Source organism: Rutilus rutilus (assembly GCF_951802725.1).
Source record: "Rutilus rutilus genome assembly, chromosome: 17".
In the NCBI taxonomy this organism is placed as follows: domain Eukaryota; kingdom Metazoa; phylum Chordata; class Actinopteri; order Cypriniformes; family Leuciscidae; genus Rutilus; species Rutilus rutilus.
Window position 1 is genome coordinate 6190390 of NC_140230.1, and position 72089 is coordinate 6262478.

At 38.4% G+C, this 72089-nt stretch overlaps 3 protein-coding genes across 3 annotated transcripts; 2 read left to right on the plus strand and 1 right to left on the minus strand.

Annotated features, from left to right (window-relative positions):
• Positions 1–9640: 9640 nt before the first annotated feature.
• On the minus strand, positions 9641–11849 carry tpbg (trophoblast glycoprotein). The gene is made up of 2 exons (XM_084385848.1): positions 11713–11849; positions 9641–11649 (listed from the first exon to the last, which is right to left on the minus strand). Exon 2 carries the CDS (start codon positions 11357–11359, stop codon positions 10214–10216), a length of 1146 nt encoding a protein of 381 aa, XP_084241974.1. The 5' UTR covers positions 11360–11649; positions 11713–11849; the 3' UTR covers positions 9641–10213.
• A 1819-nt stretch (positions 11850–13668) lies between these two features.
• Positions 13669–50942, plus strand: ibtk (inhibitor of Bruton agammaglobulinemia tyrosine kinase). The gene is made up of 28 exons (XM_084385841.1): positions 13669–13863; positions 17885–18690; positions 19464–19560; positions 20773–20897; positions 25307–25417; positions 25498–25668; positions 26056–26173; positions 26441–26621; positions 26888–27011; positions 29019–29196; positions 29275–29425; positions 32139–32759; positions 34395–34481; positions 34571–34653; positions 37086–37123; positions 37206–37302; positions 37395–37496; positions 38966–39083; positions 40103–40163; positions 40244–40368; positions 40453–40589; positions 41848–41987; positions 42838–42953; positions 43029–43124; positions 43490–43639; positions 45279–45473; positions 49209–49335; positions 50079–50942. The coding sequence occupies exons 2-28, from the start codon at positions 18367–18369 to the stop codon at positions 50202–50204; spliced, it is 3999 nt and encodes a 1332-aa protein (XP_084241967.1). The 5' UTR covers positions 13669–13863; positions 17885–18366; the 3' UTR covers positions 50205–50942.
• Positions 50943–62488: 11546 nt separating this feature from the next.
• Positions 62489–67900, plus strand: tent5aa (terminal nucleotidyltransferase 5Aa). The gene is made up of 2 exons (XM_084384667.1): positions 62489–63187; positions 64384–67900. The coding sequence occupies exons 1-2, from the start codon at positions 62699–62701 to the stop codon at positions 65161–65163; spliced, it is 1269 nt and encodes a 422-aa protein (XP_084240793.1). The 5' UTR covers positions 62489–62698; the 3' UTR covers positions 65164–67900.
• Positions 67901–72089: the final 4189 nt, after the last annotated feature.

A 72089-nucleotide genomic window follows, 5' to 3' on the forward strand; every position in this document is an offset into this window, starting at 1 on the left:
AGACAGATAAAGACTGCAGCTCGATTATAACTGTTTCCGTTATAATACTTTATAATACTTAAAGATGTCCAGTAGCGTTTGTGTATGAATGCACCTCCAAAGGAAACTGTTTCTCCCTGAAACTTTATGCACTGCACAACTACACTTTAAAGGTTAACATGTAGGCATCTTGTAATCGAGATCAATTAAAAATAGAAATCTTAAATACCATAACATGACGTCCCCCAGAAATGTGGCTGCAGCATGTCGCTATCAGCACAGTACTTGAAAGTGGGTTGAGGGCTCTTGTGCGATGAGCTGGGCTGGGTTTGTGCCAACAGTTCAGCTCTGCTTATAGGTTAACACTGACATGTATGCACTTAGCACTCATAACCACTCACAAATTAACCACAAGATCATTCTTCAGCACAATGGTAACCACAAACACTTAAAGGTACTCTAAGCGATGTCACACGTTTTTTAGGCTGAAACCTTTTTTGTCACATCCAGCAAACATCTCCTCACTATCCGCTAGCTGCCTGTCCCCTTGAACACACTGTAAAAAAATGTGGTATCTGTAGACAGCCCAGGCTCCACAAACGGCAAGAAAAACAAACTGGCCCAGCCTGGACCACGAAACATGACAAACACTGTTCCAGCCAATAATGATTTGGGGGTGGGGTTTGGGGGGTTAGTGCGCGTGCACATGAAGGGGGGTGTGGGGAGTGGAGGAGAGAGAAGCATGAAGAGGGAAGTTAGCTAGATGAGAGATGTCCGAGACAACGACAACGACTAACGTTAGAATTATATTCTCTTGAATTTTGATATGGCCGACACACGACCAAAGAGACGACGTTCCGATGAACAAATAGCAAAGAATAGGGAAAAGGAGAAGGAACGTGAGGGGGAGGGGACGGGATGAGGAGGAGGGAGGGTCGAGCTAGCCTCCGTTTTGTTTGACAATACTTCAAACGTCAACAAGAAGTGACGTCACCCAACATCGCTTAGAGCACCTTTAAAAAGAAACTTTGATAAATGTCAAACACAACAGCATTAAACACAAACAATTCTTTACTAAAAAAAAAACCCATAAAATAACCATAAGGTGCATTATGGAATATTGACAGCTATCGGTTGAAATGGGTACTGCAGTCCAAATTCAAAAATATTGGAGGGTTGTTTACCCCGTCCCCACAATTGACAAAGGAAGGCACGGAGACTTACGTAAGTTGATGAGTTGATTTAATTGTGAGTTGTTTTTTAATATCCTCCCATTCCTAGAGATTTTTAGATGGATGCAGAGACTTTTTAAAAAAGGTCAGGTAGAATCTGTGATCTCTGGCCCAGTTTGATGCTGCGTTTTAGGCCAACTGGCATCCCGGGGTGTCGAAATACTATTGGGTAAATTGGCAGTGTGCAGGATCACACAGACCCAACCTGATCTCACTGCAATTCTCACTCATACAAATTCATAAAATTTTTGCTAAATCTTACATATTTTACGAGTTGCCCAATTCGTATGAATTCGTACGAATGACCTACACCTGACCCCGCCCTTAAACCTACCTATCAGGGTTTAGACAAATCGTAGGAATTAGCCTCCTTTTACTCACTCGTACGAATTGGTCGTGAGATAGCGTTGACAAAAACAGACAACCCGGACAATTTCAAAGTAAAATATCTGGCTGTAGTATTGTTATTTGGTGAAACGTGTATGTGAACTTAACATGTTTCCTAAATATCTGCAAACATATGGTATTTTTATCCTTTAGTACAGTAAAGAAAAAAATACATACAGTACCTTTAAGTGGTAATAGGTCCTCTGAATTTATTTTCTGCAGGTATAAAAGGCTAGAAAGTGGAAATGGTAACGGCATACCACTCTCTTTGACTGAAAAAGTAAGTATGCCTTCCAATTATGACCCAAACCCATTCAAATTGGAATTTCAGTTCTCCTCTGTTCACAGTAATAGCTGACCTTTCTTGGAAACTTCAAGGTATTATTTTAAGGGTTGAGAACAGTGTTTTACCAGAATAAATGAAGGCCATTCTTTCCTTTCTGCAGGCACATGTCTCATTTTGTTCTCCTGTTATCCCTGTGGAGCCCAGGAATCTTGCCTCAGTAGAATGGCATGGCTGTCGACACGTATTTGTATTCATTTATTGTAATGGCCATTTAATTAAACTCAGCAGGGAGGGATGAACTGGCACTGTAAAATGCATCATAACTCCATATTAAGCAGGAGGAGCTTATCCCTTAATGTCATAATTAGCGACATGGGATCTAGAATTAGGGCTAGGGATGCTCTATGAGTATGTCAGTATATATGCCACTATATGCATTTGAGACAAATCAATAGGTGGTTTGCAGTCACGTGATTGTGATGACGCGCGAAATTCAGATGGAGGGCAGGAAGTGAAGAGCGGAATGGACGAGATGGCGGAAAGTCCGTACTGGACTACTTTTGACGCTATTACAAGAGAAATATACAACAAAAAAATCTAAACATATGTTGGACGTGATCCTTACGTTATGAAGAGGAGCGATTTTTCAACTGAATTGAAAGATTTTGCCTGTAACGTTACGAGTTTGTCTTCAGTTACAGGGGTAACTTACAAACTCAAAGAAAAGAAGAAACAATTACTTTGACTTTACAAAGTTCAGAAACTGGTACGTTACACAAACATAGCCACATAAGTTAATTCACCTTTGACAAAGTGATCACTGCACACACAGGCATTTTCCGACGTAGGTTTGCAAGCCATTTTTTTCCGGCGTTTTTCGGTCAATTTCTTGCCTTTTTCCCCCTTATGAACAACAACTTTTGGTACTCGATAAAAACTCCTCGTGGTTTCATCGATTTGAGCAACCATAAACGACGCAAAACATAGGCATTTTGAGTTTGTTATAGTGGTTCTAAATGTAGCAAATCACTTCCTGCCCTCCATCTGCATTTCGCGCCATGGCAACGCAGTGAGGTGACGTCATATGCAAACAAGCTATTACATTACATTTTTTAAGGCTTTTCACGATAAATTTTCAAAGCAGCTTAAAGGGACACTTCACCCATTTGCATTAAGCTTTGCATTGTTAGAAACCCAGTCATACTATTGAGTGGTCGTGCAACACTCTCTCATTTTCCCCTGAGACGGGAGAAATCCGTTATTTACCTCTTACACTTCCTCCTACAATGACGCAAAAATCGTCATTTTGCGTCATTGTAGGAGGAAGTGTAAGAGGGGGGGGGTTCTGTTGAGACTACAGACACTCGTTCCTCATCTTTCCCAGGGGGCGGGACCCGCTCACGCTACAGACCTATTACAGATCAGTGGGTGGGACTTTACTCTCTGAAACTGAAAGCAATATCCTCCATCTTGTTTGAAGCTAAGCTAACAGGCGCTGTGGAGGCAGATGTAAAGTTATGACAATAGCGGAGGAGAGTGCTCAATATGATATAGACTAGAGGATTTCGGAAGTCTGATGCTTGAATCAGGTGTTTGTGGCTACCTTTACAAGCCACATTATAGCGAAGAGCAGCCGAGGCAGAAGACCTGCCTGCCGCGGACGAGGAGCCCGGACTGGCTCGGGTTAGGGCGGACTGGTGGCGCCGGTGATCTCACTATGCAACTATGAACCGCTACGAACACAGAGATAGAGTCCGTCTGTGGCAAAGAATTTCAACGAGGACAATTTCTCCTGGACGAAATCTCTGAATCAGACGAGGACACGGACGTTTGTGTTGTGAACTAGTTTCCTAGTTTCGCACCGCATATGTTCTGACTGAACATCCAGGTACCATGCAATAATTCACCTTTTCGAAAGAAATACAAACGAGGAGTAATGCACTAATGAGTTCGCCAACTAACTAGACATTTTGTGTGAATGTGAAATTAATTTCAAGCTCTGGTGGTAGCTAGCCTTGTAGACGGAAGAGTGATTTCTCTTATAGGCAGATATGCGCTTTCTGGATTAGTGGGAGTGGCTTGCGGAGCTGTGCAATGTGGTGCATTGTGGGAGTTGTTGTCTTTCATACAAATGCGTCCTGAAGTTATTTTTTGTCTTTTCTCGGTCACAAAGGCACCAAATTCAAAATTTCTTTTACATTTCGACTACATATATGACCCACTTTAAATAAAAAACAATGTTCAAATGGGTGAAATGCCCCTTTAAATAACAATCCCTGATTACACTTTATTTCGATAGTCAATTTTAGACATTCTAATAATTATATGAAGTAGTAATCATAAGTAATAAAATAATTATAATTTTTCAACTACGTCAACTACTACCTACTACCTCTAGTAAACACAGCAAATGCAACTATGAAGAAAAGAACAAAAAAAACCTCAAAACAAAGATGTCTATGATGACAATGATTTAATTGTAAAGAAAATTATTAATTTAACGTCTTTAAAGTTAAAGACGCAGGCAGTGGTCAGTAAAGGCTAGAACTAGAGTGATATTATGAAATCTATACTAGTCGTTAGTCTACACTATAAACTGTGAGAGTGTCAGGTTCATGTTCCTTTGTTCAGTTTCCATGGTTTCCGTCATTATTAGTTCATTGGTTTCAGCTGTGTGTCATTTATTAGCTCGTTTCAGTTGGTCATTTAAGCCTCACCCTTGCCTTCACTCTTGGTCCAGTCTCTGTTATGTTTAGATGTGTTTGCACTGCCTGTTTGCTTGCTTTTTGAGTATGAATTAAACTTATTAGTGTTTTGTGAGAACCTGAGTCTTCTGTCTTCAGCTTCCCTGCATGCATCGTTACAGAGAGTGGGTAACAAACATTTCTAGGCAGGTTATTTCAGAGAAGATCCACAGAGGTTTTGCAACCGTAATGAGTGTGCCAGATTATGGCATGATAGAAGATCAAACAGTGAGAAGCTAGACTTACTAATTGCCTCATAGTATTTTATAATCTATTCATCAGTAATTAAGGGAGGTGAGGAGGAGGAGTACAGGAAACCAATTAAGGACTTTATGGTCTGGAGCAACACACAACCATCTCCACCTTAACATCTCAAAAACTAAGGAGATGGTTGTGGATTTTAGGAGGAGGAGAACAATCAATTCCGATCACCATCCAGGGCATCGAGGTGGAGGTGGTCTCCAGCCACAGTGAGCACACTTTGGTGTGCAGCTCGACAACAAGCTGGACTGGAAGAGCCACATGGAGACGGTGTACAAGAAGGGTCAAAGCCGACTTCATTTCTTTCGGAGGCTGAGGTCATTCAACATCTGTCGTCCCCTACTGTGCAACATCTACTAGGGATGGGTAAGAGTACTCGAGTACTCATTCGTGACATTGACGATCGATCATGAAAACGATGATCGCCCTAACTTTAAAAAATATATTTCTCATTTTTTCTGATTGGTTATTGCAGCATTTGTAGTGGTTCCTGAGGTCTGATTGGTTAGCATTAGACAGCACGCCTTCCAGACCGGCGAAACGCACTGCAGTGATGCCTGGAGTCACTTTATTGATGAAATGCAGTTAAGTGCAAGAAAATACCCATCCCTAACGTCTAGAAGACAGTGGTGGCCAGTGCTGTGGTGTGCTGGGGAGAGTGTGCCCGTACAGGAGATAGAAACAGAATCAACAAACTGATTAAGAAGACTGTCTCTGTTGTAGGGACTAAATTCAACACGGTCCAGCAGGTGGCGGAGCGAAGAATACTCTCTAAGCGGAGATCAATAATGAATGATTCCTCACATCCACTCCAGGCCCTCAGGTGATTACCAACAGCACCTTCAGTCACACACTGATCGCACCAAAGTGCAAGTCTGAGCGCAGCAGGAGGTCCTTTCTATTAGCAGCTATCAGATAGTTTAATGTGCTATGATAACATCATTTGGACATTCTTATCTTAGTACGTTAGAGCTCATTTCTTATTTCTTGTAAATTTTTATATATCTTTCTTTTTCATTTTTATATTGCAGATTAGTACAGAGTCAGAAATGACTTGTTTGTTATGTGTGGGGCAGTGATTTTATGTGTGTGTGAGAGAGTGTGTTGAAGCTGCCATGACAATGTAATTTCCTGTAAAGGATCAATAAAATATCAGCAAACAACATCATTCTTCAGAACAAAACAGGTAGCTAATAAAGCGACAATAAAATGTGGGTTATATGCTCAAATTATGTGTTAAGGAGTTTAACAGCTGCATTTTGTTTATGGAGCCTACAGGACATCACACCAGTAATGCATTACAGTAATCTAGGGCCAGTTGTTCAAAAAGTTTAATCTGGATCAGAATGATCTGGATTTGGAAATCCCATGTTTTGCTATCCAGGATCAGGTAATTCATCTTAGTTTTGTGCTGGTTTTTCAAAGCAAAATTGTATTGGATCACCCTGATCTGGATGTAAACTTTTTCCGATTACCAAATCTGGATCACTGGTGCTCTACGGAACCCCCAAAGGGACATGGTCATGTAAAAAATATGAGATAGGGGAAAAAAAAATATTTCAATGCTTTTTTGCGTTCTCTCAGAAAAGTTTTGTATAGCATTCACCAAAAAAAAAACGTTGTGTTCGCTTGCAAAGATCTTTTGACTGGTTCATCTCTTATGATTGTGCCAATGTAGTTTAGAAACAGTGATAAAACACTTTGAATTAAATATAATATTTTTGTTTGATTTTTACAGCTGTTTGGGGATTATTTAATGGCGCCAAAAGCTCTTTTTTACTTTACATTAGGCTACCAAAAGGCTTAATATGTAGCCTAATGTCTACTTCTAATGTATTACTTTAACAGTTAAGCTAATCAAAAGCAAAATAAAAATATGAGTGTGTGTATATTACATGATATAAATGTTGTATTTTTGACCAATTTTAAAGTTTTACTACATTTTCTTCCTGGAATCCACCTTTTTTTGGATCAAAGTTATCCAAATGCTACTGACAAGTTTTGAACAACACAAACTGAAGGTTTGATCCAGATTCAAACTAGGATTGGATTCCATGATCTAATCTGATTTCAGATTCCTTCTTTCCCTTTTGAACAACCCATTTTCAAGATTTGATCCAATCCGATAACCAAAATCCGATCAGCTTACCTTTGAACAACCTAGTCTTGAAGGTGTGAATGCATGAACTTTTCTACATCAGCAACAGCATGCGTTTCATAACTTAGCAATACTTTTAAGTGCAGCCTTACTTCCGGTCACGTGAACTCAAGTGGCCAAGCCCGAAAAAGTGGGTATTTGACAGGTCCAGACTTTACATATCAGATGACGTCCTCTTCCAGTGGGCGTGAATAAGCTGCACTATGGGCCAGACTCTGTGCCATGTCCCCGCTTTGCGAGCCTAGGCAAGCCCTAGAATGAAAAAATAAAAGGGAATGTGAATCAAGTGCTGCAGGCTTTGTATTCCTGGTTAAACATTCAAACTAAACGGACAGTAAGCGCATCGATTGGAAAACAGATGACAACACAGTGAGGACAAAAGCAGCTGGGAGTGATGGGAAGAGAAGCAGATTCTACTTCTACTTTGAGAAACAAAAAGCAGTGTCAAAAAGACAAAGTAGGGGGAAAAACGCTGATATATGCAATGCTACTTTGATCTTTTTGGAGTCCAGGTTTACTATGCACAAGGGGTTATTAAGAGGATAGCAAAGTGAAAGCAGTGAAAGGTTCTCTTGTACACCAGCTTTTATGGCTCCAACCAAATTACGCCTGCTCTACCAAGCATGTCTGAGCTACGTAACTCAAACTCGTTATTAAAAGTCTGCCGAGAGTCACCTGCCGCACAGAGAGTTCATAAGTTCGAGATTGTCACCGTGGAAACGTGAGATAGCAAGCACCTGTTCCTTCCCTGGAGAGGGGCGACCAAGCCCTTTCCTCCAGGGAAAGAGAGACGAATCCTTGGAGTGTCATCGGCTGCCAGATTAAACTGAACACAAAGAGCCACATTTGATGCAGCCATCAAGCTCTTGCTCAGATAAACGATGTCAACAATCCATCAAACAGTTGGAAAGTTGTATGGTGGTGTTATTAATGCTACACTATAGGCCACAAACATACTATGCACATATGTGGATGCTTGGCCCATTCATTGGATGCACATGATGCTGTTTGTTTTAGTTTGGTGGTAATATACTTTCAGGTGGAGTTATTTTCAAATGTGGCATTGAAACAGATGAACTTTACCTTACTCTGGAAGATGTTTGCCTGCATAGATCAAATGGCAATTGCAATGCCAAGGTCAATGGTGCAATTGCCAGTTAACACACATACTGATAGACTGCATTCCTTGAATGCTAAATGTGTAATGGACGGTTAACTTCATGGACCTGATCAGAGTTCATGTCACGACATCCAAACCAGGAATATGGTTACAATTCGAATCAATATAAAGCTACAGACAAAACAAGGTCTTTGTTAATAAATATTTCATGTTATTGACCACAAAATCTTTTTTTTTGGCAAGCTACATCACAATGAATTTTCACCCCCATCATTCAAAGATAAATGAGAGCAGAGAATTGTTTGGGTAAAATGATGAATGGGAATAAAATGTATATTTTTGCTGTTGTTTGTGTGGGTCACACAAGTAGCTCATATGGCACTCAGCTCAGGTTCTGCTACCAGTGTTATACACTGAAATCACACCATCTGTAACATTATAGGCTAGTTCTGTTTACATAGTTTCAGTTGTATTTTTGTACTTCAAACATTAATGCGTCACATACTTTAGCATATTTTCTTATTGTTGAATACCAAACCACTGCCTGCATGTTATGGACAGAAAAGCCAATGATTCCAACACATGAGAGCATAGCTTGTGTCTCAAGTCAATGTGCAATGCTGTTTTTAGTTGTGTAGTCCAACATATTAGCAAATGCAACATAATTTAAATGAGTTTTTTTTTATTTTTTATCAGAATTAATTGAATCATTACAAGTGAGTGTTGTGTAAAAGATTGAAATGAGGTGGTTTCGAGGGGGAGGGACAAGGTGACGGTAAAAAAATGAGATAGGATGCATCAAACATCGAACATATATGCATCAAATATATATATATATATATATATATATATTTTTTTTTTTTTTTTTTTTTTACAAAAACAGCCCTAAGGGGCTTCATAGTTTTCTGATGTCAGCTGAATAAAAATTGTGTGTCAGAGATGGCAAAATGATTACACTGATAAAAATGAAAAAATAATATTAATTTTTCAAAATAACATGCCCAACAAGACCAGGGTATGTGCATTAAGAAGTCCATTTTAATTTCATGCCAACTCATGTGCAGTGCTTCACAAGCATAAACATCACAAATAACAAGCTAATAAATGCTGGCTATTAGTTCTGTTTCTGGAAATGATCAGGCATGATTACCGCTGCATGAATGTCTATAATGTTTGTCATTTTAATATAATGTGAGGATCCGCAGGCCTCTCACAAACAGATGTTTTTGATTGTTAAGCAAATCTCTTCAGCTTCAGCACCTTGAGTAGATGTAAGGTCCTGTTTTACTGTGGTCTATCCTCACGGCCTGAAGGATAATAAACAGTTTTGCAAATACTTTAAAACAGTCTTCAATGTGAAACTGGGTATATGTGATCAATTTACCAGATAATGTAATCAAGTAGTGGTTATGAAGTGTCATTAGCTTTACGCACCTCTCTAAACCTAAAAATCACTGGACTGGAGAAAAAAGATCAGTGCAAGACCTTTAATTCAACAGGGCATCCCGAGAAAAAAAGTTGATCTATGTCCAGTCAACAAATGTAAATATAAAACCAAATAACTCATCATAAAAAAGTGGATATTGCCATAATTTTACATCAATGAAAAAAAATACTTAAATACATGCATGGCAGTATTTTTTTGCAGAAGAAATGAATTAAGCTATAAAAATAACATTAAACAATTACAGTTTGTTCAGACATTTTGCCGGTTACTCTGTAATCAGAATTTCGTATTTCATCAGAAAAGACAAACCCATCCACAGTCCCATCATCCATTGTATAAAAAAGGGAAATATGAATTGTAAATGTTCTTGATTCATGCATCACTGGACAACATTATAGCAACACACCAGCATATATGATTGAGCTGAAGGCGAGCATAACAGGGTTGATCCTTGCAGAATCCAGTTACTGTCCTATCCGACAGAAAAGAATGCATGTCACAGCAAACCTCTACAGTTATATAGGCCTATGTATTCATGCAAAGCTAGAGTCAGATCATTGCGTGCCAGTTGTGCAAGCCAGTTTTCCAAGAATGTCTCGTCACACATCGGAGTTGAGGCTGAGGTTGGCTAGCCGTGGGTCTGAGTTGATCTCGTATCTGTAATGGTATCCCTCCATATGATCTCTGCACGCGTCTCGGATATTGTAAATCCACTTCTTGATCCCTTTCCTGTTAAGGTAAAGGACCACGAGGAAAATGACCCCAATGAGGGCAAGAACCATCCCCAAAAACACATATGAGGGCTCCAGAGCACGATCCACATCTCCATTGTTGCTCCAGCACGGGATATGTGGTTGTTCTAGATGTAAAAGTGGTGCATTTTTCAGCTCTTTTGGGAAAGAACAGGTCAAGTTTAATTTGTCCACCACAAAGTCATGTCTCTCTAACCAAATCAGCATGTCCTCGATGTCGCAATCACAGCGCCAGGGGTTTCCTGAGAGACTGACTCGCAAATCAGGGATCAAACTGAGCTCCGCCAGGGTCACGTTTGACAGGACTTTTAACGCGTTGTCTCTTAAGTCCAACTCTTTAAGTGCAGGATTCACAAATGTATCATTCCCGAATGAAACAAGGGTGTTGTTCCTCAAATCCAAAACAGTTAAGTCTGACAAATCTGTGAATATGCCCTCCGGAAGGAACACCAGGTCATTATTGGACAAATCAAGATGGGAAACTTTAGATAGGCTGCGTTTGAAAATATCTGCAAACACACCCACGTAGGAGTGATTGTATAAGGATTTGCTGAGGTTTAAAACTTCAATCTTGTTGTCTTGAGGTAAAGCCTCAATGTTAAACTCTGAAATCCTGTTGTTGCTGAGGTCTAGTAAACGCAGACTTGGCAAGTTTTTAAACACCATAGAGTCCAATTGCTCCATTTGGCTTCCAGACACATAAAGGTGTGTTAAATGCTCCAAAGGCTTGGGGAAAGATTCATTGTTCAGAATCCTTATATTGTTTCCACTGAGGTTAAGTGTGGTGATGTTTTCTGGAAGGGGTTGTGGGATGGAGCTCAAGTTTTGGCTAACACAGTTCACCACTGTGCTTTCGCACGAGCAATGGGCAGGACATAAAGATAAAGATGAGCAGGAGCACGTCAGGACGAGTAAAACACAGAGAGTCAGGTTACACATATTCTTTTGTTTCCCCTGAAGTTGAAGCAAACGCAATAATCCAACATTGGACATTTTGAAGCGATATAAATCAAACTGCGTGAAAGCAATTCTCTCCACAGAGATGAAAGGAACGCGAACGCGCTTCTCAAACGACCGTTTAACGTAAAGTCTCACATTTTTCTTTGTTCTTTCATTCAGGATGAGCTTCCTTACCTCCTCAGTTCCAGTACAAAGCAAAGGAGAGATGAGATGGGTTTAGTTCTTCATGTGCATCAAAACCGCACGTTTCTTCAAGTTCCAAATATGTTTCTCTTCTTTTCATGAGTTCCACCAAAAGTAGTGCCCAATCCTACGAGCGATTCCTGTCCAAAACAATACCGATTTGTTATTAAAGGTCTTGAAAAGGGCACAGTAGATCCACAAACCTATAAACGTGTTTTCCCCGCGTTTGTTGAGTTATTCTCGGGGCTCGTCATCTCAGCGTCCCGCAACGCTCGCGCTGCTCGCGGTAAATGAGTCTCCCCCGTCGCTCCCTGAATCCACACTGAACGCTATTCACCGGACTGTACCATTACACGCGTACGGGGGGCGTCGAGGACCACACACGTTACCAGCAGCAGAGTTGTGAAGTTTTCCAGCCAGGTGGTACATTCTTTTCGGGGGAATGTAGGCTACAAGTAAATACAAACGTTCTTGGCATAAAACTATAAACACGCCACGAGTACATTCATTTAAATAACTAAATATAGTTATGCTATAACAAATAGACACTGTAAATACAAGTAATCATTACGGGCGAGGTGCTATATGTATTTAAAGTCCCCATGAAATAAGATTTTTAGTTTTTTGGCTTTTAGTGTGAATATGTTAGCATTACTGTTATCTATAAACTAGTGTGCTTCAATGAATTCAACATTTAGAAGATATGCATTCAAAATGCCAATATGGATCAACGATTTTGATGACATCACTCTGCATTTCAGCTTCTCATCAGATTTTCTGTCCAATCAAATGCTCTCTAGAATTTGAAGCTCCTCCCCCTACATTATAAAAAGACACTGAAGTTGCAGCTGATATCGATCACTCTTTCACTTCACACATTTACTATAATATTCAATAAGTAAATATGCTTTCCATTGAGGCGAATGAAGTCTGGTTTCACGTTAGAGTCGCGTGAACCACCGCAGCGCGCACACAGTAAGCTCCGGTCCAGAGACACGACAGCACTGAGCGGATCAAATGCGCGAGTCGGCGCAGATCAGAAAACATATTGGATTTGAATTCTGCACAGGATGCTATATTTTTAAAGCAATATGGTGGAGAAACGGTTAGAGATTAGGAGGAAACTGTGGCTTTATCGAGCTCAATGGCTCTGGCAGTGGCCGACCTATGACATAAACGAAACGCTATTGGCTATTTAAAAAAAGGGGAGGAGTTGTTCGATATGTCCCGCCCTGTCTTCTTGTTTCAGTGGAAATTACGTCACCAAATTGAATAATGCTGCAAGTTTCAAGGCACCTCAGTGGGCCTTTAATAAGTCTGTACTGAAGAGGTGCTATACGCTTGTTTTTAATAATATAAAAAAAAATAAAATAAAAAAAAATACATTAAAAAAGTATAAGAATGATGATGTTTTAGACAGGTAACTATACTAATAGAAAAATAGAAACCTTATAAACACAAGTACTTTTCTTTTTTTTACATACATTATTTTTGCTATTGAGATAACTTGGAATAAAGTGCCCCAATCAACCTAAATTCACCTAAATGAAGTTTTGATATAATCAATAAAGACTGTAGCCGAAATACAATTGGCAGGATACTTGTCTATATATATATATATATATATATATATATATAAACTATATTAAATAAGTCAGTACTGAAGAGGTACTATAAACTCTTCAGCTTTAATGATAGCCTAATAAAAACATAATAAAAGAAAAAATAATGGTAGTCTAAAAGAAAAAAAAATATATATATAAGGATGATGTTTCATTTTAATAATTTTCCATTCTAATCACCGCTATTAATACACATTTATTCGTGCAAGAAAGAATTAAAGCAGCTGAGAGATTTCCTTCTTTTAAAAAAAACATACTAATTATCTGGTTGACGTGATAGTCATGTGACTCCTGTGGAAGGTATGCCCCGTAAGCCCCGCCCACAGCGCCTACGCAAGAGAGGGGACTCCCTTGCCCACTCGCTAGTCCGTCTAACAAGCCATGGATGCATAATCATAAATTACTTGAGTGCCTCCATTAAAATTTGTGTCACAAGTGCAAGACTGGTTATATACTGCTAAGTCTTTTACATGTCGAACTGTCCTATCACAAATAACAATACAAGGCTGCAAGGTGAATTGTCCAATGAAATGCAAGGATACATGTCTAATGGGCCAATCAGAATTCGTTTTACTCTTGTGTGCCTCCGCCTCTAGATCTTACTTAATCGACTAGTATCTTCTGCTGCAACATATTTACCGCAAAACACCAATCTTTCCTTTAAAGATGTTTCTCTGGATCTGTCGCATAGGGAAAAACACTAACATGGCCTTTTCTTTCATCTAGCGTCAGGTGAGTGAGAGATATCAGCGCGTTGTCTTTTAATCTGGCAGTCTTTCAGTACATAGTTCAGCCCAATATGGTTCATAAAAATGATGATGATGTGTCAGTGACTCAGAACAGAGACTTCGTCACACATCTCCTATGTCCTGTTATTGATATTCACGAACTGTCCCGTGCTGTAACGAGTTCATTTTCACCACATATTAAAGCTTGATGAGTGTGTAGCTTGATTGTCCCTGACTGACATTACATGAGAGGTTTGCAGTCTGCAAATGTTAACAAACGCTTTCAACAGACTTATTTGTTCAAATATGTGATTTTAATAGGTTAAAGTATTGGATTTGGGGTCACAAAGTTATGAAATATCCAGAAACTGATGCAAGACTGAAGCCATATTTAGCTGATGGAGGGATTGGGAAGGTGTCAAACTACTGCTCTGCCAAGTGTGGCACTTGATAATGCTGGGCTGTTTCTTCAACTATGTGCACTTTTTATTCACATGGTCATATAGAAACTTTGCATTATTTTGTCATTTATTTTACTACTTTTCTAATGCCAATTTTGTATAGATTTTATCTTTTTTTTATATAAGACCAGACCTAATCGTAAAGTATGACCTATAAAAGCTATAATAATTTTAGTACATTTTATTACTATTATTACCGCAACAGGGTCCACTGTTGAATATTGTTTGTGGGACAAACTAGTGAGGTAAAAAAAAAATTCTACATGACCAAAGGTGTTCATAATTGAAGAAACATGTACAATTTTATATTATTAAATCAGATAAATCAATATTTTTAAACTACATTTTCAAAGGGTGTTGTCTAGTCACAAATCAAGGCACAACAGAAGTGCTTTAGTATGATGTAGGGGTTGCACAGACTTGTCGACTTTAAAGGTGCAGTAAGCAATATCTGAGAAACTTGATATTTGAAATCACCAAAACAAACACGCCCCTACCCAACAGGACCACACCCCGTTCTTGATAGCTCCGCCCCCATATTCACAAGTTCGTTATGGCTGCATCCGAACTGGCATGCTCTCTTGAGTAGGTACTTATTTTGAATAAATTACTTCACGACCATTAAAACAGTACGTTCTATTTAGAATGAGTGTGTGTAGTATGAATGTAATCTGGACGTACTAAATTCGCCATGTTGTCATTATCACGTGACCTACCAGCACCAGTTACTTCGCTTCACTGCCATTCACAAATCCTCTCCCGTGGCCTCATAAGATAGTAAAGTCCATCGTATGCACACTTCAGAATCTTCCTGGAAGAAGTCATCGGGGTGCTTTTTGCCTACTCTTTTATGAGTACTGTGAATTCAGACATACTACTTTTGTCACATACTGTCTTTCGCCTACTGTATAGTAGGGAAGTATGTGATTTCAGATGCATCTTATGCAACACATGCACTTCCCCCCTCATGAGTGGACACGCCCCTTACTGCTATTTGACTACAAGTGTGTTTTCGTACTCTGTCCGATCCACTTTCAACAGCGTTTCTCAGAATACTCTTGCTGCACCTTTAATGCTCTGCCATGACGCTTTAAGCTTGACATTGATTAGTCGCTGATCATGTGCTTTTTGACACTAACAACAAGGCCGCCTTGCAGAAGACTACTGGCAAAAGACCTTCAGACTGTTCTGACTTAGTGTGCCATATCTTTTCTAACTGATCGGACTTAAGGTTTTCATAGAAATTACAATCTAAATGCCCCCAAAAAAATCCCATAGATTTGCATTGGCTGTAATACTAATGCTGTCCAATAGAGGGGGCCACAGGAGAAGAAATCTTTTAAGTCCATGATTTTTACGCTTCATTTCCATCAGTTAAAATACAAAAAAGAATAGAAAGGAAAACACTATAATAATCTCTCATTTACCGTCATAATTCAGCGAATACGGATTTATATCATTTAAACAAATTTTTAAATATATCTAATAAAAATGTAATCTTAGAAACCTTGCAGTCACGCACGATCAACACACTTTAAAACCTTGATTTCAAACTATGGTGCACTACATCCAGTCACCCTCAATGCCATATTAATTTCTTTTTCACCGTGTGCTATATGTTAAATTAGTGTCACTTTGTCTTAGTTATTTGAAAAAAATATGATTCCCAGTGTGCTCAAACTTACCGGATTACTGGGAGCCCTTTTGGTTAGTGTTCACTTCATTTATTATTATTTTTTTTAAACAATTTCTTTATTTGTGAAAAATAGTGAGATAGGATTACGGAATCAAGAAGTTACCATCTAAAGTGCAAGTCTGTTTATTTTACAGAATTATTTTTTAAATCTTAAAATTTCTAATTATTTATTTCTAATTGATTACATATTAAATAATAATAAAAGCCATATTTATCAGCCATCTGGCACCCTGCTCTTTAAAGGGATAGTTCACTTTGAAATTAATTTTTGATATGTTTTAGCTTACCTCAAGGGCATCCAAGATGTAGGTGTCTTTGTTTCCGCAGTAGTTTCAATTTTGATATTTTTAGGTCAAACCGTTCTTGTCTGTCAGTCATATAATGCAGGTCTATGGTCACTGTCTCAAAACACAAGCACAGAGTCCAAATTAAAACAATTCCCCACGTCCAAATGAAACAATTCCCCATCATAAGTACACATTGATGGCCTAAGACACGAAACGAGCGGTTTGTGTGAGAAAACGAACAGTATTTATATCGTTGTTATCTCTTGAAAACAGCACACGTCCAAATGATCTGACGGCGCGGGCGGGTATAGATATATACATAGATGTCGCCTTGGCTACGGTTTCGTTCCAATGAACTGCAGTAGCCAAGGCGACATCTATGTATATATCTATACCCGCCCGCGCCGTCAGATCATTTGGACGTGTGCTGTTTTCAAGAGATAACAACGATATAAATACTGTTCGTTTTCTCACACAAACCGCTCGTTTCGTGTCTTAGGCCATCAATGTGTACTTATGATGGGGAATTGTTTTAATTTGGACTCTGTGCTTGGGTTTTGAGCCAGTGACCATCGACCTGCATTATATGACTGACAGACAAGAACGGTTTGACCTAAAAATATCAAAATTGAAACTACTGCGGAAACAAAGACACCTACATCTTGGATGCCCTTGAGGTAAGCTAAAACATATCAAAAATTAATTTCAAAGTGAACTATCCCTTTAAGATATCCACGTTGGCCATAAAAAAACAAAACAAAAACAATATCAGTCCAACACTAGTTAAAATGACAAATAAATGCATACTCCGCTCCACAAGTTATGTGTGTTTATACCATCTCAATATCGGGTAAATGCATGTTTTAAACAGTTTGTTCAGGTAAGCTCTAAACTAATGTGCATTGTAACGCACACTCATAGACAGTAGCTTGCACATCATGTATAGATCGTGCGAAACATTCAGTAGCGCAGAAACTTACTATCAATGTTGTCCTGTTATTTATTTAAAAAATAGCTTAAAAATCGAAAAGTTCTGTCATATATTTCTTTCTGTTTTTTAAAGTACCTAAAACCCACAGCTTTACTATTAGTAGAGAGACACTGCACAGACAGGTAGGACTAATATACGCACGCAATTGTTCTCTCACTAATGCATTCAAATAAATGTAATCTTACCAGGTGCTACTTTATATGTATGTCATTTAGGACGAGCAGAAATCTGTAAGAAATATAACGACCCATATACAAAGTAACTGATAAAAATAAGCCGTTATGTAAGCGCAATGGCACTGTGGGCATCGTTCTGTCATATGCCCAGCTCGAGGTTCATGCTTCTCAAGCCAACATCAAACTTTTGCCTCTAGTTGCAACTTGTGGCACGTTGCAAAGCATTCGCATCTCTTGTGTTTTTATTAAAAACGTCATCAGCGATTAGTCAACGTCAACTTGACTTTAATCACATGTCTATCGACTTCAAAAATTCTGAGGTCGTTCAACCCCTAGGGTGATGTGCAGCTTAATTTGAATTTTGGTGGGATTGTTGTTGTGGATATTAATCTGAAAGACATTCTCTCTTTTCAGGCACCTTTTGCAATTATGGAGGCTTAAATGGTGGAGAGTTTTGGGGGGAAGGAGTCTTTCCCCTCAAAGTGGATGGACTTTTTGGCTGGACAGTACAAAGAACTGAAGGATTTGCCTTTTGTAAAATACGATACACACATTACAGGTTAACTTATTTTTGAGTCAACTGGAATATATTTGTATGATTTTGTACAGAATTTCTTTTTTAATTTTCTTTGATGCAAATGATTGTTCCAAAGGTTTTGTCGAGTGTGTTGCTGAGATGGTGGACTGAGATGAGGTAGATCTTCTCTCTGGGGCCGCTAGGGTGCCGTGGAACCTCAACACGCGCACAATTCTAGCGCCCTGAAATTCACAGCAAGGCTAAACGTATTCCCTGTTTTTTCATTCTGTTTTCCTTAATTTATTGCTAGAAAGTGTGAGAAATCAAAGCTTAAGCTTGTGGGTGTTTTGGATTACTCTGGTGTTGTAACTCAGCTAAAATGAGTCTGGGAAGCCCAGACTGCACACCGAAGTGCCGCTCCGAAAGGCACGCTGATGAAGTGATCGCCGCTTTGACCAGCGGTTCGGAGGGGCGTCTGCGGGGCTTTCTCTCTGTCCACTGTCACAACGCAGCCACCCTGCGGGATGAGTTTGGGCGCACGGCTCTGCACCTCGCTGCCTCTCTGGGGAAACGGGACCTGCTTCAGTGGCTCCTGGACCGTAAACATGCCGACCTGCTGGCGAAGGACAAGGAGTCTGGGTGGACCGCACTGCACCGCAGCGCCTTCTATGGGCAAATTCACTGCCTCATGACGCTCATCAAGGTGAGAACTGGTTCATTAACCTTTGCCAATATTAGAGAGATGGGTTACCAATGGCCAGTATAATATCAATATACATTTTAAAGGAATTTAATGAAGTTAAAGGGATTGTTCACCCAAAAATGAGAATTCTGTCACCATTTGCTCACCCTAATGTTGTTCCAAACCTGTATGAGTTTCTTTCTTCTGTTCAACACAAAAGAAGATATTTTAAAGAATGTTGGCGTCACCCATTGACTTCCATTGTATTTTATTTTTTCCTACTATGGAAGTCAATGGGTGACGCCAACTGTTTGATTACCAACATTCATTAAAATATCTCTTAAAAATAATACTCATACAGGTTTGGAACAACATGAGGGTGTTAATGATGACAAAATATTCATTTTTGGGTGAACTATACCTTTAAATTATGCAGAAAATTGCTAAATTAAATTGCAGTTGGACACTTCAACTGTTAAAATATGAACACCAAAAATGTGCATTTTCATCCAAAGCCGGTCACTTCTGGAACTGTTACACAAGTAATATAATACTTCTGTTAATTTAGCCAAGTGGGTATTATCGTTTTATGCCAATAATCTCAAAATGAGCAAATGATGCCTGATTAATTGGTCTGAATGATATATTAGTCAATCACAGTTGAAAACTCCTGCAGATTTTGAAACCCAGTGGACTGAGAGTCACCGGAACTGCTTTATCTTTTCCTCCCAATTCTATTGGTTTATTGGTTTGCATTGTTGTCTTTCATTGGTCTATGTATCTTTGTGTTCCAGCATGGTGGAGGACTGTCCATCCAGGACAAGGAGGGTCTCTCTGTCCTAGACCTCACCATGAAGGACCGCCCCGCTCATGTTGTGTTCCGAAACACTGGTAATTAAAATGGGCTAATGACCTTCTTAATATTTATGATTGTACCAGTGTTAATGTAGTACTTATAACAATAATACCTCTAAATTAAAATTCTGTCCTCATTTAGTGATCCTCAAATTGTTCCAAACTTGCATGATTCTTAGTTATAATCAAAGTTAGAACTTTTGAGAAATATGATGCGTTTATTATTATTCAGTAAAAGCATACAGTGACCAGTGGTTGTCATGACAAAACACAACAGTAGCTGACGCATGGCATCCTGTTATGAGACCTGTCAGAACCAATGGTGTTTGGTTTCATTGATGTCAAAACTGGTGTTTTGCGTCATTCAAAAGTGTGAATGATATTTGGCAATCTCGTAGAACTCTTTTGGGACGCTTCACGGTCCCTGATCACTGACTTCTTTCATTCAGTGGAAAAAAAACGGCAAGAATATTATTAAAAATGAAATATAGGGAACATGCTGGTTTGGAATGACATGAGGAGAAAGATTTAAAATGAGAGTTTACTTTTGGCTTAAACCTTAAATCAATAAACCAAAACTTGTCACACGTCACATTTCCGGGTCCAACACTCAAAGCAAATGACAAATGGTGCTAATATACACTGTAATACTTCAGAAATAGCATGATCCTAATCTTTATCTCTATCTCTATACCGAAAACTCAGTTGGCCAGGCAGTGATTCATCTCTTTATGAATCGTTAAAATATTGGTGTCTGGGATGCCGTGAGCATAAAGATTGTAGTGTACACCATGAGTTTTAAAAGCTTCGCTTAAAGGGATAGTTCACCCAAAAATGAAAATTCTATCATTGTTTACTCACCCTCAAGTTGTTCCAAACCTGTATGAGTTTCTTTGTTCTGCTGAACACAAAAGAAGATATTTGGAAGAATGTTTGTAATCAAACAGATCTCGGTCCCCATTGACTACCATAGTATATTTTTTTCCTACTATGGAAGTCTATGGGGACCGAGATCTGTTGATTACAAACATTCTTCCAAATATCTTCTTTTGTGTTCAGCAGAACAAAGAAACTCATACAGGTTTGAAACAACTTGAAGGAGAGTAAATGATGACAGAATTTTCATTTTTGGGTGAACTATCCCTTTAATGTGTGATATGAAATGGATTGGAGGCTTGGACCTAGAAACAGTATTCAGCGCATTAAAACAAGTGGATAACTTGTGTCCTTGTTCTGATCTCATTTCAGACCCTACTGAAGTGTACACTTGGGGAAACAACACAAATTTTAGTCTCGGACATGGAAACCAGGAGAGCAGACACCATCCTGAGATCGTGGACCTGTTTTCAAGGTCTGGGATCTATGTGAAGCAGGTAAATGTCTTTTAGTTTTTCTTTTTTTTTTTTAGGTTACACTTTATTGTGATGGTCCACTAGAGTCTGTAAACATAACGATAAATAAAATCATAGATTTAACAGTTTTGTTCATAGTGTGTAGACCAAGATTCCATTCACAAACAGCCAGAGTCCCGACTGTGAACACAGGAAATCTCACAAAGTCTCTCACGATCAAAGTGATGGACGACGGGAAAGAAGAAATGGCGATAATAGTGTTTGCACTGGGTTTTACAGAAAATTCAAGAAAAAGTTTTGGATTAAGTCGTGTTATGCTTCTGTCTCCCATCATCTTTGCTTTCTGATTGGGTATTGTTTCATTCCATGTGACAATCTATAGAGTTCGTGCGGGTTTGTCCTCTGGGTTTCTTCCACACACGTCAAAAATCAACATGTTGGATTACAGTTTGATATCGGTGAGGCCCCGGCGTTCTTCCGAGCAGATTCAATCACTCTTAACACACCTCACACCACAGGAGAATCTGTTAAGATAATCTGTAGAACCATCAAGATAATCGGGACTTTAGAGAGTTAGTTGACATGTAGTTGCAAAGTTTCTTATAATTAGTAGAATGTCTAAAGTGAACCATCTAAATAAAGTGTTACCTTTTTTTTTTTTTTTACTATTTTCACATTTCTTTGCTGGTTTTCTTCTTCAAAAGTTTTCATTAAAGTCGTCATGAAGCGGAAGTTGCGATAGACTTTTTCTTCCCTACTGTGACGTATATACGAGTGAACCGCTTCTGCAACAAGACAAAATGTAGGCTTGAAACTTCTTTTTGTCCATTGGGAATTGATTGGATGGTTGTGGTTTGCTATTGGTGGATCTCTTGTGAGTGACAGGTTGCCCCACCCTCATGCCAGTCAACACATCATCAGAGAAGAGGAGAGATGTCGCTGCAAGAGGGAGAAGTTATTTTGATCAAAGATTTGAATAAAAAAAAAAAAAAGATAATGTGCACTGATATATAATTAATTATAAATAAAAAAAAAGATTTTGATCTCTTGGTGACTTTAGTGATAATATTTACGATGTGGTCACTCTCAAACTTCTCTTCATCTTATTACTTCTTTTTAGATACATTTTTGCTGATGCGGCACATAATGCAGTGAAATCCTCATCTGCAATGCTATTCCTCAGGGTTTATTTATGCAGACTGGGTCTAAAACTCCCCAGGGTTATGTGTGACAACAGAGGACGGTGAAAAACAGAGGACCTGCTAGTGTTGCCTTGATAACGGGCTTCTCAACGGGGAACTCCTTCAAAACAAAGTTCTCCAAGAGTCCTTGCAAACCATCTGAGGAGACTTGAGCCCTATTCGCACTGGCTTAGTATTATCTGGGGACCACGTGTGATTTAGAAATTACCCCCCCACATCTGAATTTAGTGTGGCGCATTCGCACGGGATAAGCGAAGCCTGTGATTTTTTTTTTACTCAAATTTACGGACTTATCTCCCGGATATGATGTCAATTTAGGCTATTGCTTGGACATGTCTTGTCGTTATAGGTCTAGCTGTATGATATATCATAAACAGAATAATGTTCCTTACCACATACTGCTATACATGTCATCCATCTCCAGCTAATCATTCTTTTTGCTCTTCTGATGGTTTTCAGCTTTCTGCAAATTGTTTAGTTGTATGGTGTATAGCAATATGACCCAGCACCCAAAATACTATCAAAACACTCCAACTCCGTTCTTCGCAAAAGATGGATAAAAAAAGTGCACAGGAAACAAAAACCTTGACAAAATGATATACGACCCCGCCAAATCACAGAGATGCCGATTCGCACGGGACTAATATTATCACGGGACCTCGGTGTTCGGCAAAATATGGTAGGTCATTTGCGGGAGAATTTTTACTTTACAAATTACAGACACGGCCGATTCGCACGGGATTAAGATCACAGACAACCTCCGCAATTATTACAAATGACTAGAGGTCACCAGGTAATACTAATCCAGTGCGAATAGGGCTTTAGACCTCTTTGCTTCTCTGTAAATTGTTCTTGAAAATGCCCTCGAGGATGAAAACTATGTTCAAGCTGATGGAGAGAAGCTCTTTGTGTTGGAACTCGGGCATTTAGCAGATGTGCATGAGCACCTAGGTGATTGTCACCGCTTTGGCATACTTGACCCCGACAGCTCAACTCATGCCAACATCATGCTTTGAACGGTGTATAAGCTTCCCTTTTTTCCGTGGTCATAGCGGGGACTCATTTGCATTTTGGATGGATAACCAACATGTGCTCATATGTGGATGGGAAATGTGATCCAGTAGTGTTGCATGATCCCATTGTCAGCCTTTCATTTGGTATTTTGGCATTTTTTTGAAAGGAGAAGAACAAGAAGGTTAAGGGTGCGATCAAAACGAATTTAGTAAGCCAAATCTGTCAACCATTTAGGATGACGGGAAACCTCCAGAGATGCTTCTGACCTATGTAAAGACACTTCAGCAACTCCTTTCATTTGTCATTGTTTAGTCGGTTGTGTGTGATTAATTTCTGAAGTGCAGGGCAGGCCTTTAATTTTACAGTGCTCATTGTAATGGCGGATCTTGTTTCCCGACCCTTTCGTCAGCTCTCCAATGCCCCCCTAAGCTCATTGTGTCCTGCCACGCTGTTCTGCAGATGCTTTCAGTTAAATATTAAAATATTCATTCAGGGATAACAGCAGCAGATTAAATAAGCGCTGTGAATGCGTGCGTATGGCAGCGAGGGAGAGCGGGTGCCAGTCAGTTCTTCAGGCGCAGAGTTTGGACACTTTACAGAACATCTCTTGCTTCTGTTTTGGCCTTGAGGAGTGTGTAAATTAATGATGATGTTGACCCTCGAAACCCCTGCCCCGCTGTAGTCGACTCCAAGCCAATCCAGAGCTGGCACGCTCTGTAGAGAAAGGGCAAAGCTGTCATGGCTAAAAGTCAAGCCCTTATGATGAGCAGAACGCAGCAGGTTCATTCATTCTGTAGGTTTCCTTAATCGACCAATAATCTCACCGTATACTCATCGTATTTACGGTGGCATCAAAAGTGTTTGGTACACTTGTCTAAAAAGAGGTCTAATTGTCATTGCATACATAGCTCAGAAATGGTTCTGAGAGAAAAAAGGCCTTTTTTTGCAGTTGCACTTGCTTTGATATTTTTGCAGTGACATTTAACCAGCTTGTCTCGATGGTTGTGTCTAAAACTGAAGCTACCAAATTAGTCAGTGACTTTTCAGAAAGTGTGTTTGTGTGAATGAATTTACCTCCCAAGTAAAAGTATTTCATATAAATGATAGCATCTTGTCTAAGGATCTTGAGCAAATGTTTAATGACAACAATACTTATTTCTTGTTAAAACAGAATTATGAGATGAAAGATGAAATCATTAAAAAGGACATTTTATGGGTTCATTTCTTTCAGTCATTCCACATTTAGAAGTTTGGGGTCAGTACTTTTTTCCCTCTAGAAATTAATACGTTTATTAGTCAGTGATGCATTAGATTGATCAAAAGGGACTGTAAAAACATTTATAATGTTACAAAAGATTTCTATTTCAAACAATGGTCTTTTGAACTTTCTATTCATCAAAGAATCCTGAAATAAAAAGTATATATAACTGTTTTCAACACTGACAATAATAAGAAATGTTTCTTGTAATTTCACTATATTACTGTTTTTACTGTATTTTTAATTAAAAACATAACTTACCAACCCCAAACTTTTGAACTTTAGTGTATTCTGGTTTCAAATTGATCAGATTAAGGCATATTAGTGTACAGGATGTTACATACATGTTACTCATTCCTTGATGCCTTCTACATTCTTACAAAAAATTAACCAAGGTAATCAAATGAAAATGCTTGAAGTGAAAGTTATTGGGCAAAATCCAAATTTCTGGACTTACTGGGCCAAAAACCCAAAATGCTAATTGTCAGTTTTTATTTTATTCAATTAAATTCTCATTTATTTGTATAGCGCTTTTCGCAATACATATTGTTTCAAAGCAGCTTTACAGAAAATGCGTGTCTACGTTACAATTTAGAGTGATCTGTTATCATAGGTGACTGTGTCCAAAGTTATGTATTTCAGAAATGTACATATACAAATCACAAAGTTAGCTAATATTGTATTAATTTAAGGCAGAAACAATGAGCTCATTGAAGTAATGAATACATGTTTGTTACCAAATAAATTTTTTTTTTTTTTTTAAGCTTCTACATTAACTTCTTTTACTAAGTTCTATTTTTTATCTTTTGCTGAAAATAACGTGCTTGTGCTACATAAGTGTGGCTTATGAGTTATATCAGAAAGAGGACCATGCCTGCCTGTGCAAACATGATCTTGAATGATGATAATGGTGATGATGATGATGATGGCAACATTGTGTTTCTGTGTCTTTTGAGGTGGTGTTGTGCAAGTTCCACTCGGTCTTCCTGTCCCAGAAGGGTCAGGTGTACACATGTGGACACGGACAGGGCGGACGACTTGGACATGGTGATGAACAGACATATCTGGTAAGATGTTTTGGTGTGGGGTAACACATATATTCTGCACATCTGCTTTCTAAGACTTGGTGTCCATGTTCACGTCAAAGGTTCCCCGAATGGTGGAGGGTCTTTTGTCCCATCACTGCTCACAGATTGCAGCGGCCCGAGATCACACTGTCGTTCTGACAGAGGAGGGCTACGTCTACACTTTTGGGCTCAACACCCACCATCAGCTGGGTCTGGCACCTCCTCCTGCTTCCAGCCAAGTTCCCAAACAGGTCGGTCAGCCTGGGGCCACATTTGCAAAACATTCTTAAAAAAAAAAAAATGTTCTCCCATTTTCTTACTTAAGAGAAAAACACAAGAATATTTTGTACTCCCAAAAACACTTGAGATTGTTCCTATCGTTGATTCCTAACACTGTTCTTAAGACAAAACTTAAGAAGAATTAACTTTCTTGAAAATGATTTGTATTATTATTCATTGTGTACTCACTCATTATATAAATTGTACTTTTTAAACAAAAAAAGTTACATAGTGTACGTTTAAGAAGATTTTTGTGAATCCGAACCCTTGTTTGTTTTATGTATGACGCACTGTTTCACAAATTTAATAAACTCTAGATAATTCCACAAATTATATTTGTTATTTTCTATTGACCACAGGTCACATCTAAGTCCCTGAAAGGGAGGTCCGTGATTGGTGTTGCAGCCGGCCGGTTCCACACTGTTCTTTGGACCCGAGACGCGGTTTATACCGTAGGATTAAATGGTGGCCAACTTGGTAAGAGGCTCAAGTACCCAGATCTGTTTATCACAGAAAACAATCAGGGCTACGTTTCTCAAAAGCATTGTGAGCTAAGTTGATCGTAGGGGCCATTGGTGGCAATCTGCTTACAATGCTTTTGGGAAAGGCATCCCAGATTGTTTAACTGATCTAAAATCTCTCAGGTGTATCGCAGTTCCTCTGCGTGCAATTTCACCAGAGCATTTGCTTCATTTGCCTCTTCCCATATGAAAAGTTGTGGTCCTACCATTGTGATACATTCAGGTTACCTACTGGAGCCCAACGGAGAGAAGTGCGTGACTGTTCCTCGACAGGTGTCCGCTCTGCACCACAAGGATTTGACCATCACTATGGCGGCTGCGAGCAATGGGGCCACTGTGTGTGTGACCGAAAAGGGGGATGTGTACCTGCTGGCAGATTATCAGTGCAAGAAACTGGCCTCCAAGTGAGTGGAGTTCAGAGACTAGAGTTTGACAATTATGTTGCCTTAGCAAAACAGATTTTGTACAGTTTTAGATCTTGAAATGTAATTTGCAACAGGCACTTAACACAATCTAGGTTTCCATCCACATTATTTTATGCAAATTTTGAGGTACTACATAAAAATGATGCAGATGGAAATGGTGCTTTGTTTGGAAATGTTTTATGCAATATTCCAATTCAAAGTTCAGTTGGATGGAAGTTCAACAGTGTTCTTGTGTTGTTCTCCAGACAGATGAACCTGAAAAAAGTGCTAGTGAGCGGTGGTAGTTTGGATCATCGTATTGATTCTCAGCTTCTGCATGATGGTGGAGGAGAGAAGCTGGTGATTCTGGCTCTAGATGAAACTGGAAGGGTGAGTGATATACGACACTGAACTGAACTTTAATATGCACATCAGAGACTCTAACAGGATAAAAATATTACCCAATAATTACTTGTATAACTAAGTTTAAGATGAGATTGGGTTAAAACTTCAGGTATTGGGTTAAAGCCTAAAAAAAATCTGTTCCGATAATCATCTGATCATACAAAAATTCCTGCCTAAAAATGCTCATGAGGGAGTTGTCACAGTGCCTGTTGTGATATTTGTTATTTTACTGAAGGAGAGAATCTATCATTCAAGAGTCAGATGAAGATGCTGTTTGTATTCTCGGGGGGAACAACAACAATGCTGATGTAAACACACCGTCAGTCTGAAAAAGTAATAAGAATTTGGCAAATGGAAATTTTTTGACATACAATCTTTGGAAAAAATGATCTGATCTGGAAGAAGAATAGAGATGTTCGTGGTCTACATAACAGTGACAGCTAATGCTCTGTTTCCTAAAATTATCACCTAAAGTGCAAGAACAACAAAGGTCCTAAGACCAAGCCTTGTGGCACACCATATTTTGCAATAGGTCAGGCAGATTTTCATTTACACAAATCGGTGGCAACAGTCGGACAGGTAAGACCTAAACCAATCTAGTGACTGTCCATATTTACCAACACGATTCCCTAGCCCGTGTAAAATAACTTTTCTATAGTATCAAAATCAGCACTTTGTTCCAAGGTACTAGCATCAGATGACATAAGTTAGTAGTTTGTCTCTGTTAAGTTCTTTGTAAAATGCTGTGAGCAATACTTGGCTACTTGAATGGTTGTTGAACCACTTAACCATTCCAGCTACTTAAGTGTCCAAATGCCCCCCCGCCCCCCCATAATTTCTGCTTAACCAAGATGTTCAGTCTTGTGGGCCAATACGTGCCTGATAAAAGACTATCAGCTGCACCAGGCCAGTTAGTGGAATGGGATCCAAGTTTTTAGTAATGTTTAATTAATTTTGCACCAGTTTTCTTATCTATATATTTTTATAAAAAAAAAAAAAAACTATAATAAAAGCTTAATCTTATGCCGCCAGTTAGTTTGCCTAGCATGTATGCGTAATTGTCTGGTTATATGCCGGAGTTTTATGCTTTTATATCTTTACAGCTTGTCACTCCGTCAGTTTATTTAATGGTGTATCCCTCTAAACATGTGGCTTGTTTCTTTGAGGAGAGATGCATTACTACTTTTCTGACTAGTCTGACATAAGATTATGTAGGGCCCTTTGATTTCCGTGATGCTGAAAACATGGACTGAATCGCATACTCCAGTCATACAAAGAATGACTAGAATGTCATGGAATTTGGTCAATTTTGGATGAATAAATAAAAAGTAGGACTGTACACTTAATCAAATTGCGATATGGAATGGTGCAGGGGTTCCCAATTCCAGTCCTTGTGCCTCCTCGTTCTGCACAGTTTGTAAGCAGAGATTGTCTTATTATTGAGAGATGAGAGGGTCTGTGGTTCTTACCATTGGAAAAAGCCTCAGCCTATCATATAATGTCAGTGATGTCAGTGACGTTCAGATTTTTATGACAGTCAGTTACAGTTTACGTTACGTAACACACAGTTTCCTGTGGATTAGCGCATTCGTCTTGTGAATAAATGTCCCGGAAAACCTTTTTGATTATTACAATTTTATTAAACCATTAAAACGGAGAAAAAAATGTAAATGTAAAATGTAATGGTTGAACTTTTATGAAATTGTTGTTAAAACTGTATGTTTTATGATTTCAGTTAATTATATACGCTTTTTGATTGCTAAAGTTTTATTTAACCTGTAAAATGTAAAATTAAGATGGGGGAATCCAGAAAAATGAAAAGAAAAAACTGATTTTGAGAAAAAGTAAAACCGATTTCATAAGGCCCTAGATATTTTCCTGGACTCATTTGACTTGAGCCAGTAAGGCGCCTTTCAACCACTTTATCAATCTCTTTAACAACCATTTAGCTGGTATTGTATTCATTCAGTTTATTCTCTGATGTTCTTGCAGGTGTTTTGCTGGCGCTCCACGGGCACGTCAGTGAGGCAGTGTCGCTGGGCTTATGGACGACAGGTCTTCATGTCAGACATCGCCCTGAGTAAGAACAGCATGATGTTTGTTACTCAGGATGGAGAGGGCTTCAGTGGACAGTGGCTGGGAGAGTACAAGAAAGCTGTAGACAAAAAAGGTACTGGGACCATCAGTTTAACTAAATGTGTTATAAATAAAATAGAATTTTTAAACTAGATATGCTGTGTTGTGTCAGATAACATGGAGGTGTCCGGCCACTCAGACGGAGGGGTTGTTTATGAACGAATCCGTCTGGAGAAGCTTCATTACGTCCACAGAGCCGTCAGCATCACCATGGATTCTAACGGACGAAACTTCGGAGTATTGCAAGCCGATCCCAAAACCAGGTGCAGTTAATTATGACTAAGGTCACAGATGTGTATGACTAAAGACATGTTTGGAATTTTTGAGTTTTTTTGATGTCAGTAAATGGTTCCAGTTCCTTCTGATCATCAAAGCTGTTTATCGTACAAAGGTAAACAAAATGTCCTTAAAACCAAATTTACAGTTTTTCAAGACAAACAACACCAGAAGTATAAAACATTACACCAGTATCAGCCATGTTACCAATAGACCGATAAATCTTTGCCTAAACACTGTATGGTTTTATTGGACACAAACTTTTACTGCCTTATATCAGCAACAAAAGATATGAGAGGCATTCTCTCCTCCATTTTAAAAGTTGATAAACCTGTTTATTATGTTATCTTAACTATATGGTAATTCTATGGTTAGTTAAAGGTAGGGTAGGGAATTTTTTTTTTTTTCATAAACACTTTTTGTTATTCTGGTTGAAACTGATTGAAACACATCCTGATAGCAATCAAATAATACAAGTGTTCTACATATTTAAAAAAAATGCCAGAGGTGGAAAGTAACTCATTACAAATACTTTCATTACTGTACTTAAGTAAGTTTTTCATTTTTTTATTTTATTTCTTGAGTATAATTAAATTGTGGTACTTTTACTTGAGTTGAATAAAAATAAAGTATTTAACTTCGCTACATTTATTTTTCACCAAAAGTACAAAGTACTTTGACAAATGTGCCTACGGAGCAACTGGGCGATTTTTTTTATTATTTGACAGGCACTTTTCAAACTACAGCGGTGGAGCCCTGAGCTTCAGCCAATAACAGACAGGTCTGATGCGCTTCAGCCAATAACAGACAGGTCTGATGCGCTTCAGCCAATAACAGACAGGTCTGACTTGGGTGCAAAAACAATCAAAACTTCCCGTTTTGAATCTGTATCGCTAACATTTCAATATTTTAGTGAATATTGATATTATCAGAGCTCTGAGCAGCTGAAGTAAATAGAAACCTGGACACATACAAGGAAGCAGTTATTGCATGGACGAAGCAAGAACCATGTAAGTGTCTAAAATGCATGCACAGTTTGCACACAGCTCAGTTTAATGGTAAAGCTTGACCGCTTTAACAATGCATTTAAACTAAATGTGCAAAGCAAACTTTGTATGGAGCTGAAATAACCTCAACATTAGCAACAACAGTGAAATTAGATTGCATGATTTATCTGTCAATTAGACGCATGTGAAAGTGTAGTTAGTTACTATAGCAACAGTGGCCTCCCGGCACATTTTCAGTAGAAAGAAAAAAGGAGCAGTTTTTTTTTTTTTTTTTGTCAGTGATGTTTGAAATAACTTCTGTGGTCCCATGTTGCTTCTTAACACAGAGCGAGACAGAAAATATATTATTTGATAAAATTCTATACTGTGATACAGGCTATGTCAATTAATGCTGTATTATAGATATACATCATTCTTATGAATATACCCGAGATGGCTTGAAGAACACAGACTAACACAGATATAACATGGAAATCAGATATTGCTATGTACCGTGAATAACATGCAGATAGAGACATTTTGACTGTTGAAACATGGAAGACAATAAACACATGATCGCTATCTAAGGGATTTCCTGGATGTCATAAGTTAAATACTTCTATGAAACTTCTGTGAATTTTCTGCACGAGGCCACCCTCCGGCTTCCAGTATGAATGAAACCGAAATTACATGAGAATGTTTAGCTCTCCATATTGCTAACATCGCCTCGTTTTGGGTAAAAATAGAAAAATAATACCAAAGTACTTTGAAACGTAATAAGTTGAGTAGTTTTTCAGCAAACCCCTTTGCAATGACTCAAATAAGAGTAAATAATTAAGTAGAGTTGCTTGTAAAGAGGTACAGTAAACGCTGTACAAAAAAACACAAGAAAAACAGGATTTATGTCTACACCACTGTAAGAATGCAAACTGGATGGAACCAAATTTGTTCTGAACCGATCCCAATCTTAATCATGTCTTGTTATACATTCACCTAGGGCTGCACGAATAGGGGGAAACGAATATGTGATTTTAATAATAATAATTATTATTATTATTATTAAATGTAAAAATTACTGAACAGAATAAGAAAGATTACTATTGTGATTTCACAGTGAAATAAGTAAGGGATAATGTAGCGCGAGGCGGTTGTTATAGCGAATACAACCCTGACAGGCTGATCAGGACCCCGACGCGAAGCGGCTACCTACCAAATAAATCAATAATTTGACACAAAATATTGATTTAAAAAGGAGTTTATTGATTTAAAAACGATTGTATTGCTTCCCCTAAAGAAAATAGTCTGTTCCGTCTCTACGGTTAGAATCCTGCGTCCATAGCAACGCTCTGTTTTTCATGGCAACGGTGTGTTATCCTTAGCAGCGGTCGGTTATCAAGAAATAACACACGCATTCTACAAATACAATAAATAAAAATACTAATATTTATCTTAATATCTCCATTTTCAAACATTAAACCATCATTTTGATGGAAACCGCAGGGAGCCCTGCAGATGGAGATGGCGGCGGATCATGATCTGCTCACGTGTAAATGAACACTGTGCCGCACTTCACTCTTAAACACACAGTGCTTATATCTATTTAATTAAATCACACCCTTTGTGATTTAATAACCGCACTAAGCCATATTGCGATATTGCTTTTGTTTAGTTTAATCACGCAGCCCTACATTCACTTTTCTTCTCCCTTCTTCAGCTTGTATGAAGTTCCCACCACCTCTGGGTCCACATTCTCCCAGCACTTCCAGCGCCTCCTGTCCGAAGCCGATGAGACCGACAGCATCCATGACGTGACCATGCAGGCTGGCGATCGCACCTTTGCAGCGCACAAATACATTCTGTCCATGCGCTCAGACTTCTTCCGGAAAATTCTCCTCCCCGATGGCTGCAAAGAGGGAGAGGGAGATGGAGAGGTGAAGAAAGGGGAAGATGCAGTGGGCTGTGATCTGCTGGTTCTGGAGAAGGTTCCTCCTGAGATGCTGGAGCAAGCGCTTCACTTCATCTACACAGACTCCTGTGAGATGCTGGTGCATGGGACCCGGCCCATCATGCCCCGCTCCAACCCGAGCTCTGATCCCGAACCACAGCAGCAGCTCATCCACAGTCTCCAGGCTTTGGGTCTGGAGAACCGTTCTGCTCTGGAGGTGTACCGCTCTCTGCCTGCGAAGACTTGTGAGGAAGCTGACAAGCCCAAGGGTAAAAGCACTAAGTCTGGGAAAAAAGCCAAGAACGGAAATATTGGTCAACCGGGACAAAACCCTGTGAAGATGCTGCAGGGAGTCGCCAAAAAACTGGGCTTGGGGAGTCTCTCCGCACGGTGAGACACTTTTTGTAGCGTATTTTTAGCGTAAAGTTCACCTACAATGTCAATCAAGGTGTCTTGCTCCAAAAATAGTCATTATTTGCTTTAACAAGGCAGATAGTCAGCCTATGTGCAATCTATATGAAAGATTCATGCAATGCTGCCTTATAAATTGGTCAAAATAAGGTATCTTAAGTGGAAGCATGTTTAAGTTGAAAAAAATTATGATTATTTGCATATACATATACATATTCATATAGTCATTTTAACATAAATTATATTAAAACTGACAGTAAAATCAAGTTGAGTTTCATATAACTTATAAAAGTTGAAATTACTCAAATTATTTTTGAGTTAAAGATTTTGCCATGAATTACTGATCATACAATTTTTTACAGTGCATGAAACAATACAACGGCTCTTCCTTTTTATATCACGTTTGTCAGTATACACATTTTATGAATTAATGTTTAGAATTTTAACTATACACATTGAGAAAATGTTTGTACTTACTTCTGCAATATGGTTAAAAACAGAGATAAACACATCAAGTTTAGGCTTTTAGTATCCACCATTTGATATTTGCTTCCATTTTTTAATTCAGCTGCACAAATCACTATTACAAGTATTACAACCTTGCGTCGTAAAGATAACGTTGTGGATAGGACCAACAGAAACTGACGAATCATAATTAACGTTTCATTTTGACAAGTGTATAATATGCACCTCTAAAGGCGGAGGGTTCGTCATTACACACACACACACACACACACACGTATGTGTTTTCACGCACATTCAGGATAATGTTTTGTTGATTTGTCATGTGTATGTTTATGTTTATATACAGTGAGGAAAATAAGTATTTGAACACCCTGCTATTTTGCAAGTTCTCCCACTTGGAAATCATGGAGGGGTCTGAAATTGTCATCGTAGGTGCATGTCCACTGTGAGAGACATAATCTAAAAAAAAAATAATCCAGAAATCACAATATATGATTTTTTTAACTATTTATTTGTATGATACAGCTGCAATTAAGTATTTGAACACCTGTCTATCAGCTAGAATTCTGACCCTCAAAGACCTGTTAGTCTGCCTTTAAAATGTCCACCTCCACTCCATTTATTATCCTAAATTAGATGCACCTGTTTGAGGTCGTTAGCTGCATAAAGACACCTGTCCACCCCATACAATCAGTAAGAATCCAACTACTAACATGGCCAAGACCAAAGAGCTGTCCAAAGACACTAGAGACAAAATTGTACACCTCCACAAGGCTGGAAAGGGCTACGGGGAAAACTACAGGAAACGTTTGACCTCTGTAATTGCAAACAAAGGCTACTGTACCAAATATTAACATTGATTTTCTCAGGTGTTCAAATACTTATTTTCAGCTGTATCATACAAATAAATAGTTTAAAAAATCATATATTGTGATTTCTGGATTTTGTTTTTTAGATTATGTCTCTCACAGTGGACATGCACCTACGATGACAATTTCAGACCCCTCCATGATTTCTAAGTGGGAGAACTTGCAAAATAGCAGGGTGTTCAAATACTTATTTTCCTCACTGTATATAAATATGAGGGGTTATTATTGGCTGTTGCTGTAATCAATAAGTCATCAATAACTGTATTTTATGTCTGATTAGGCTTGACGGAGTGAAGTTTGAAAATGGGAAGATCAGTGTGGCGCAGAAGAAGACGGGCAACAAGCTACGACTCAACCAGAAAAAATGGTGTGTGTTGTTCCTTTTAGAAACATCAGTCGATATCACACACTCTCTGATTGGCTGCGAATACAGATCTTCTCATTGTGTGTCCTCAGCTTGTATCTCTGTGATGTCACACTGCGCTCTGAAGATGGGAAAGAGTTTCCCTGTCACAAATGCGTTTTGTGCGCTCGGCTGGGTGAGATCAAATGTTTTATTTCACACTTGCGTCCACTGCCCGTAGACTTTATTCAGAATGATTCAGATACCATATTAAATCTGACTCAAATGAAAATAAAGCTGTAAGTGTTGGAAGGTGAAGAAGTCTATTACATTGTGTACCTGATTACTAACCATTTTGCTGATGAAGCATTGAAAATATGTCTTTAAATACATTTTTTTCATTGGACAGGAAAATCATAAACTTAGCTCAGTATATGTCTGACCTACACCGCCTCGGTTTCATTTTTGTCAAATCAATACACTACTGTTTAAAAGTTTGGAAATTAATACTTCAGTAAGGATGCATTAAATTGATCATTTATAATGTTACAAAAGAATTATATTTAAAATAATCCTTGCTATTCATCAAAGAATCTTGCAAAACATCACGGTTTCATCAAAAAATATGAAGCAACACAACTGTTTTCAACATTAATAATATATAATAATAATAGTAATAATAATCAGAAAAGTTTCTTGAGCATCAAATCATATTAGAATGATTTCTGAAGGATCATGTGACACTGATGCTGAGTAATGATGACAGGAGTAAATTACATTTTACAATAATCACATAGAAAACTATTATTTTAAATTGTAAAACTTTACAATTTTACTTAATTTTTTATTAAATAAATGCAGCCTTGGTGAGCAGAAGAGACTTATTTTAAAAACTTTTTTTTTTAAACTTACCAATCCTACACATTTGAATGGTAGTGTATATCTGTTTACTCTGACTAAACTCAAGTGACATTTATATATGATTTCTGACTCGCAGTGATTTTATTCTTTCGTGGACATTTCACATTAAACTTCTCTCATCATTAACCGGTTTAATGACTCCTGTGGAAGCAAAGAGATTTTAAGCTGATAGTGGAGAGCTCTAAAAATGACTATAAAACAGAAAACTACCTTGTAACTCGTTATATTTTTTTTGTGAGAAACAGACTGAAATTCAAGTTCCTTGCTGAGAGATCCTTAATTTTATGGTTGAAAGTCCCCATTCGCTTTCATTCAGCAGCTTAGACAAAGTTATACAAATGATACAAGTTTATACATGTTTTAAATGACACAAACGTTATTAAATGTCCAAACCCATTAAATGTGGAGTCCCTCAGGGATCCATTTTGGGCCCTCTTCTTTTTTTAATTTATATAAATGATTTTGAAAATTCCACAATGGCATTACACAAAGTTTTATTTGCTGACGACACAAACTTATTTATGTCACATAAGAATCCAGATGAAATAGAAGAAACAATAAATAGAGAGCTAAGAAATGTTGCTATCTGGTTTCGGTGTAATAAATTATCTCTTAATATAAATAAGACAAACTACATTGTGTTTCATTCTAAAAAAAATCAATTGGCAAATAAGCATGTATGTCTTAAAATAAATGAACAAATTATTGAAAGAGTAAACACCACAAAATTTCTTGGAGTCTTTATTGATGAATGTCTACAATTTAAATATCATATTGATCAGTTAATAAAAAAATTATCAAAATACGTTGGGTTATTTTTCAAAGTAAGAAATTTTCTTCCACAGTCATCACTTGTCATTTTATATAAAACCTTGTTTGAGTCTCATTTAAATTATTGTAATGTCATATGGTGTAATACTTTTACTAGCTATCTGAATAAAATACAGTCTTTACAGAAAAAAATTATACGGGTATTAAAGTGGTCTGAGCTAAATACCCCCTCACGTCCATTGTTTCATCGTCTTGGTTTATTAAGACTTACCGAATATAATGTTTTTCAAAATGCCTGTATGATATTCCAGGTTGTTCATAAGTTAAATTGCCGATTGTGTAAACTTGTTCCAATCAGTCGACCCCAGCATATATATCACACAAGGGAAAAACATTTAATTACTGGTAAATTAAGACGATTGAAATGTACGAGCCTGAGTGTAGTCTGTAGAGGTCCGCAGATTTGGAATGAGCTTGAGGAAAATTTAAAATTGTTGCATTCTGTCTCCGTTTTCAAGAAAAAACTTAAGGGAAAATTGCTTTTATCATACACTTTTTGATCACTTTGTAAGTGTCATACTTGTGCTGGGATTGTCTGTTTGTTTGTAGTGTTTGTGTCTTGCTGTATTTGTATATTTGTTTGTTTTGTTCGTATATTATGTTGTATGTTGTTATTGGGCCCCCTCCTAAAAGCTTTAATAGCTTCTTCGGGGTTTCCCCTTTTTCCACACAAAATATACTATTGTATTTTGTATTTGCCTTCAAAATTATGACGTGTGTGAAATAAAATTTGAAATTTGAAATTTGAAATTTTGAAATTTTGAAATTTGAAATTTGAACGTAACTAAATGCTTAATTTTCAGGTGAACGATTCCTGTTCTTATTAGGAGTGTGGATGTCTCATATTTTAATATAGATGCACTATTTAATTTTCAGAGTACTTCAACAGTATGTTGGGCAGCCCCTGGATAGAGGTACGATTGAACAACATGAAGCATCTTTAGTCTCTCTGAACTGGAGCTGTTTTTTTAACGTAATCTCTTCTGCCCTCTTCAGGCCACCAGCTGCACTGCGCTCGAAATGCCCACCACCTCTGATGTCCTGCAGGTTATTCTGGAGTACATCTACACAGACGAGTCTCCCACTGTCAGAGGTTTCAGCCCAGATGTTCTGCTTTTCTGTCATATCCTGCTGTTTCTTCCTCTCTCCTGTGTAACCCACGTCTCGTCTCTCTGTGTATCTCAGAGTCTGTGAATGTGGAGTTCGTGTGTAACGTGCTTGTGGTGGCCGATCAGCTGTTGATCACTCGGCTGAAGGAGATCTGCGAGGTCGCCATCACTGAGAACTGTAAGTCTCTCTTTCAGTGTTGGGGAAGGTTGTTCATGTTCAGATATTTTGTCGTAAATTTAAAAGTAATGCATTACTGTTGTAGCCATTTAAGTAAATTGATTTGGTTTCATATTTTCCTTACAATTTTATGATATTATTTGTTTGTTTTGTTTTAATTTGTTAATTAAGAAAGAAAATATCGAAAATGGGATGCGTCATAAAGGGCGTGGAAATGGATTGAATACAATATGTCGGGAGATATGGAGTGGCTCGGAGACGATTTTTAACCACTTCATAAGTTTGTTTGAAGTTTTTTCGTTTTGTATAATTTGTACCTTAAAGGGGTGGTTGATTATGATTTCACTTTGTTAACTTTAGTTAGTGTGTAATGTTGCTGTTTGACCATAAACAACATCTGCAAAGTTACAATGCAAAGGGAGAAATTTTCTTTTAAAGAAATTGCTTTTTAAGGACTCCAACAAGCGGCTGGTAGGGACTACACGACATTCCTCCCGGGTTAAGTGACATCACAAACCCTAAAATTTGCATAAACCCCACACCCGGGAACGCCATTTATAGATTATCAAGACAGAATATGCTAATCAATGACTAGAAGATACTACACATCAGCAACATAAATTGATCAACTAACAACGAAATGTCCTGATGCTTCTACATGTTGTCACTTTTTCTTGAGTCTCTCCATCATTGTCTGAATCCGGTTTGAACATGAAAGTTGTTGAAATTTTCAGTGTATGTCTGTGTGAATGCAAGCTGTTGAAGCTCCGCCCCCTGTGCCGGGAGCAGCAGCTCATTTGCATGTAAAGGAACCGACACAAAACGGTGGGTTTTTGCTCACCCTTAAAAAGTGACAATTTTAACATGCTATATAAAAGTCTTCTTCACATACACACTCTGGGGACATCAGAGACTTATTTTACATCTTCTGAAAATCATTATACCACCCCTTTAATTTCAATCGATGTTTTGTTAATCAATTATCTGGATTTAAATACATAAGAAAACAAACAACGCTTGGTGGAATGAAGTGCGTAGCAAAACACAAGCCCACTAACATGCTTTACTAGTTACTTGAAAAAAGTCATCAGATTACTTTTTTCAAGTAACTAGTAAAGCATGAGAGTGGGCTTATGTTATGTACAGTAAATAAAAAGTTCCATGACTAAAATACAAGACTGTAGATGGAGAGAAAACAAAGATCTGGGAAAGTTTAGAGATGAAACAATAGCTTCCAAGAACGACTGCCCCTTTAATTTTGAATTGCATGGAAATTAACTATAACTATTAAGCTTTTATCTTTCACTTGACTTGATTTTTGTTATTATTAAATCGCATATAACATGGTCTAAAATTCTTGCAGCGCAAATAGACACTGAAATGAGATGCTTTCGTCCGGTAAGCTTCTTCATTCCTGGACACGTCCTGTAAATATCGAGTGTAATCTCTGAGTGTTGTATTGTGTGCAGTGACGCTGAAGAACGCAGCAGAGTTGCTGGAGTTCGCCACCGTGTTCAACGCTGATCAGCTCAAGCTCTCCTGCCTGCAGTTCATCGTCCTCAACATGGCGGCAATGCTGGAGTCCAAGTAAGATCGAGAATCTTAAACCCCTAGAGATGATAATGATAAGATAATGACATCCTTATCGTAAGTGAACTGAACTTCAAGCGATATGGAGACGAGTTTGTTGAGGATCAGTGCTGATGGCTGTGGTGTCGATGAGGCCTTCACAGGGCTGATGAGGCTGGCACTTCAGGGATGCGTCATGGATGTGTCCAGGTGCTGGTCCTTCATCTGATCAGGATACGGCCCATGATCCGGCTGACTTCAGTAAACCTCGGAATAAACAGAAAGACTAACATTAGCGTAGATGCCATTCTTCTTATGATGTAACGAGTAGATCAGGTGTTATAGGAAGTGTTCCCGGTTCCGGCTGACCTAATCTATGCAGCCTAATAATCATTTAATTGATTTGAATAATAGAAATGTATAATGTTCTATATGAATGCCAGGTAAAAGAGATGCGTTTTAGTCTAGATTTAAACTGACGGAGTGTGTCTGCTTCCCGGACAATGTTAGGAAGACTGTTCCAAAGTTTTGGTGCTAAATAGGAGAAGGATCTACCGCCAGCAGTCGATTTTGATATTCTAGGTATTATCAACTGGCCAGAATTTTGAGATTGCAATAGACGTGAAGGACTATAATGCGTTAAGAGCTCGCTCAAGTACTGCGGAGCTAAACCATTTAATGCTTTGTAAGTAATCAGTAATTGTATACAATGTTTAATAGGGAGCCAATGCAGTGTTGACAGAACCGGGCTAATGTGGTCATACTTCCTGGTTCTGGTAAGAACTCGAGCTGCTGCGTTTTGGACCAGCTGTAGTTTGTTAATTAAGCGTGCAGGGCAACCACCCATAATAGCATTACAATAATCTAGCCTTGAGGGCATGAACGCATGAACTAACTGTTCCGCATTTTTCATTGAAAGTATATGTCGTAATTTTTAAGATGGAAGAATGCGATTTTACAGATGCTAGAAACGTGGCTTTCTAATGACAGATTGGTATCAAAGATGTTGTTCATGTGTCTGTCTCTCCGTCTATCAGATCGCTGGATATCCTGAGCGATGACGTCCTCCGGGATCTAACATCTGCGTACAGGAGGATGGTAAGTTTTAAGTCATCGTTCTTATCAGGTTCATTAAAGCTTTGCTCAGAGATCCTCCTGACAGCGAACCCCTCCATCAGATCCCAGCCATGCAGAGACGCCTCATTACGCCATACGCCGACGCTCCTGATCTCAGCGCCTATGAGGACGGAGACTGGGACTCTGCTGTGGACTGTAAGAGTGGCTCTGAAGCGGATCACTCCAGGTGTGAAATCTGCCCTGCTGAAACACTGTAATCTGGATATGAAGGACTGTCCATCTGTAAGAGTTCTCACTGTGTTTAACTTAGTGATATCCTGCTGAAGAAGGCCAAAATGAGGGCTAAGAGGAAACCTCGGCGCCGCTCTGACAGCTTTGGCGGATACAACCTGTCTGATGTCATTCAGAGCTCTCCTACTGATGTCACACACAGCCCGCACACTACAGGTCAGTCAAGTCAGCTTCATTTATACAGTGCTTTTAACAATATATATTGTTTCGAAGCAGCTTTACAGTGATAATAGGAAATTAAAGTAACAGAGATTATTTTGGCTTTACAGCAGCTCTAGAATAAAGTTGTTGTTAGTTTTGATTGATTGATTCACTTCCGTTGCAAAGATCCTTAGTTATTAACTTAGGGGCCGTTAACACGACACCACGTTGGAACAACATGAGGGCGAGTAATTACTGACAGAAGTTTAATTTTTGGGTGAACTAACCCTTTAATCAACAGTGCATTTTTTGTTAACCTTTTACCATATGTCTTGGAGTATCGCAATAATATCATATCATATCATATATCGTGAGTTCAGTATCTCAATATGTATCAAATCGTGACATGAGGGTATCGTTACACCCCTACTAATTAGTTGTGTTTGCTAAGGCAAGCATCACTTTTACTATTGCTTATACTTGGGAATAGGGAGTTATTCAGATCCCTCTGTGGGCTCTTTTGAGCTGGGTCAGTGTGCAGCCACCCCAAAATACCCTCGCAACAGATAAATACCACTCACACTTTCTTCCGAAAATGAGTGGTTCTCAACCAGGAGCCTCAGCAAGCGTCTATATGAGTTGCAGGATTAATTACAATTATTTAAATTAAAGGAATAGTTCACTAAAATTTTGAATACTGTCATAATTTACTCGCCCTCAAGTTGTTTCAAACCTGTACGAGTTTCTTTCTTCTGCTGAACACAAAAAAAGGATATTTTGAAGAATGCCGGTAACCAGACAGTTGATGGACCCCATTGACTTCCATAGTAGGAAATCAATGGGGTCCATCAGCTGTTTGTTGATTCTTCAAAATGTCTTCTTTTGTGTTCAGCAGAAGAAAGAAATTCATACAGAAGAACATTCAGTTGTTGACTTGTTTAGAGTCACAAAAATAATTGTCAATTTAGTATTTTGACACGTTTCTGTTGATAAAAATGTTTGAAAACAAGCAGCTTTATCATAATTACAGCAGAACATACAGAGGAAATGTTATAGTTTACATCAGGAGCCTCTGAATATAATGTTGAACAATCGAGGCCTTTAAGACAAAAAGGTTGAGAACCACTGATCTAAATGGCGCCCTGCACACTGAAGATCATGTGACCACAAAGCAAATGTAAATGATTCAGTCATTTCTATCACTTCAGTAGTTTTCTTGAATACAGATGCTCTTAGTTTGGACTGGATCTGGTTGACTGTTGTGTTTCCCCAGGTTTGTGTCGTTCGGTGAAGGCCAGTTCAGTGGAGTCTCTGCAGGAGCTCATCACGTCTGACTCGGAGGGCAGTTATATGGAGGTGGGCAGCCCTCGAGACCTGCCGTCCCCCATCTTCCAGGACAGGCCTGATACACAGGTAATAGCACAACACTTTACCATCAACTCACAATACTCCATAGTATAGACATTTCATTCTTTAATATAAAAAAAAAAACTAAATGTTGTTTTCAGTTTCACTAATATCAATAATATTATTTATTGGGTAATATTTAAACCAAGATGATTTCCAAAAATGATAATTATTTTTGGTGTAATATAATATTTATAAATTAAGATATTATTTTTAGTGTAATATATACTGTACTCTATACACTTATATACAGTTTAACAATACCATTAGTAACATTTAAAGATATACTACTACTTTCTGATTCTGATCATGTCAGCTACGTCCTTTTAAAGCTTTTTCTTTTGTTATTTATATTAACTATAGTTCAACATTTTGGGGTTGGAAGTCATTTATGCTGCATTTATTTGATCAAAAATACAGTAGAATTGTGAGTAATATTGTGAAATATTATTACAGTTTAAAAGAACTGTTTTCTGTGTGAATATATTGTAAAATTTAATTTATTCCTTTGAATCAAAGTTGAATTTTTAGCATCATTACTCCAGTCTTCAGTGTCACATGATCCTTCAGAAATCATTCTAATATGATGATTTGATGATCAATTATTATCAATGTTGAAAACAGTTGTGCTGTTTTCAGGATTTTTTCAGGATTCTTTGATAGACAGAAACATTCTAACATTGCTGTCGGACGTCTTTTGTAATAAAATAGCTGTGAAAGTACCAAAATTTAAGTGATTTTTCTCTGAACATTTTCCCTCCCGCGAGAGCTCTCATATATCATTAGGCTGAGTAAATGATGGCAGAACTTTCATCGTTGCGTGAACTCTCCATTTAAGAAAAATTGTTTTTTGTAGGAGGAGAGACGTGGACCAGTGGGACTAAAGACACCTCCTGGCAACCCTGTTTTGAAAAATGGCCCCATTCCCACTAAGTCTTCCACCCCTGAACCCATCCCGACAGTCAAAGCAAGGTGATTTAAATCTCTGTCACCGCAAGCAGTTGATCGTCTTCATTGGTGTCGCTATAATTCTGAATGTATGTTCAGTCTCTCCAGACCAGCTCCTGTCCTGGACCTCAGGGCCATCATGGAGATGGAGGCCAACTCACTGACCCTGGGTGCCACAGCCAAAGGTCCCAGCTCGTAAGTCATGGTAGTTCACAGAGCACAGTTAAAGGAATAATTCCCTTCAAATGAAATCTCTGTCATCATTTACACAGCCTCAAGTTGTTTCAAACCTGTTTGAATTTCTTTCTTCTGCTGAAGTTGATGATCCTATTGACTTCCATAGTAGGAAAAAAAAATACAATGGAAGTCAATGGGGTCCATCAACTGTTTGGTTACCGACATTCTTCAAAATATATTCTTTTGTGTTCAGCAGAAGAAAGAAATTATTAAATGTTTGGAACAACTTGAGGGTGAGTAAATGATGACAGAATTTTCATTTTCCTTATAGTGTCTTTTTTTTTTTTTTCATTCTCTACTTAATTAATTTTTTTAAATACCAGATCAAGCAGCAGTAAAGCCGCGGTCACTCCCAGTAAGATGTCTCAGAAGCAGAGGAAGATGATGGCTCTGGCCTCCAGAGAGGGAAGCACGGAGAGCATGTCTGCGAAATCACCACCATCTGTTCCTCCAGTGAAACCTGTGAAGACCTGGTGAGAGCCTGATCACTTTCTGCTTTCCTTATTCCATTACGCCTGAGAAATGGGTATACGGTAGGGTGACAGTACGGCCTCTTTGGGGTTTCTAAATTTGGCTTGGCTTTCCTATTGACATGCTCTCTACAGTCCTCATACATAATATGCCAAGTGAAGTCACCTTTATTTATACAGCCTTTTATACAGTAGAGATTGTTTCATAGCAGCCTCACAATAATAAACAGGAAAATAACAGATTCAGTGATGCAGACTTCATCAAATATGAGACAAATTCATATTATGCTGCAAAGTCAATGTTGCAAATTTGATTATGCTATAAGCAGCTCTTCATAAGGCAATAGTGTCAGTCAATTCAAGTATTGATATTATTCATTCAACAGCACCAATACTATTACTGAATAATTAAGTGTCTTCCAAACGCTGTACACGTGTTTGTATTGCTTTGATCAATTTCTGATCCCATCATCTCTCGCACACTACAGTTGGTTGAATATGTACAATGCCTGCACACCCCTGCAAGTGTAACTGGTGTCAGTAGCAAATGAAGATGCAAACCATTTACAAAGACACATTATAGTCCAGCAAAGCACAAAACATCCCCGTGACCCTGTAGAGGATAAAAGCAGAATGAATGGATGGAAGTTAAACTACATGAACATCTTTTTTCGTCAATATTTTATACAATTTTGTATAAAAATTGTGATTGTTAGTGCAGTTCATGTGAGTAAGTGTGAACGCTGCCATCTAAACCTTGGGGCCACCAAACAAGCGGACCGAGACGCTGAAAAGATGGGTCTCGGTCCTTACGAACTCTGGTGCGGTTCGACTGAAATATGAACGCAAGACGGACGGACATGATGTCATAAACATGTGACTCTATAAAGGACAGAATGCTCAGCTGTTTTTTCTCATCATAGTCTCGATGTTGCCCGTCACAGTTCAATACAGGCATCAGAACCGCGTCTCCTCACAGCAGATCTTGGTTTGTGTGACGGAGGGATTCCTGACGCTGTTTTGACTCCTTTACCCATTTTATAAGCTCTTCACGAGTTCTCAGCGGGTCAAAATAACATCATATGTAGCCATGCACATACAGCGAGCGCATTTATCCCAGAACACCGAGTTCCATCGCAAAATATATGTAATAAAAGCCGACCAGGTTGTGAATGTATCCCTATGATGCCTTTAGGTTCAGTATCTTTAGGTTCGGTGATAAAGTGCCAATGTGAACGCTAAGCAGACCAGGCCTAAATGTTTTAGTTTTGGTCTGGACCAAGCGAACCAAACTACTAGTGTGTGAACACCCTTAGTAAACTAATAAATCTGATACTAATACATTGTAACATGTTTTATAAAGCGCATATTTATAGCTAGATCGGTGATGCATTATATATTGCCTAAACTATTGCTAACAATTTTATCTCAGTTTATCATTAAGAAGTATAAGACCATCAATTTAAAAAATAAAAGGTGGGAACATAAATACACAATGTGTCACCCTGTGTAAGGGGAATTAGTCAAAAGGATTTTGGCAGAGCCATTAACTTTGTGTCATTTGGAAACAGTGATTGTCTAATGATGTTTGTCCTACCGTTGTTGTCAGTTCCTCACTCACCTTGCATCATTGTGTTGTCAGGTCGACAGCAGTTCAGTCCCCGCCCTCTTCCTGTTCCTTCCGGGATCTTTTAGTGGAGGAGGAACAGCGTGGAAAACCCTCTCCAGTTTCCCCAGTGAAGGCCAGCAGTCCAGTGGCCACTGCAGGACCGCCTATGTGTGCCAAAAGAGTGACCTTTAAATGTGCCGAGGGCAGCGACCCGGATAAACCCGCGGGGTGAGGAACATCTCATTCAGTGCACAATATCCATTCACTAAATGATGGATGCATATGGCCGCTAAACAGGAAACAGGTTCGCAAAGTCAGAAGTCCAATGATGCTTTCACACCCGCAGTTTGGTTTGAAACATGGCATGTTTCGCATGTAAATTGTTAAAGTGAAAGTTGAGTTCAGATGCACTGTACTGTAACTGGTCTAACTCTGGTGCGCTCTCAAGTAAAGAAACCTGTGCATGCTTTTTAGCTGATGACGTCATCATTAGTTCAACAAAACGCATGTAAGTTATGACAGCAGCAGAAAGCCTGCCTTTGTGCGACACACAAACAGCAGACGCAAGTGTCGTTTCACTCAGCTGGGTATAAAAGTATGAAAATAATAAATAAACACAATAGAGCTGCACGATTAATTGTTAAAAAATCGTGTTCTCATTCCTAAATGACAACGATTCGCTTGTGTCTATTAAACCTTTGACAAAATCACAGTGAAACATTCAGATCTGTGTTGGCGCTGACCCAGAGAGAGCAGTTGTCATGTGTAGGTATGAAACAGCTTCACAAACACACCGTATCGTTATCTCTGTGTTACAAATATTCATATTATCACAGAACAACTGGGTTAAAATGTTTTATGGTTTGGGAAATAAACAGGTAGAGATTAAAATTCTGAGAAAAGAACTGACATCAACAAATACATCAACATGTGCTTTAATGAAGAGTGTTGCGATCTTGAATTAATGATGTGTGGTTGCACATGGTGTTAGTGTAGTGGCATTTACCCACCCCTAAACGTCACCATAAACTGTTATTGATCGCTTGACATGCTTTACCTTCTGGCTAGGTACACAAGATTAGTCCACACCAGACTCCTTAAACCATTTGTTAATGGACATCGATTTTAGCACAAGGAGATTGATCATCTGGAATAGAAACGCCACAATTCTCCAAGCACAAAAAGAGTTCTGTGCGTTCTGTGTTCACAAAAAGTGCATTCTGGGATTGCTTTTTCTTTGAAGCTTGTGTGTGAGATTAGGTGTCTGATTCTTGTTCAGTTGTACGTTCCACTAGATGGCGCTGTAATGCTTCTTCATAACGAGGCCTGTGAGTGATCGATCATGTGACTGAGATGCTGTAGTCAGTGAGGACTGAAGCCACATGTTACAGTACATCTGTTGACATTTACTGCTGTGTTCTGTAGGTGTGATTCTAGGCTGATACTGTTTAATTTTCTTTGTGCTGTTTTCTCAAAGAAGTAATGGTATGTTCTTGTTCTTGGGTTAGTAAGATCCCCCCCCCCCCCCCCCCCCCCCCCCCACGACTTCAACCGATGGAGAATGTGTTGAAATATTCATCTGGAAATTATTTAAATGGAAACCAGAGTGACCGTATCTTGGCACTAGTTGCTTTGTCGCGGTGGCATCTGGTTAGTACACTGTGTTTATTATGCAAACCCAGTGTCATCTGCAGTTCAGATGATTTAGACTGTTATTTAACCCTCCTAATGCATAAAAAAAAACAGCATATACCTTCAGCTTGGAGCCGGTGGACCGAAAGCTTATAAAAGTCATAACTTAATATTTTCAAAACCATGTATTATCTAAATCAGTAAACTTATCATTAATGAGTGAATGCACAAAGGTTTTAAAGTTTTGCATGTTACCATGTTTTTTCCATGCTATTACTCAATTACAATTTCTTTAATTTTTTTATTAATAAAAGAAATTGAGATTATTTAAAAAATTTCAAGAATGACAGCAAAAACCAGTGTGATGCAAACCAAGTTATCAATATTTATAAGAAATTGTATTTGAATATATCGTTAGATGACATTTATAAGAGCATGTAATATTAGAATTTCCAGTATGAGCTCCATTGACTTCAATTCATTTTATTTTATTCATATGAAACTTATGACTCATGACCTCTAAAAACAGTCTAAATTTATGAAACCTACATATTCTTTTTCTAACAAAACAACACCAATACAACATCAATATTACTCTGAAATGTACTGTCAAACTAAATATATTCATTTTACTTGGATAAACTTTTATTATTTCAACATTAAGACATTATTTGATTTATTTATTTTTCAGAATTATTGTGTATGATGTGCGTGTCAGTGTAAAAAACACTAAGTGTATTTTACAGAAGTAATTTGAGACAAATCTAATGTTAAAAAAAACCCCGACATTCATGTGTAAAGACACAGTTCGCTTTCGAGTCAAAACGGACCTGAAAGAAAAAGGTGTAACAATTTAGTTTTTAGTTTTAGTTTTGTGAAAAAAAAAAAAAAAAAGTATTTTGACAGTCTTAACACACTTAAAAAAAATCTTTGAACCAGAAACTATGGAATTTTTAAAGACGTGTTATGTACCTCTTCCGGGTAAAAACGGACCCGAATGCAACAGGACGTCCGTCTATATGTGGTGCACGAGAGATGCTTATCTGTGGTGTTTTCTGGGATGCTCTGCTCTCCAGGACGTCCAGTGTGACGTGTCCTCCTCCATCATGTGTCAGCACTGATCTGACCTGACCCTGAGCCCGGCGTCTCTCGGTCACATCAGCTGCCCGCTGGGTCTGTGTTTATGAGTCCAGCGACTCGAGCAGAGGTCTGAATATTTATCAGCAGCCCGTCTGTGATTGTAATCTATATTGATAAGGGCAACCTTTGTCACAAACACACTCATCCCTGGGGCTCGACGTCACCTGTGTTTACGAGCGCGATGAGAAGGCAGGCTGAAATCAGTGTGTGTCGCTGCTCTCGGGTGGAAAGCGGTTGTTTTTGTGTTGTGTACAGTATTGGGTGAGCTACAGAAGTAAACAATTACTAGCTACGAAGTACATCTTCAACGGTGACATTACTGTACCAGTTACTCTCTGAAAAGAAATGCATTACTTATCACTAGTGCTGTCAAATAAATGAATCGCATTTAACATAAGTCAGTCAAATCAAACATCGTTCTGTAGACATCGTGGAAGAATGTAAATGAGCAAAAATGTAAAAATAATTAGCATTAAATATTTTATATTAAATTTTAAAATAATAAATTAATACACAACCAGTGTGTAACTCATTACTAATTACTTTCCCCTTGAAAAAGTAATGTAAGGGATTACTCTTCATTTTTCTGTAATTTAATTAGTTACTTCTGATGTAATTGAATTTAATACTGGATAGACTATAGAACAATTCTATATAAAACAGTAGTGGATTTAACATAAAAAATTTACATCTAATGTTAAAATGTATGTTCTTAATGTAACCATCTCTCGTTGAAAGCTAGGGAATAATTTATGCAACTTTATTTATTTGAAAGAATTAAGAGCAGTTTCATGTCTATCCTTGTATTGTTCAACTGCTTGAGCTTGATATGGGATTTAGGAAGTAAATGGGGCTTTCAAATCGATTAATAATCGGGATTAAACGCATGTATCATAAAAATGTTTATATAATATGTGTGCGTACGTATATGTTCCTTATATAGATGTGTATATATATATGTGTGTATATATACAGTGTGTGTGTGCGCAATATAAGTGTCAGAGCCGTTGTTGTGATGATCCTGTTTTCTGTCGTTTGCTGAATCATTAAGAAACAGTGGAAATAGAAGCAGGTTAAATTCCTCACAATTCAATTGAAGCATTCGAAGCAACTTCGTTATTCCGCTTCGGAGGAAGTTACTCAGCATTGAACCTTGTTCTCTCTTGTGTTTTTTCTTCTTCTTCCCATCAGCCCTTGGGTGCTGAGAGCAGCCGGAAGCCCTCCGTCCACTTCTACGTTTGCCTCCATTGTGGAGGAGGAGAGAAAACAGGAGGCGGCACTGATCCGCAGCCGCGAGAAGCCGCTAGCACTCATACAGGTCACGAGATTCGGCATTATGTGCATGTAAAAAAAAAAAAAAATAATAATAATAATAATAATAATTTGACATGTACCGCGTTAGATTAAACTGGGAAGGGTCATAGCACTTGCATATTGTTGTCCTCCTGTTAGTTTAACTGCTTCTGTTGTTCTCATTTGTAAGTCGCCTTGGATAAAAGCTAAATTAATAAATGTAAATGTAAATGCATGTGACTTAAAAACAGGAACTTTAACCTGGCAATGACATTAGTTAGTTCAGGTTGTCAAATGGCATAACTGTAAGGAAACAGCGTGATATAAATGGTTAAAAAAACCAAGCTACTTCAAACATTTTCTACTTTTGAATGATAATGATTAAGATATGTACACTCATGTACTATAAAGGAAATGTGTAAGTTTAGCTTTGTATTTAAATCTCACCTTTGGATAAAATTGTTATAAAATTGTAAAACTATGAAAAAGACACTGTTGAGTGACAGTAAAGACTACATTGTTACAAAAATAAATAATTTTTTTTTTAAATTATTATTATTATTTTTCTATTGGTTTATTTTGTTGAGCAGTAAATCATCATATTAGAATGATTTCTGAAGGATCATGTGACACTGAAGACTGGAGTAATGATGCTGAAAATTCAGCTTTGATCAGCTTCTACGAACTGTGCAAATGTGTTTTACACTAGATTTCTTTTTATATTTTTGTCATTGACCCTTCAATTCCGTTCTTCTCATTTTACTGTAGATTGAAGAACGAGCCATTCAGGACCTGTTACTCCATTACAAGGCCGTTAATAACCCAGAGGAGCTGATCTTGGTGGAAAGAGCTCCACAAGGTCCAATCGCCACCCCCACCTGGAACAAACGCTGATACTAGCACAGCGTTACCGTAACACCCAGCACATCACATCACATCACATCACGCTTAAGTTTCAGGCAGTGTTAAGCTGCATCTCAAGCCGTGTCCTGCTTTCCAATGCACACTTGTTCTCTTAGACTGCTTGCTTTTTCTTTCTGTCTGCTTTTTTCATTCATTTAGCTGTTTTCTCTTAAGAAAAGACTGGAACGTGAAGTGTAACCTATTTTTCTCAGCTCCGAAGAGTCGCCGCATGTGCCAAATGATGTTTGTATCTCTTCTTATTCTTTCTTGATGATCCTGTGGTGCAGTGATCTACATCTCACAGGTGTGTGTGTGTGTGTGTCTTATGGAGGCTAGGCACACAACACATAAAACTCACCCATTGTGACAAGATGAAGAAAATCCAATCAGCCGTGAAAAGCAATAAAGACTTTATTAGGCTGCTCACGAGGTCTGTTTGAAGCCGCTGGTTTGAAAGAAACTTGTGCACGACGAAAGGAGCTGAGATTTACAAATATGCATTTTATATTTTGCTTCCTCGTGCAATCCACATTAATAACATTCTCATTTGGGGCTGGGTGTAATTATAGTTTATTATGTTTAAGTCATTATCACAAATATGATTGGCACTATAGTTTAAAAAAAAAAAAGATTATTGTTCTTTCTTTGAATACCTCTTAGTCATGTTTGCTTAATGTTAAGAGAAGATATTTGCAGTGGCATGCAATAAAGAGGTGAATGTGAGCATCAGCGATTGTTGTTTTGTCTTCATGCATCTCTAAAGGGAAGGTTCACCCACATGTTGTGTGGTCTGTGAAAGTCTCCAGATCTCCATTGGTACTGTAGGTCAAACAGATTGTTACGTATTACGTACAGTGTTACATATCCTTACAATTGTTACATATTAATCTAGGATTGGAGCTTAACATGAAAACCGTCACTCTAGCATAACTTCTGCACTGTGGCTTGATCAAGGCTAAGACCATATAATATTATTTAGTACCTCAGGTTTTTTTATTTATTTTATGCTCTGGTTCAGACAATCAAGTTCGCCAAACCCTTAACCTAAAAATTGCTATGAACAATTTTTGCCCTTGATTCATTGACTTCCTTTTCTTTTCTTTAGGGGTCCATGAAACCAAGATGCTGAACCCTATTGTATTTACTGTTTTGCCAATTATTCTTTTTCGGCTCTAAAAGTTCATATAGATCCAATATTGTTTATCCCTGGGACATTTTTTCCATTTAAAATTTTCTGAAAAACATACTTTTTCTAAATCTTCCAAGGCCATTGGTTCGATTTGCACCAAACTTGGCACGTATCATCCCAATATCCTCAAGACAAAAAGTTACAAGAATTCTGATCCAATAATGCGTTGTGAAGACATAAGTATATTAAATGGTCTGGCATCTTTGATTTTGACTGCTCGACCTGAATCTGCTCAATGCAATGTCCGAACTTGATAAAGCTTGACAAGGTGTATCAATATCTGCCAATAGGGGGTGCTACAACTGAAAACCTGTCATAACTTAATTTAATGAAATAATAATAATAATGAACAATAATGAAATTTGATGTGTATTTGAATGTATTGAAAGGATAGCCCCTTGAGATGTAACACCACATTTTCGAGGGTGTCGCAATAACACATACAAACTACAATACAAAATACAACATATTTAAAGCAAACAAACAAAAAACTAAAAAAATAATAATAAAAAATCACTTAAACAGCTCACTCCCCTGTTCTCCCAGCTACAGTCTCCAACTGTATTGGACAAACAGGAGCATGTACACACAAGAGGACATACATTTTAGTGCAAACATGAAAATCAAAATGTACCAGAAAACTGAGAGATGGATGGCAGAAATAAAAAGAAAGAAAGAAAGAAAATGAACAGGATGATAAGCGTTGGTATATAAGCCTTGATTTAAAAACATGAGCAGGTTGTTTTCAGATGAGAAAATAGATTAGTCCTATACGGATGGAAAGATGTAATTGATCTGAGACGAGGAGGGAGATTGTTCCAGTCTGATCGAGCTTTGTCCTGGAATGACCTGCAGTAAAAAATTCTCGGGACACAGAGAAACGGATGCTGCGTGTGTCGAAAGGGATAGGAGGATGTAAATGGAGCCAAAAGCTGTTTTAAATAAGAAGGGCCATTAAAATGAACGCATTTGAAAAGAAACTGGAACCAGTGGTATTGCCTTTGGGATTTTGGTTGGAGCCAATCAAGAGTTTCATACAGTGTACAATGGTGTGTTCTCAAAACAATACATAAAGAATTGTGAATGACATTTAGAGGTTTTAAATTGGTATCTGAAGTGTTTTGGTCAATAATATCCGCATAGTCGATAATAGGAAGAATTAATTGGGAGATTAATCTTTTGAGCGATAAAGAAAACACAAGCAACCATACGATTTTTTGAAAATAAAATCAATGTGAGGCTGAAGGACAGTTCAGGGTCAAGCCAAAGACCAAGACATTTAAATAGATCAACTTTAGTCAGGGGTGACCCGTCATCAAAACTAATATTTAAATCAAAGGAATGCGAACAAACACATCTTTTGATAAACACCATACTGCAAGACAGAAGTTTGTTTTTGTAAAACCAATCCTGTAATGAGTAATATTCTGACTGCAGTGAGGACTGAATGTATGAAATATCAGAGTGGGAAGAGTAAATAACAGTGTCATCTGCATAAAGATAAATGAAAGATTGTGAGCACGTTTTGGGAAGGTCATTAATAAAGGCACAGAAGAGCAGCGGACCCAGGGTTGAGCCTTGAGGAACACCATTATCAACAACCAAATAAACAGAATTAGAGCCTTGAAAAGTAACATATTGGCGTCTGTAATGGAGATAGGAATTAAACCAGAGGAGAGAGTTTATACCAGAGCCTATAGAGTGCAATTTATCAAGTAGAAGGTAATGGTCCACCATGACGAATGCTTTAGAGAGATCAATGAAGATTGCACTGGTAAGTTGGCCTTTATCAAAGGAAGTAAACAAATCATTGGTGAATTTCATTAAGGCCTTAGTGGTGGAAAAGTTGGGTCTAAAACCTGACTGAGATGGAGACCGATTAATGTATTTTGATATTTGATTGAAAATTAGTTTCTCGGAAACCTTCGCAACAGTGCAAATAATAGAAATTGGATGGTAGTTGTTCAGATCAGATGGCTCACCGCTTTTAAAAGGAGAGGTAGCACATTTAGCACATGGAAGGTATTGAGCAAGTGGACAGAGACAAATGAAACAGGTCGGTAAGAGGATACATTATCTTGTTTTGCATGAGGCTATGCACTATATTTGATGAGAATCGCCCACAAGGTGGCACTATAATAAGCTAATTTATGTTTTTGTTAATAACTGAAAATGTGATGGCTAGAATAAAAATTCATCTTTCCTTTAAATCTTTCAGTGATCCATTTCAATTGTATCGCCTAATCATCCACATGAGCCAATGCTATATATATATATATGTATACACACACACACACACACACTAAATGGCTATAATTACAATGAAGGTGTAAAAGGTTTCCGATATATTATTATGTGGGATTTTGTTCGGACAGTATAAATTAGGGGCCAGATTTACAGCTCCAACACAAATCATTTGCCGTTAAAATACTGTCAGGATTTACTAATGACACGCAGTGAAAAATTAGCGCTGAAAAGGCGTGGACAGGTTTATTTTTGCGGCTGACCTTATTACACACGCATTCGTAGGAGTTTCCCTTTCAGGTGCAAGATTTATGGGAGGAGAGTGTGAATCTCGCATGGTGATTTCTGGTATTTGCACCATTATTTACCGAACAAAAGATGCACCAGATGCTAAGTTGAGCTGCTCTTGGTAGATTGTGTTGGTCATTATGGAAATGATCCTCTGTGTTCTTTAATATGCAAGTCGTAAGTGGATCATGTGCACAACTTTCCACTCCCATCGGAGCTTTTGTGGAATCGCGCTCTTTTGCGCCGATTTGCCCTGTTTAGTAAATCTGGCCCAAAGTGTGTGCGATCGGTCTGCGCAGCGCCGCTTCAAGCCGAACAAACCCAACGATCGGTTCAGCTCATATGAAAATGAGTTATTAAAGGACCTCTTGTCCACCTCAGCCTGTTTTAGCAGACCGCTGTTGACTCTCTGTTTTTACAGTCATCGGGGTCAGAGAACAACGTGTCTCCAGTGACGTTACTTCAGTGATGTCACCTCTCTTTCATTTGTCAAATTTGCACTCATGCAGTCATCTCAAGCCCGTCCTAATGAATTTGATGTTTGGTGTGATTTGATTTAGGAGACAATCCTTTCCTTACGAGCAAAACCTCTCTCTTTGCATATGTTACAATCATCAGAGAATTAAAAAGCAGCCGTTAACAGAGTGCATCAGATGACCCTCCATAAATAAGAGCATGATGGTTAAGGGTCCTAATGTGCAGTAATGACTGCGACGCTTCAGTTCAAGCATCTGCCAGACATGCAGTGAGAGGAATGATAATCACTTACTTGACTGAATTAGTCAGAGAGGAGATATGATGCCCAGGAGATTGGGAAGAAGTATGCAACGCTGTTTCAAAAGCTGTGTTTTAATATAATTAACAAAGTTTAAAACAGCTTTTGTGGTTTTATGACAATATACATCAATGCACTATACAGTTCATTATGCTTTTTTAAATATAGAAATCAATACTTTTACTCAGCATGGATGCATTAACCCTCTGACTCAAAAATAAAAAATGAGTTGTTTTTTTTTCTCAGTGATATAATTGTACTATATTTTAGTTCGATAATGTTTTTTATTTAATATTTTGTATTTTTAGAGGATTGTATGGTACTTAATTATTTTTATGCAGTAGTTAATCCATTTATTCACTTTTTGGGCATGGAACTGAAACATAAATCTTGAATGCTGTGGAGATAAGACTTAAGTTTAGTCTCTTTTTAAAGACAACACTTGGCAAATTATTGCTGAAGTGAAAAAAGTTTAAAAAAGTGAACTTAAAAGGTAAAAATAAATGATCTTCTTTTGAGTAGTATTGTGGAAAAGAATGTATCATGTTTTCCTCAAAAAATATTAAGCAGCACAACTGTTTTCAACATTGATAATAATCAGAAATGTTTCTTGGTCATCAAATCATCATATCAGAGTGATTTCTGAAGGATCATGTGACACTGAAGACTGGAGTAATGATGCTGAAAATTCAGCTTTAATCACTGAAATAAAGTAACGTTTAAAATATATTAAAATAGATAACAGCTATTTTAAATTGTGCTAATATTTCACAATATTACTGTTTTACTGATGAAATAAATGCAGCCTTGGTGAGCAGAAGAGACTTCTTTTGAAGACATTTACCGACCCCAAACTTTTCAACATTTTAAATAAATGAAAAAAACAATTACACTAGAATTGGTAAAGGGTTTCTAATTTACTTTTTGTATTACAATGAATTAAATATGACTTCAATAGATTGTCAAAACCATGACCTGTGTGTGTTGGATACAGAACAAAATCAGCATTTTAAGAGCGATACAGACATTTGACATGTTTAAGACAAGCTGCTTTTCATGCTGTTCATGTTACGTCACATGATGATTAATCCATCATATCTAATAGTTTATAGCTCTGTAATGTTTCTCATTAGCCTGATGCCTGGCAACCACATCCACTCTGAACGTGGCTCATCCAATCACGGAACTGTGTTACAAACGAATTATGTCATAATTACAGTTTAATGGACAATTTGTTGAAAATCCAGGCTGTGCTGCATCAACAAACTCTGGTTATGGAAAATCCTGCAGGATGATTTAAATGATTTACTCTGGTAGTTGTTTTAAAGGCAGAAACATCTGATATGGAGCTCCACAAAGAGAAATACACCAGAAACCCATGCCATCATCAACAAAAACGTTATTTGCTCTGTGTAGCAACTTTATGAAAGCACTACAGTCTTGGACAAGCAAATGGAAACTAAATATTTAGATCTCCTAATCCTCTTAGTGTTTAATTGATTTTTCATATGTTCATATTTGTTTGCTCTGAGGTCTTATCATGGCAAGATAAATTCTTAAATCCCTCCTATCATAGAAACTTGTAGTCTGGACACAGAAGAAGATATTTTGAAGAATGTCGGAAACCAAACAGTTGATGGACCCCATTGACTTCCATAGTATTATTATGTTTTTCTCCATACTATGGAAGTCAATGGGGTCCATCAACTGTTTGGTTTCCGACATTCTTCAAAATATCTTCTTCTGTGTCCAGCAGAAGAAAGAAGCTCATACAGGTTTGGAACAACTTGAGGGTGAGAATTTTCATTTTTAAGTGAACTATTCCTCTACACATGACCGCATTTATTTGACTCATGTCAGCAATCGCACATCACTTTTCCCCTCTGACAGACTGACACTAGTTACTCTTTATTTTCTAAGAGAAGCCGCTATGAAGAGCGACTTTTAAAGTCCTTTCTGTCAGTGTGACTTGTTTCTGACTCTTGTTTCTGATCTCATTGAGCTCATGGAGCATCAGTGTGGATTAGCAGATTCTTGTTAGTGAACCGCTCTGAATAATTACGGCTACGAGTGCAGTGTATTCTGAGCGTGCCCAGAACGTGCTTACCTTTTCAGTGACATCACTGATCTCCCACGCCGTTGAGCTCATGGGGGTTTCGCCACGTGCCGCTCGGGATCTCAGATCGGATTCATTACGCGTAACGTTAGGCAGGTTAGTGTGTAGAAAGAGACTTCTGAGAAAATGAGCATGTGTTGCTGGGCCAGGATTGGCCTTTTCCCCTGCAGGCCCTGAGAATATTATTGACAGCCTTGCCTAGTTTTAAAATACTGGATAAAATATTACACGTTATCCCTGTTGGTTTCACAGACAAGGCTTAAGCTATAGTCCCAGACGAAAATTTTGCTGTTTTAACTGAAAGCAACTTGCACTGATATATCTTAAAATATATCTTAATACTGCCATTGTTTTGTCTCAAGATGCACATAATGTATTTTTCTAGGGCATGTTTATAAAAGCTACTTAAATGCTTTAATTGAACTAAGGCCTAATCCTGGCTTAATCTGAGCCTTGTCTGTGAAACCGGACCTATGTTTTAAAGATGAAAATTATCAGTAATTATGTAAAGTATAAAGGGGTTCATTCTAAATAATTTAATTACAATACATTTTAAATGCATGTTAAAAGTGATAATTACAGTAGTTTGTTCACTTTGGCTTTATCTAATCAAACTAAAACTTGCTTTCTTGAGAATATTGTTTTAATTGGTCATCAGTTTTTTTGTGGTCTTAGAATCATTCTGTTTAGTTTAGTGTCTTAATTAGTCAAATTCCTTTAACTAATAGAAACTCAAAAATGAAAATTCCAAAGGCCTTCCAAGATGTTTATGACTGACTTTCTTCAGCCGAAGTGTTTCCCAACTTTTGAGAGTTTTGTAGGAAAACACTCCAGGATTTGTCTCTAATGCCAGTGAATGATGCTCAATGTAAACCATATTTTATGCTCCAGAATCAATATTTTGGGAGCTTTAAAGTGCTGATGAAAAAGGGTAATCTCAAGTGAAATGATCAGTCATTTTCTAATTTAAAAATGTATATACTTTAAATGCTCGCCTTGGTCCAGCTCTGCGATAGAGTTCACGACCTCTCGTGTGACATATGCAAGTTGGGAAGGTCCTTTAATTCCCTTAAAGGCACACTATGCAAGATTTGTACCTTAATATAACAGCTTCGAAATCATTTCGATGGTAAACAAACTCGTAGTAGGGCGAATCATCCTGATAGCAAAGCAGGGGGGGGGGACGCCGCTGGCAAAACGAGCGATGCAAGTTTGAGAGGTGGCGCCCCGACAAATCTCGCGAGAATCACGCTTTACGACACGACGTCACATACATCAACAACATATGAAGCAGCCTCTGTGGAAGACACTAGCATGCATTTCAGACGTGAATCGTGGCAGAGTCGAAAGCGCGGTCGGAAGAGTGCAGAGACGGCTCTGCGTGAGTGGTATTTACGACAGTAACGTTAAATACAAGTACTCCACAGCAACTCTAGGGGTCGCTGTTTGACAAAAACGGAAACTGCATAGTGTGCCTTTAATTCCATAATTTATTCCATTATTTCCGTACTGTTATTTTTGGCACACAGTGAATGTCTCACGTATAGTTGACTAAAGGGATCGTTCACCCAAAAATGAAAATTAGCCCATGATTTACTCACCCTGAAGCCATCCTAGGTGTATATGACTTTCTTCTTTCAGACGAATACAATTGGAGTTATATTAAAAAATGTCCTGGCTCTTCCAAGCTTCATAATGGCAGTGAATGGCTGTATGTCTTTGGAAGTCCATCAAAGGGCATCCATTTATGATTTAAGTGCTCGACAATGACGTTGTGCATCAAGTTCAAGTGTTACTCTTTTGGTGTAAGTCGACTTGCGTAGGCCGTCTGTCGGAAGCTAGATATTTCAGTCGATAAAGTTTTAAATATGGATATTTTTCTTACACGAACGCATCACTTCACTTCCAGAAGGCCTTTATTAACCCCCGGAGAGCCGTGTCGAACACTTAAATCATAAATGGATGAGCTTTGATGGACTTCCAATGACATACAGCCATTCACTGCCATTATGAAGCTTGGAAGAGCCAGGACATTTTTTTATATAACTCCGATTGTATTCGTCTGAAAGTCATATACACCTAGGATGGCTTCAGGGTGAGTAAATCATGGGCTAATTTTCATTCTTGTGTGAACTATCCCTTTAAGTATGAACAAGAGAAATTATTTTACATCACTTTAAGGACCTGACATGACTAGAATAAATGAACTCAGCAGGGAATGGGGATTATGTAATGACTTTCACTCTGGTATTCTCCCAAAACTGACTAAGAAAAAGTTACTATAGTAACCGAGACCACTGGTCCAACAGAAAACCAGAGGACAAATGACACATATTTCCCTGCTGTCTCCATGTACTACAATGAGACAATTGTATTTAGTATATATACATTCAGTCAAAACATTCTGGCAAATATTTGGGCACATGTTTTATATGAAGGCTACACATACAGACATAAGAAAAGAATGAAGCAGAACAAAAACCTCGAGAAGAACCTTGAGTGCAAAAGACACCACTATCACCAGTGTTTCATACACAAAATAAAGGAAAGAACAAACAGCTTAACCTAATATAATAATAAATAAACTAAGCAGCTGGAGGTTTAAACACCACTAGGCCTGATCCATGAACTACAAAAAGTGTAAATTGTGCAAATAGTGTCAGTTATTTTCTTTCAATCTTATGTAATTTTGTACAGTTTAATGCATTATGTGCTTTAGAGCCTATTTTACACTTGGTCACTTCATGCATCTTGATTTATTGGTTTGCTATCCGATTAAACACATTATAGAGATATAAATATGACTTTCACACTATATGCTATAGTTAATTTCAATAACAATGCTAATGAACAATGCATTTACACTCGTATGAGACTTAAACATCATCAAAGGTTTGAGTGATCAGTAAAAACACATGAAGTGAGCAAATTCAAATACCATAGACATGTTTATTCATTTATAATTCAGTTTCTGTAGAGCTCTTTCAATAGTGTGGGTTTCTGAAGAAAAGTGAAGTTGTTTAACTTGATTGTAAACATAATGCACTGAAACTCATGTTTGTTTCATTTTCCAGTTGATGATGACTGGTGAAGATCAGGTTTCTTTAAATCTGGGTATGTTTAACCCTATGAATTTACAGAAAATAAACAAAGCTCCATCCTTACAAAGCTGTCCTCTTGGGACATAAACGTACATGTAGGAACACCTCCACATGTTAAGATATATTCACTCTCCGGAAAAAAGGCACAAAATCTGTACCAGAATTTGTACCTTTTTTTCGGAGAGTGTAAGCAATCTCTTGCCGTGTCAATAGCAGTCGATGGCTAACAGCCCGTGGTGATTATTTCAGATAAAGAGTTCAACAGCAAACACATTTGGCCACTTAGTTTGATTTGTGAAGTTGTCAGCTGCAATCTCTTTTTGTTTATTAGGATGCGAGTGTTTGTCAGCGGAGTGACTCAGAGATGTGGCTTGTCCCAGTAAAAGAAGTGTTTACAGCTGCAGAGACACAATTCTTGTCTGGACAGATCAGACTTCTGGCCCGGTCAGGACTGAGTCACGTATTGAAAACTGCAGCACTTGTGGGCAAGCGGGTGGAACCATGTGAGGGATTTTTGGACATGTACCATTGCAATTCCGTGATATAGCCTACTTTTAAGTTCTTGGAATAACACGAAAATATATTGAGACATTTAGTTGAATCCAAGAGAGAGATGCGGGACACAGAATGAACGGGTAACTTTAAAGATAAATCAGGCGATAATGAACATAATATTAACACGAGACCATGAACTGAACAAACTGAGGGCTCATATACAAGGAGGATGATACTCAAAGAAACAGAGAACAGGTGTGTGACTACATCTAAAGATGATCTCGAACACGGGCAAAACAGTAACATGGAAACCTATGACTAGGAACTAATCAAGATAAAGAAACAGAGCATGACCGTGACGTATACTCACTCAGTACAATGGTATTTCCATCTAGGACCATGACTGGGACTTAGATAGATATAGATAGTACTCATTGACATAGATAGATAGATAGATAGATAGATAGATAGATAGATAGATAGTACTCATTGACAAAAATAGATAGATAGATAGATAGATAGATAGATAGATAGATAGATATATAGATAGATAGATAGATAGATAGATAGATAGATAGATAGATAGATAGATAGTACTCATTGACAAAAATAGATAGATAGATAGATAGATAGATAGATAGATAGATAGATAGATAGATAGATAGATAGATAGATAGATAGATAGATAGATAGATAGATAGATAGATAGATAGATAGATAGATAGATAGATAGATAGATAGATAGTACTCATTGACAAAAATAGATAGATAGATAGATGCGAGAGGATGAGTACAGTTATGAATATGGGTTAGTGGTCAGTAATAGGTTCTGTATGATTGTACTGTAGGTGTACTGGTCTTGCTCGCAGGGTTTAGCCTGTGTTAACCTAAATGGGATCAGAGCGATTTAAAGGGCTGGGTGAGTGCAGTGACGCAGGGCTTTGTGTCCGCGGATGAATCCTGACTGACAGCTGCCCCACTCTGACATGAGCTGGAGACTCAGTCCCACATACGGGACAGCCAGACCTCAGGCTTCAGGTTATGAATCCTGGACATGTTTGCTGGTGTTTCTAGAACTGAATGCTGAATGTTTTCTACAGCTGGAAAGAGTCATTTATTGTTCAAGACGCTTTTCTATCACGTCCCTAGAGGGCAATAAAAGACACCAAATGTCCTGACACTGACCCTCAATTTACTTTGCAATTTGTTGGGACTTTCTTCCAAAATGTTTTAATCTTCTCAGGTACAGATGTGCTATTGATGAATGGCTTTATTGCATTTTCAGCTACATTACTGGTTTTATTGCACTTTCAAACAAGCTGTCTGTCTGTCTGTCTGTCTGTCTGTCTTGTGAAAAAGAAGTGCCCTTCATTGTGCATCGGTGCACATTGGGAAAGTGAGACAATTGCGAAACAACTTCATCTCCCTTACGACAATGCAATGATTCAGCTCATCTTTTTCACCATCTCTCAGTTGCACGGTAGCCACGTGGAGTAGGTTTGCTGATGGCAGGTAAAGACCGGCTGCACTTGGGCAATGTAATAATTGCTAAAGTTACCGTCTGCTATTCGACTATTTATATTCGACTATTTATATTAAGATATATTATATTTATATATAAATATTACTAAATTGCAACCTTTAATCCTTTCTAAGACAATGGAAATAATTGTGAAATTATGAGATTATGTATTTAATATATTAGTGTGTTTCTGTGCTAAATCAGGGGTCTTTTAGATGAACCCCAAATAAAAATGATCATCCTCATGCAAGGGATCCCATCCTAAAATTCAAAAGGCATCTATATCTATATCCAAAGACCCCGATTATATTGAGGAAAAAAAATATTATAAATATGTCTGAAAATATTTCGTTTCTATTAAGTCAATACTGTATTGTAAGATTAATTATTTACTCATTAATTACTTTAATGTTATCGATTTTATTTATCGATTTTCGCTAAACTTAGTCCCCAGCAGTCCCACGCGATCCCCCGGGGGTCCCCGGACCTCAGTTTCGAAAACCCTTCTGCAAAATGTCTAAATGTGCATTTGAGCGCACAGTTGTGGAGAGACGCGTCTCATTGGGTTGCTGTTGTGACAGTGGTGTGTGTGTGTGTGTAATAGGCGTGACCTGAGGCGCACAGAAAGCCTCAGCACTGCTGTCATACTACACACACACCACACACTCTCAAACGCTTTGTGGACGCATGACGCTCTTCACATCACAAGGACAGACCTCAGTAGAGTCTCGAGCGCATTATGCGTCTCCTCTGTGATGCACCTCAACTCTCTTCATAACATCTCCAGATCGCTCGAACACACTCCTCCGAGTCCTCACACAGACCCGACGATGGCTGAAGAGGACAGGGTTTCAGACGCAAACACGGACAGCACGAACTTTAGCGTGTTAAGCTGGGAGCAGGTCCAGCGCCTGGACCTCATCCTGACGGAGAGCATCCCGATCCACGGCCGAGGAAACTTCCCCACGCTGCAGATGAAGCCTCGGGAGATCGTGACTGCGGTGCGGGGCCGCATGCGGGAGCAGGGCATCCATGTGCGGGACACGCGGCTCAACGGGTCCGCCGCCAGCCACGTCCTGCTCGGGGACAGCGGGCTCGGCTACAAGGACCTGGACCTCATATTCTGCGTGGACCTGAAGGGAGAGACGGAGTTTCAGATCGTCAAGAACATAGTGCTGGACTGTCTGTTGGACTTTTTACCTGATGGGGTCAACAAAGAGAAAATCACACCGTTGACCCTGAAGGTGAGTGTTCAGATTCATGAGAGTAGTTGATTAATTGACATTTTCAGCTTCAAATGTAGCTACATATTTGTAAAAGGAAACGTTTATGTTTTAGGTGCTCACCATTTCTGTGAAGCTTTAATCTAATTTACAGTTGTCAGTTAAGCTTCTTTTTTTTTTTTTAAGTAGCCTACAAATGTAAAATATCCAATCAGTCTCCATGCATAATGTTTTGAGTGTGTGTGTGTGTGCCTGGAAAAATAAAATAAAGAATCAAGTTCTTTTTGTAGTATAACAAATAGATAATCATTAAAACACTAAAAATATAACATGCATTATAAAGAAACACTAGTCATATTCATTCCATTATATTTACACTCTTAAAAATAAAGGTTTCAAATGGGAGTTTTTCGCAGTGATGTCATAGATAGAAGAAACTTTCAGTGATCATTTAGTTTGGCAGGAGAACCATGTTTTATTTTAGTGTGAAGAACTTTTTAATAATCTAAAGAACAATGAAAGATTCCATGGATTTTAAAGGTTTTTGGTGCAACCATCAATGCCAATAAAGAACCTTTTTTTGCCATCTTAAACGTTTAAATTATTTTCATCTTTCTTTTGGACTATTTCCAATTGTTAAGATTGATATTCTACTCATCTTTCACTATTAACGGGTGTAAAAAGGTGAGTAATTTAGGCAAACAGCACAGTAAACAGTAAGTTACTTTAGCTTTGATGGGAGAATATATTTGTTGTTTATCAGTAGACCCTTGAATAACCAGTTCAAACCAAATCTTTAATAATCATTTTATAAGAAAATGGTGTGTAAAGTACAGCATGTCACACTGTAGTACATGGCTTTCATTGCTTGACTTTGCTTCATGTGTGTTGTTTGTGATTTTGTTTATTCAGTGTGTAATTTAAGATCATCTGCATGGATCCCTATAGTCTCCAGTGACATTTAGTAGAAATGCAATTAGAGTAGTTTACTGATCGGCTGGTGAAATGTTGGTTTTCTGTCGGTAAGAGGATTGCGCTAAAGCAGGTTAAAGCCAATCGAGCATTCTCAGCCTCTTAGATCTCCTGCGACAGGAAATTATGGAGAACTGATACGGCAAACGGACGTGCATTCAAATGTATTTGATGCAATTCTATTTGAATAATAATAAAACAATGATGTAACTGATCTAACAACGATTCCTTGTCTTTTTGTGCAGGAAGCATACGTGCAGAAGATGGTGAAAGTGTGCAATGATTCGGACCGCTGGAGTCTCATCTCTCTCTCCAACAACCGGGGCAAAAATGTAGAGCTCAAGTTCGTGGACTCTTTGCGCCGGCAGTTCGAGTTCAGTGTCGATTCTTTCCAGATTAAGCTAGACTCTCTGCTTCTTTTCTACGAGTGCTCCGAGAACCCCATGGCCAAAACGTTTCACCCCACCATCATCGGCGAGAGCGTGTACGGAGACTTCGGCGCCGCATTGGACCACTTGCGCAACAAGGTGATCTGCACGAGGAACCCCGAGGAGATCCGAGGAGGAGGCCTGCTGAAGTACTGCCATCTTCTGGTGAGGGGTTTTCGCGCCGCCTCCGAGTCGGAGATGAAGTCTCTCCAGCGCTACATGTGCTCCCGCTTCTTCATCGACTTCTCGGACATCAGCGAACAGCAGCGCAAGCTGGAGTCTTACCTCCAGAACCACTTTGTGGGCTTGGAGGACCGCAAGTACGATTATCTGACGACTCTGCATGGGGTGGTGAACGAGAGCACGGTGTGTCTGATGGGACACGAGCGACGGCAGGCCTTAGGGTTGATCGCCATGCTGGCGGTGCGTGTGCTGGCCGAGCAGAACGTCATACCCAACGTGGCCAATGTCACTTGCTATTACCAGCCTGCCCCTTATGTAGCAGACGGTAACTTTAGCAATTATTACATTGCCCAAGTGCAGCCGGTCTTTACCTGCCATCAGCAAACCTACTCCACGTGGCTACCGTGCAACTGAGAGATGGTGAAAAAGATGAGCTGAATCATTGCATTATCGTAAGGGAGATGAAGTTGTTTCGCAATTGTCTCACTTCCCCAATGTGCACCGATGCTTGAGTGACATGAACCGGGCTCAGTGTAAAACAGCTCCAGTGGGTTTTTTGTTCATGCAGACTGACGCTGTTTTCTGAAATAAGATGGCCATTGCTAACACCAGTTTGGAGGGCAACCTCTGCTTAATTTGTGAGGCTTTAAACGTACTAACATGCGTTTCTGACCGGTTGACACTATCAAAAACATTTAATCTCAGTCATTAGATGCATCAAAAGGGAAGCACGAGGTGCCGTTACACCCTTCAGTCCAAACAGAAACCGATGTTACACAAAGAAGCTTTCTCAGAGACTCTCTGAATGAGGGGGAAAAGTCAAAAAGTACGATTCCAGTTTGTACAAACCAAAGATTTTAAGATTGTATTTTTATACCCAGACTATCAAATGATGTGATAGTGCTGTCTATATTTGTACATGTGAATGCATTCAAAGTGCCTAATGTCAATGCAGTATGCTGAGGTGAGCAAAGCAACCTCATAATCTCGAAATACACGACAAAGGGACTAAAAGCTTGTGAATGTACATGATGTGTCCTGATTTACAACCAATGCAAGTGTCGTTTTTCCTTGCGGTCCTCTGCGTTATTTCTGAAGCAGTGTGTCTTGTGATTGAACTCTTAATTTATTGTTTCTGAGCAGCATCCAGATGAGAAACGTGATGCAAAAAGTTGAGCGTTGAGGGCACATGCATGCATGGTTGAAAACAAAGAAAAGACTTGTTTCGCGCCAAGAGCGAAGTTCGTTTCCTAACTTTCTAGAAGAAAGGTATTTGCAGAAGCAGCTTTGATGGTGGGACGGTATTTGCTGTAACATCCAAGCAGGGAATTCGACAGCTCTTGCTGAAGCGGTGGAACTAAAACAGGCTGTGTTCATGCGCTCCCTTCACAGCTGCTCTGAACGTGACCCCTCATTCACCCCCTGGTAACTGAGTGTTAACCTGTGCTTGATTAATAGCGCTGCGGAAGGAAGTAGGCGGAGCGGTGGCATATATGTTTAGACTTGACAAAGAGACTTGAGAGGAGAAGGAAGAGGAAAGCGAGAGTGCGAGAGAGAAGCGAGGACTCAGACGAGAGGGAGTGAGAGAGGGAGGGCTGGAGAGATGGGTGCAGCTGGTGAAGGGGTTTATCTCCCTCGACAAATGTATTTTAATCAATAGAGCTTATTTCATTACTGTGAGCAATTTGGCTGAACAGACAAGTATTTAGCACAGATCATTGAATCCATCTTCAGTGGAATGCAAACTTTGCAGTCGAGTTTCCATCATATAACGCTTAAGTGCTCGCATCAATCAAATGATACACTATTTGGCATTATCAAGATTAAATGAGGAGAAATAACTTGCATTTGTGATGCATAACATTTCTGAAAGAGATTTTAAAGGGGTCATATCATACTTTTTCACTGCCATTTCACTTTTTTCCTTTCCAAAATAGTCCCGTTTTCATTTTTCATCACCGGTTTCCAACCTTTTCCTGATCTTTACCCGATCTTCCCGATAGGACCTCATAGAAACCCCTGTCAAACCTTGTGCTTTGCTCGGCTCATACACACGAGCTTTTGGGTATTTTTGGCTTTTTCTTAATGGCACATTCTTTGCAAGTTTTGGCTCACACAGTAGACAATCATTGATGTGTAAATAATGTATTAATCTGTCTGTTGTCAGAAAGTTGTGGATGTTTAGTTTCAATAAATGTTGTTTTTGGACTGGGGAGCAAGTTTTGATTCCTAAAAGTTAAAGTATGGTTATATAGTAGGCTATTCCCAGCTGAATCCCTTTGACCTAAAATATTTATTTGAAGTATCCTCTAAGATTTTAAGATAACATTTCAATAATATTAACAACAAAAATAACAACACATTTGCATATTCATGGTCCTCTAATGTTGGTTTATTGTCTCTTTAAAGTTCTTTATTTTAATTATTTTAACTTTAAAATTATTTATTTTGATTTTATATTTTTATGATACAAATTTTCATGAACTTGAGAACCTCATGCAGTTCCCACTTTATATAGTGCATCAAAATATTTTACCTCAAAAGATGAAGCAAAATATATGACATGATATGACCCCTTTAAAAACATCAATGGATGCATTTGTAAAGATTTTAAGATATGGTCGTTAAAGTGATTGATATCAGTCAGTAGAATTTGCGTTAACATTTGTGGGGTCTGTGCTGATCAAGAGGGCCGTATGGTGCACCTCTGCATGTTCACATATCTCACATTTTTTTTGTTTTTTACACATTTGCATCTCCAGTTTGTGGTTCTCACTCGCCCTCCAGTTTGTTGTTATGTTTGTCTTAACATTTTTGACAGTATCCTGTGGATTTTGCTGGCAGCGGGATGTTTGACTCGCTCTGTGAAGTTTGGAGTTCCTTTCTTGCCATTCTTCAGATGATGCCAAACGCTTAGTGGTCAAATGTCTTATAAAAAAAAAAAAAAAAAAACATTTATTTTTAGGACAAACAAACATTATGCTTGTTTTTCTATTTGTATCAGTGAATTTAATTGTCATTCTGCTTTGATTTCTTTGTTCAAGCTGCTAAATGTCATTTTTTTTAACTGCTTATTTTGTGTAAAAGTTTTGTGTTCAGTTGTTTGAAGATTTGAAAAGTTTTCTTCAATAAAAAAAGAAAGAATTGCACCAATTGCAGAATGTTATTTTGTCGCATTTAACTGTATGTTGTACATTTTCTCAAGCAACACAGTAATTTCATTGTGCTCATGTATTTAAGTTGTCAGTTTACCCACCTTTGTTTAATATGTAAATCTGATCATTTCATGGACAATAATGTCACCTCTCTGCTTTTGGACCAAGTTTCCATCATATAAAATATAAGGGTCTATCATCAAACTACACCAAGATAGCTTAATCTGCTAGATAAATGTACTTAATAACCTTTTGTCCCATAGATTGTGCCAAATCAACCAAAAACTGCCAAGAAACTATTCTGTCATTCATTTTTTTTTCATGTGATTCCTGCAACACATGCAGCATCTAATGAAATTGCAGAACAAAAAAGTTATGAGATATGAGAGAGCAATTTAACATAAAAAACATGTATATATACACTATATTGCCAAAAGTATTGGGACACCCCTCCAAATAATTGAATTCATGTGTTCCAATCACTCCCATGGCCACAGTTGTATAAAACCAAGCACATAGGCATGCAGACGCTTCTACAAACATCTGTGAAAGAAGGGGCCGCTCTCAGGAGCTCAGTGAATTCAAGCGTGGTACTGTGATAGGTTGCCACCTGTGCAATAAGTCGTAAAAAATGTCCTCACTACTAAATATTCCACGGTCAACTGTTAGTGGTATTATAACAAAGTGGAAGCAATTTGGAACAACAGCAACTCAGCCACGAAGTGCTAGGCCACGTAAAATCACAGAGCGGGATCAGCGCATGCTGAGGCTCACAGTGCACAGAAGTTGCCAACTTTCTGCAGAGTCAACAGCTACAGACCTCCTAACTTCGTGTGGCCTTCAGATTAGCTCAAGTAGAGAGCTTCATGGAATGGGTTTCCATGGCCGAGCAGCTTCATCCAAGCCTTACATCGGCAAGTGTAATGCAAAGCGTCGGATGCAGGGGTGTAAAGCCACCGCCACTGGACTCTGGAGCAGTGGAGACGTGTTCTCTGGAGTAACCAATCACGCTTCTCTGTCTGGCAAGCCGATGGACGAGTCTGGGTTTGGCAGGAGAACGGTACTTTCCTGACTGCATTGTGCCAAGTGTAAAGTTTGGTGGAGGGGGGATTATGGTGTGGGGTTGTTTTTCAGGGGTTGGGCTTGGCCCCTTAGTTCCAGTAAAAGGAACTCTTAATGCTTAAGCTACCAACACATTTTGGACAATTTCATGCTCTTAACAAACAGTTTGGGGATGTTCCTGTTCCAACATGACTGCGCACCAGTGCACAAAGCAAGATCCATAAAGACATGGATGAGCGAGTTTGGCGTGGAGGAACTTGACTGGCCCGCACAGAGTCCCGACCTCAACTCGACAGAACACCTTTGGGATGAATTAGAGCGGAGACTGTGAGCCAGGCCTTCTCATCCAACATCAGTGCCTGACCTCACTAATGCGCTTCTAGAAGAATGGTCAAAAATTCCCATAAACACACTCTACTACCACACTAAACCTTGTGGAAAGCCTTCCCAGAAGAGTTGAAGCTGTTATAGGTGCAAAGGGTGGGCCAACTCCATATTAAACCTTACGGATTAAGAATGGGATGTCATTAAAGCCATGTAAAGGCAGACATCCCAAAACTTTATAGTGTAACTTTATAGGCAATATAGTGTATATTAGGGGCGGTATATTTGGATTTCATATTGACACCAGACTCTTGATAAGGTGATGGCCAATGTATCACCACTATGTCAAACAACGGGCCCTATCTTGCACCCAGCGCAATTGACTTTGTACACTGACGCATGTTTCATTCCTATTTTGCACCCGACGCAAAGCGGACTTTTCCCTCGGCAGATGCACGTCGGTAAATTAGGAAATTAACTTGCGCTCCCAGGGGCGGTTCAGCAAAAAGAGGAGGCGTGTTCCGGCGCAAACGTTCCCTGGTGCTATTTTCCAGTTCCAGAAAACAATTCCGCCACAGACCAGGAAAAACCTAGTCTAAAGTCAGTGGCGCGTTATTCAGGTGCTATTTTAAGGGCGCATGCTTGGCCATAATGTAGCGTGTGCACAACGCACATACACTTTGATTGTCTCATCTACACAGACGCAGCAGCTGACATTTTTGCAAATCATACATAATTACAAGGAAAAATATTCCGCACAAGGGAAATCATTGTTGTGTCCATGAAGATGTGAAAAAGTAGGCATAAATCTAGCTAACACATTTACCCAATTTATTATATGCCTGTTTAACCTAAGCTTATTTCGGTGGGTTTCTCCCATCCCCATACAATGTCACTTCTCTGTCTTTTAAGGCCCTGACGAGAACATCGGTCTCCTCGGCTGTGAACCGCTCCTGGCGTGCGCCTGGCAAATCCACCATTATAATAGCAATCCGCCATGGAACAAGCGCGTCTGCTTTTACAGGGAATGTGAGATGACGCTGTGATTGGTTTATTGCAAGTTACGCCCAAACCACACCTATGAGTAATGAAGCTACTTCAGACCAACCCATTTTAGATTTGCGTCCGAGATCCGCCCACAAAGTTACTTACGTTTCGCGTTTGATACTTGCGTTTCAGATCGTTAAAATAGGGCCCTATATGTTTCCAATAACTGTGGTATATATTGGGGGTGTTGTAGTGTGCAAACTACGCCCCTATTGTCACAGAGAAAAATTGACTATAGGGGCTGACGACGACCCTCATGAAAAAAAGCCAGCTAGAAAAACAGTAGTTCTCAGAACAGAGTTTTTTTACCTCTGAATTATACGTTTTGAGCACAAACCGCAAACAGGTCAATCGAAAGGTTGTTTAGGGTGAACTGCGTCAGAACGACCACAATAACTTTGTGACTTCCATTGCTTTTACAGCAGGTCAGGCATTCGACAGCAGCCACACTCAGTGAGCAATAAACATATATCTTAGCGAGATGACATTTGTGTAAAGCCACAGTCTGCTGGACATAGATATGACATCAGCAGTCACCCAGGGCAACCAGACCTTTAGACGGGTCAACCTTTAGTGCATGCTAAGAATAGAGCAGCTATCACTGAGTATTTCTACTTGATGTTCGATGAACAATTATTTTGCCAAATATGACGTCATAGCTTTTGTGTTATGTACAAGCCATTAAAAACACAAGCTCTGTTCCTTGCCTACAAATTCAGATGGTCACTTTATATAGGCAGAAACCCTCTTAATGGTCACTCGTTTTGGTGTAATATTTGGTGAAATAGACCAGCTGAATTTGAGTTTTTTTATTTGCTATTTATACTAATTTAATTGGCTATCTTAATGAAAACATTCTAACTGGGAAAAAAATTTTTAGGCTCAGATTTATGATATAAGTATTTGAATTGCGCATAAAATTTCCATCCATTTGGATTACACAGTTTTAACATAAATAAATTATAGTTTAGTTTATTATTAACTATTACATTTTTATTTATACAAATAATCATATTTTCAAAATGCATTTTTTTATTTATTTTTTATAGCTAAGAATCAGCACAAATCTGTTAATATTGTGGAAACAATCACGTTTATTCAGTTAAATGTATGAATATGGTTAAAATATGGCTAACTGCGGAATAAGCAATATTCAGTTGGTTAAAATGTATGATACAGATACTGTGATACAGATTCTGTTTTGTGATGCAAAATGTATGATGCTGATACTTCTGGCAGACCCAAAAAACGTTGCTGCCTTAAAACATTTTTAAGTACAATAAACTTGGATATTTAAGTCATTGCAACTTAAATAACATTAAACTGACAAAAAAAAAATCTTTAATGCATGAAAAATGAATTAAATGAATCTTGTATAACATAAAAAAACAGATAAAAATTCCTTGACTTATTTTGATGAGTTAATGCAATGAAAAATTTTTATCATCATTTTTTTTTACATTGTACAAGTTTATAGTCCCATAAAGCAAAGCACCAAAACAATAGAGAAACCAAAGTACCAAACGAACAACAACATCCACACATTCAGGTATATAAAATAACTTAACACGATAAAAAAATAAACATAATGCAAATTAACTTAATTAAATATTTAAACAATAGACATAATCGTAGTAAACAAAGAAAGAATAACACAACTATCTGTTTTTTTTCTGGTACCCCACATAGAAACAAGCCTGCGATGTCATAACTGGATCGTGTTGGCCGGCACAGCTCCCAGTATCCCGATTA

Bases quoted from the DNA above. Each gene is read 5' to 3' on its own strand.
- tpbg (XM_084385848.1), bottom strand. From the start codon at position 11,359: ATGTCCAATGTTGGATTATTGCGTTTGCTTCAACTTCAGGGGAAACAA.
- ibtk (XM_084385841.1), top strand. From the start codon at position 18,367: ATGAGTCTGGGAAGCCCAGACTGCACACCGAAGTGCCGCTCCGAAAGG. The intron at 34,654-37,085 runs GTGAGATCAAAT...TTTAATTTTCAG, and splicing joins CGTTTTGTGCGCTCGGCTGG to AGTACTTCAACAGTATGTTG. The intron at 42,954-43,028 runs GTGATTTAAATC...ATGTATGTTCAG, and splicing joins ATCCCGACAGTCAAAGCAAG to TCTCTCCAGACCAGCTCCTG.
- tent5aa (XM_084384667.1), top strand. From the start codon at position 62,699: ATGCACCTCAACTCTCTTCATAACATCTCCAGATCGCTCGAACACACT. The intron at 63,188-64,383 runs GTGAGTGTTCAG...CTTTTTGTGCAG, and splicing joins TCACACCGTTGACCCTGAAG to GAAGCATACGTGCAGAAGAT.